General features: G+C 44.2%; 1 protein-coding gene across 1 annotated transcript; it reads right to left on the bottom strand.

Annotated features, from left to right (window-relative positions):
* Positions 1-22,323: 22,323 nt before the first annotated feature.
* IL1RL2 (interleukin 1 receptor like 2) lies at positions 22,324-57,069 on the bottom strand. The gene is made up of 10 exons (XM_008699112.2): positions 57,012-57,069; positions 55,940-56,174; positions 53,284-53,479; positions 47,265-47,424; positions 43,302-43,376; positions 36,228-36,357; positions 35,323-35,459; positions 33,479-33,622; positions 24,671-24,832; positions 22,324-23,138 (listed from the first exon to the last, which is right to left on the bottom strand). The coding sequence occupies exons 1-10, from the start codon at positions 57,067-57,069 to the stop codon at positions 22,771-22,773; spliced, it is 1,665 nt and encodes a 554-aa protein (XP_008697334.2). The 3' UTR covers positions 22,324-22,770.
* Positions 57,070-72,089: the final 15,020 nt, after the last annotated feature.

The raw sequence follows: 72,089 nt of genomic DNA, 5'->3' as shown, positions 1-72,089 counted from the left end.
AGGTCTTTTCGTTCTGTTATTTACTGTTCTCAGGAGATACACAGCTTGTGGTTTTGAAAGTCTGAGTTGCCTGTCACTAGAGCCACCTTACCCCTCCCGCTGGTGAAATGGAAAGAATTCTGCCCTTGGAGTTGATCAATCAGGGAGCAACTCTGTAAATGGGCGCCCCCTCCCCTGCCTTCAGGAGTGGCACCAGACACGGTGGGGGTCCCAAAGAGCTTGGGCTACAGAATGGGGAGGGAGAGTGGGTTCACATCTCACCGCGCAGGCAAGATTGTCACTTCCCTTAAGCTTCCTATCGGAGAGCAAGAATAGCGACATCCCCAGAAGCCATTCCACTTGGCGGGAGCAATTAGGCCAAAGAACAAGCCATTAAGTGTTTAGAGAAACCAGGACACCTTCACCCAGGAGATGATCTTTTCCTGTTTTGGGGGAGTGATGATAAACTTTGGGCACATGGGGATCCTTAGGTGATCGCACCCAGAGGACCCTCCCCAGCTGGTTCTGAGGGCTTCTCAACTTCAGCACGATTGACACTGGGGCCTGGTAATTCCTTGTTGGGGGTGCTGTCCTATGCATTGTAGGGTGTCTGGCGGCATCCCTGGCCGCTCTACACGTGGGCAGGTGCGGAGAGCGTCAGAGAGGGACACCTACGAAAGGCATAGACTGGAGAATGGAGCGGTTGTCTGCGGTCTTACGGGGAGAGCAGGCTGGCTGGCTCTCACGTCACGAGCAGCTGCAGTGGGACAGACTATACCGTGTCCCGGGCTCGTGGTCTCATCCCCAAACATGTCCACGGACAGGCATTATTCTATCTACAGAGCAGAAAACAAAAGCTAATTCTTACGGTCACCCACTGTGTCACCAGGTTGGGATCTGAACCGGGTCACACATGCTCTTTCTATTGCTATCACAAGGTATCGAACTCATGAGCAACTGAGGGAATTTTGAACAGAACAAGGTAAGATGGGGTCACACGAGAAAGGGCCTGATTGTCAAAATGAGCGACTGGCTTTTTTTAACGCAAGTGACGTCCTTGTCACTATTTTGGGCACTTTTTCATAGGCAGTGGATGCTGGCTTTGAGCCAGAATGTCAATTTTAGGGGGAAAAATGTTCAGGGATAATTTAAAAGGCCCAGACAATATGAAAGGATAACAGAGTCCTAGCAAAGCAACTAGTTACAACCCAGTTAGAAGCTGAAAGATAAAAACGTGAAATTTTTAGAAGAGAGAAAGTAGAAATTCAGGGGATATTTCTTTTTTCTTTATAATAAATGGCCATACCAGAAGGACACCCAACCAGAAATTAAACTTGGGTGTATGTGCAAGGAATAGCTCTCTTCACTGAGAGACGTTTCCATTATGTTGTAATGTAAGGGAGGATAAGAAATCAGTTGGGATTCCCTGCAAGGCCATACTGATTTAGAAAGTCCTGTCACCTTTCACGCACTGACCTTGGAAGAGTAGGTCCCAGGAAAGGAGGAGCCATTTTCTTGGGGGAGAAAGGGTGACCCCACTTGGGAGGAGGAGTTATGGCCAAAGAGACCAGAGCAGATGGTGGCTGTGGTCCACAGTGGTCTGCACAAGGAGGACACCTGATGCAGCGTCCATTGGAGAGGGCAGGACAGTGACCACAGCGTCCCCTGTGATATTCCGGATGCGTCCTGAGGGGGCAGCTCTGCTTGCGTGGGGAGCACTTCACTTGCCTGCAAGGCTGTCCTGTGTCTTCCACCATCCAATCATCCCAGCCACCTTGTACTCACGCCAGACCCTAAAATGCCAGTTTTTTGTAGCCCAAACCCTCACCATCTCATGCCCCGGAGGTGACAACACCCCTCCCAGTCCCTAAGCAGTGAGGAGCATGGGTCACAGACATTAAAGGTGAGGGTCCCCTTCACGTTTGCCTTCTGGCTCTGGTATCCTACTGCACTTGGACCTGTGTCCCAGGGATGTTTGGCTGAACATGGAATTACTGTAGACTTAACAATTATGAGTAGAGTGATTTGAGAATGTGCAAATCGGGCACTAAAGTCGTCATAGAAAAATTATCATCTTGCTTCCAAAACCAATACGATAAGTGCCAAGAGATTATTTAACAAATGTTCTGGCCAGGATGCAAGAAAGCCAGAAATAATTAGCAATGTTATATGCAAACAAAGTGAACCACTGAGGAAAAAGAAAGGCAACCATATTGGTCAAAATGAAAATCAAAACTCGAAGATCCCCAAATTAATACAATCATAACCAGAAGAATGTCATAGATCGCATTTCTGGAATGCAGCCCAAGCAGAAAAGCAAACAGAAGTTTGGTAACCTGTATACCTCGTGTAAACATGGGAGATACCAGGAAACTGAGTAGAACTCCCTGAAATGGCCCAATACTGTCTCCAGCTAAAGATGGAAAATAGATATTGAGGGCTGGTGGGCGGCAGGGGGTGGGGTGCAGTTATGGGAGATTAGAAGGAAGAGCACAGTAAACAAGGGTAGGTTGCCATGCAGACTTAAATAGGGGGTCTTCCCCATGGTGAGTGTTTCCAATGATTTAGAGTCATCCTTCTCTTCCTGGTACAGAGAGGGAAACTTACAAAGCAACGTTCCCCTTATAAATGCAGATATTCCGTGCAAAAGGGTAACTTCTACTGTGTTCAGCCCTTTTCTCGTTTCTTAAAAAGAATCAGTTCAAAATAATCCTTATGCCCACGAAGCATGTTTGGAGGGAGGGGTCATTCTACAACCCTTCAATCCTTAGACTTTAAACCAGTTGATTGATCTCAACCTCAAAATACCTTTGAAACACAAACTGGTTCTATTACTAGGGATGTTTAATGCTTAGAGTTTTGCTCTTCAGTCAGTTCCAACAGTTTGCTAGAAAATGTGCACAAAGACACTTAAAATTCAGAGACTTTCAAAAGTCTTTATAAGTCGGTCCTCTGTTGAGGTTTCTAAGACACAGAGGTTCCTGAAAGTGGCCTTTGCTACATTTCCCTGTTTTATCGTTCAAAATAGTCTGTGGCCTCTGCCCTTCTGCTTATCTCAAGCATCAGTGATCCAAATCTCTTTCCGACCTTTCTGGTCTTCAACCGTTTCCTCTGAACGCCCCCCAAGGGGTACCTCGTGATTCTTCTTTCTCCTTTAAAGTATCTACTTGTCAACTTTATTGTTTCTTTCTTTCTCTTTCTTTCTTTCTTTCTTTCTTTTTTTTTTTTTTTTTAAAGAGGGACACCTAATTAGTGAGCCCTGTGGTTTGTAACCACTGAAAAAACCAGCTCTTTTGTTCAGGAGCGACCGGGAGTAAACAAACTTCCCTGTCCACATGTGAATTCACACATGGTAACGGTGGTAAGGTGGTAAGCAAATCAGGGCTTCCTGGACAGAACAAACAAGTGGATATCATCAGCAGAATTTTCTTGTCATGTTTCTATAGTCTATCCTACGTGTCTTCGGTGGCAGGATAAAACAAAGTGAGAAAGGGAGAGAGAGAGAAAGAGAAAAAGACAGACAGACCGACTTGGCTATGCACTCTATGCACTGATAATTCTAGCTCCTGATTCTAGCTAAAAAGGCACAATTCTTACAACGGTCCCAGGAGTCCACTCCTATCGGCTCCCTTCTTTCAAACAACCAGAGCAAAACCCAAAGCACCAAGCCCCCGCCACAGTCAGAATTGGCCTCCTTATGGAAAAGCTGCTGTCACATAATGTCGCATCTAAACCCAGCTCTGCGGAGTGATTCAGGCTGCGTGGGGGCAGAAAACGTTTCGCTTCTTCCCTTTTAGGTTCATTGGCTGATGTAATAATGACATTGACATAAGACAGACTAACAGGAGAAAAGCAAATTTGATTTCATATGTGCAAGAGCCCCTTAAAAATATGAGAACCAAAGAAGAGATCAAAGCGAGCAGCTTTTATGCCTTTTAGGCAAACGAGACAAAGGCGTCTGGGCTTGGAGGGGTAACGTCGTGCGGCAGTAACAAGGTTTGTCTACAGAGCTTTCTCAGCTGCGAATTCCCTGCCCCCGGTGGTAAGGATGCCTTCTACCCTTGTGCACAGAGGGTACCTTTCACAGGGGAAATGTAATTCCCACTTTCAGGGGGACAAAGGAAGGTCAGAGTTTCCTCTTTATACTGGTTGGTTCTCAAGTATCTGTAATTCAAAATAATCAATATGCCAAAAATGGCATACTTGGGGATGGTATGTTCTTCTCTCCTTTAGTAGTCTTTAAACTAGCTATTGGGGAAAAAAAGAGAGAAAAAGAAAAGGACTTCTTTCCATTTGCACGTAGCAGATATAAGAAGGAAAACCTAAAAGCATCCCCCCGGCCCCAGGTGGTACCAAGACGGGCTACGCTCACAATCTGGAGACGGATGAAGGTAGGCATGTGATGGCAAGCCTCCCTTACACCAATGTGTGCCTTGCTCAGCCCCATTTTTGTGGCTGCTTGGCGTGTTCCTATAAGAAAGCTGTTGTGACCCGAAGCATCATTTCAACCATCCAAATATGCCATTCCCCAGTCTCCCTCACTAGCCCACCGGCCCCCAGAAGAGACCCGCTGAGAACTAGCCAGTCTACTCTAAGAGGCTCCATTGGAAGCAGGGATCAGCCCTCACTCTTTCACTGATACCCAAGATTTGTGGAGGGAGGGGGCGGTGAGGGAGGGGTAGGGAAGCATGACATTGTTGGTTCAACTTCAATTTCATTTTACTGATGACTAAAAGCATGTATTTGACTAGGTTACACAAAATAGATACATAAGAAGTTGCTTCTGAGCCACTGGGTCATTGTATAATTTAAGGCAAAACACGTTCATCATAGAAACCCCACACTTAATATGTCTCTTTTATCTCTTTTCCAAGGGAAAAGAAACTTGCAAGATTATTCTGGAGAAATATCCGCATTGCTGATGGTTGATACTGATCAGAAAGGAGATCTAAAGGGAAAGACTGAATGCTGAGAAGGCTTTTATTTCTCAAAATTCTTTCAACTGCAAGAAACAGCAACCCAACAGCAGAAATGAGGAAGAGTTAACTTCTGAACTTGAGAATTCCAAGGGAATTCAGGCACGGCAGGATTCAAGATCGCCAACAATGTCATAGGGCTTTCTTATTCCTTCTAGCGCTCCCTCTCCTTCTCCGATTGTGCTTATCTGTCCAGCTCTTCATTTTGGGGGATGATTCTTTCTTGATTCTGACAAATTCTAAGCTCGTGGAAAGAAAAGATGCTACTGACAAATCTACTTCTGAGAGAGAGTGGTGTTGCGGCGGGGGAGGGGGGTGGAAAACGAGAGAGAAGCCTACGATTTCCCCACTTAGGCCAGCTGAAAAGATTCGTGAATGATTCTGGCTTACCCATCCTGAGGCACAAGGCTGTGGTTGAATGATGGGCAGACCGTACCGTGTTAGGACTGATCAAGCCTGGATCATGGCCCATGGGAGCCATATGAATACAAGAAGTAGTTTCCTAATGGAATCGAAAGAAGGGTAGGAACATGTGTGGATCAGACCCCAAGCATAGTCCATCACAGACCTGGACCCTGTCAAGGCTAAAGCAAAAATAGGAAGAAAACCGTCACTTAGGGCCATCATGGCTTATTTAATTTTGGAGTCAAATAGTAGCGTATACTTGGAAAAGGTGCTTTAACTCTCTGAAGCTCAACTGATGTGTCCTCAAAATGTGCCTCGGAAGGGTGGTGTGAGGAGTCAGATGCTAAGTGCCTGGCACGCCGTAGATGCCCAACAAAATGTGAATCCCCTACCACTGGGGACACCAGGTGCCGTTCCCTGTGACATGTTCATGTGTTTACGCAACCTTGTCCTGCTGTCTCCTGGTTTCAAAGAGCATATACACGGCCTCCAGTGTGGTACCCACTACTACCCTCTCCCCACAGCGGCCCGTATTAAATGTCAGCTCTTTGTTCTTTTCTTGTAACAAAGCTTCCATGCTATATTTCTGTTTTTTTTTTTTTTTTGAAAGATCTTATTTATTTATTTGACAGAGAGAGAGGGAGAGAGCCCAAGCAGAGCGAGCCAAACAGAGGGAGAGGGAGAAGCAGGCCCTCTGCTGAGCAGGAAGCCTGAGGTGGGGCTCGATCCCAGGACCCTGGGATCACGACCCGAGCCAAAGGCAGACACCCAACCAACTGAGCCACTCAGGCGCCCCTGTATCTCTGTTCTGTCTCAGCTAGCCATCACACTGTAACACAGTGTACCCCTGCAAGTGTGTGAATGGAGTTGTTGGAGGTATTTTCATTAAAAACAAAGCAAAACAAAAAACCCTACTCTTGTTGACATTGCATACATTTACTGTTTTTTTTTTTTCATTTAGTTCCAGAAAGGTATGTGGTAGCAGACTGATGGGGATGTTTCTGGATCAATGCAGCATTCTAGAATCTCTTAAATGTTACTAGGTCACTAATCACCTATGCAGAAAGCCAGATCTAATTGACACACAGGGTTATGTAATAGGCATCAAGGACCATTCAAGTCAATAACAAGCATAGAGCCAAAGGTTTGTGGTGTCCAGTGACGTGCTGTTCTCAAAAGCTTGAGCCTACAATGACATACGACAATCAAAAGATTCTGCCTTAGAGTTCGAGGTGAATAAGATTACGATAAGCTCACAACTAAGATTACCCTTTGTTTGGTCTCATCAGTGTATTATAGGAATGCAAGAACCACACAGTCAGACCAAGTTCAAGTTTTTCATTATGGCGAAATGTACAGATAGAGTTTACTATTCTTTAGGGTGTGATTCTGTGGCACTAAGTACCTTGCATCGTTGTGCAACCCATAGCCACCATGTACCTTGAAGACGTGTTCATCTTCCCCAGCTGAAACTCTGCACCCATCCAAATCTAGCTTAATAATAAATATTTCAAGCATGTGAAAATACACAGGATAATATCACAAACACACATGCACCTGCCACTCAGTTTCCCCCAATTACAGTTTGTCACATTTGTTCCAGATCTCCTCCTCCTTCTTCTTTATATTTTATTTTTAAGAAGTGGAACATTTTTGGGGTGCCTGGGTGGCACAGAGGTTAAGCGTCTGCCTTCGGCTCAGGGCGTGATCCCGGCGTTATGGGATCGAGCCCCACATCGGGCTCCTCTGCTAGGAGCCTGCTTCTTCCTCTCCCACTCCCCCTGCTTGTGTTCCCTCTCTCGCTGGCTGTCTCTATCTCTGTCAAATAAATAAAATATTTAAAAAAAAAAAGTGGAACATTTTTTGATGCAACCAGACACCCCCATGTGGTCCACTCAGGCCCATTTCACTATCTTCCACCCCCAAGGTAGCCACTACGTTCATAATTTCATAACATTTGTGCATAGCCATAAATAACACATAGTAGTGTTTTGTGTGTTATTGTATCTTTACTGTGTCTAACTAGTATAACTATGGTGGGTGTCTTTCCAAAACTTCCCATTAACATTGCTTTGAAGACTCTTAACTCTAGGAAACAAACAGAGGGTTGCTGGAGGGGTGGTGGGTGAAGGAATGGGGTAACTGGGTGATGAGCATTAAGGAGGGCACGTGGTGTGATGAGCGCTGGGTGTTATAGACAATTGATGATTAACTGAACTCTGCATCTGAAACTAATGATGTATTACATGTTGGCTAATTGAATTTAAATTTTTTTAAAAAAGGGAAAAAAACGTTGCTTTGAATTTCACCTATGTCAGGACTCCCTCCAAACCTGGTTTTGACCCTCATGGCCCTTTCCATCTCCTTTCTTGTCCAGATACTGATTCGTAGGCGTGCAGGGCCAGAGTCCAGTGCACAGCAGGAGAAGAGAAGCCATCTCTAGCATCGTGCCTCCCCGCATGATACCACGAAGAACACTGGATCAAGGGACCTAACTCTCATTTCAGGGAGTGCCAACCATGTTACCTAAAATCTTCCGTTCTCTCTCATCGGAAGATCTAGGAACGAGGAACCCATGCAAGATTTTTTTGTCTGGCTCCTGATTTTCAGCTGAGGGTGAGACTGACAATGTGCTTAGTTCCCCATAACCTAAGTACAAAGAGCTCCAGCCAAAGGCCCATGGAGAAGGACACTACAGAGGAGTTGGTCCTACCCCCTCGCCAGCCCCAGCACCTCACCCCTCATCAAAGAACAACCGCGCCATATGTGGAGAGAGGTCGGGGGGTGGGATTTCAACTCCTGCCGTGTCTGCCCCTGAACCTCTGCACCAGAGAAAAGTAGACTTGAGAGGAGGTGGTTTGGTGAGCGCTGCCAGGTAGAGCATGGCTGCACGCTCCCGCGCTGGCTCCCGTGAGCTGGTTTCAAGAAGTAAGAATGATGAATCCGCATGCACCTGCAACTCTGAGAGTAGACTGCAGCAGGAAGCTGAGCTGGGAGCTTCAGGTATAGAGAACACAAGCATCATAGGTACATGGTACAAGGTCCCCGGGGCTCATCAATGGGAAAAATAGACAGCTGTGAGCTCCTGGTAGGTAGAGCCCTCCTGAGGCCCGTGGGCAATGAGCGAGGACAGCAGCTGAGATGCCCCAGGGAGGGGGCTGCCACCATGTGCAGTCAAAGATATAGACACCTTTCTTTTCTGTCTCTCACTGCTCTAACTAGGGTCAGAGAGACAGAGCAAGGGGACAGGTGCATGACAGCACCCCATGCCCCCACCTTCACTCCAGCCACCGGAGGCTCATCTCCTATCTCCTCTGAGAGAGCAAAAGGAAAAGAACCCAAATGACTCTCCAAAGTACCAAAAGTGACTACAAAGCTATAAAATCTAGCCAAATTATCATTAAAGGACCTCACGGGAAAGGGGACTCAGCATTGGGGGGAAATATGTTTGTACTGTGCTCATTGAGCTCAATGACCTGGGTGCCCTGTTTTCCACCTGCTAAAGCAGCCTTACGTAGTGGTTGGAATGATAAAGTGAGATTTCATTTTACACTTTTCCTTCCTTGTTGAGACATCTCTAGAAAAGTCTTACAGCCAAATACCCGTTCAATCATATAAGAAGCCCAAGGCTGCATGTTTCTGGTGCAAGAAGGAGGAATGTAGGATCAGGTGCCAGTCTACACTCCACCGTATACTATTCACCACTATAGATTTTTCTTGAAATCTTTGTTGAGGTATAATTAACAAATAAAACTGTAAGATATTTAAAGTAAACGTGATGATTTGTCAAACACTGTGAAAAGATTTCTACCATTGAGTTAATTAATACATCCATCACCTCACGTATTTTTTTTTTTGGATAAGAACCTTTAAGTTGTAATCTCTTAGCAAGTTTCATTTATACAATATGGTATTACCAACTATGGTCACCTGTTATACATTTGATACTCAGAAGTTATTCATAGTTTTAAAATTATTATTTTATTATTTTTCCAGCATAAGTGTACTTTTTATTTTTTCATTATTATTAAAATTCAATTAATTAACGTACAATGTATTATTGGTTTCAGGGGTAGAGGTCACTATTGATTTGTACAGCTTTGCGTCAAATCAATTTTATTTAGAAACCCTTCGAAATAGAAGAAAAAATGCCAGGGCGCCCTCTGCAGGACACTTGGAGCAATCGCGGGCGCCTCTAAGGCAGCCTCTGGCCTCACTGAGTTTATGGGTTTGGGACATCCCCGCTGCTCCTCTGCAGCGGGTCTTAAAGAAATTCCAGGAACCCAAGTAAAGCACATCCTTTGGATTCTCTGTCTCGGGACACACCCTTGAGATGTGCGGCAGGCACAGCCCCAGGGCTGGGCTTCCCTCCCGCTCTCCCCGGAGCCCACTGCGCAAAGTCCTGAAGAAATACCAGGTCCCGCCGCAGTAGAACAGAAATCTGCTTCCCGTCTGATATTTGTCCTTCAAACACCAATCTCAAAGTATAGATACAAATAGGCCAAATTATCCTTACTCTGCTTGGAAGCCAGTATGTGGATTCACAAATCAAACTCGGACAGGAAGGAGACCTCGATCCAATGTCACGGATGATCCTGGACCCCATGTTCCCGTTACTCATTCATTTGGCAGACCCTTGGGAGGGCCCGGAAGGAGCCGGCACCATGGGTGGGGGGGACCTCAACTCCAGGCAAGGCAAGGGCTGTACTCACTGGGGCGCAAACTGTCTCTTATCAGAGTTGAGAGATATGATGCTTTATTTTCACCTTGAATAAGATAGACAAAGCCTGTCTATCATTCACAAAGTCCTTTGTCGGGATTTGCAAAGCTAGCTGGTAATGCTTGAAGCAGAAAAGTTGGAAAGCTGAGTAGGGAATTGATTTTCAAGCATGGAGGTTAAGGGTGAATTTCTAGCTCTTGGCTACCCACACTCAAGATATTTGGTTTTGAAGATTTATTCCAACAGACATTGAATGCTTACTAAGAAGACCTTCTCAGTGCCTTAAACATCTCTTCCCAACAATATCTGTGCCCTAGGGCACCTGCCTGGCTCAGGTGGAAAGACAACGAGACTCTTGATCTTGGGGTCGTGAGTTTGTTGGGTGCAGAGATTACTAAAAAAAATAATAAACTTAAAAAAAAAAAAAAGAATATCTGTGCCCTATCAGTTATGGTATAGGAAATGAAATCAAGAGGGTAACATCAAAGCAGGGCCAGGAATATCTTAAAACCCCAAACTCTCTCTCAGTTTGAGGGGATCTCAACATCCCCATAGGGGAGCACCTCTCCACTGCCTCCTGCCTGCCTTGACTCCAATCTCTATCCTCCTCCTCTCTGGGAAGAGACGTCCTCCCCACTGGGCCGTTAATACAAAAGAACCCAAAACACAACATCAGCCTCTTTTGCCCTGGGTGGGTTTTGTCACCGCTGTTGTTGAAGTCACTTACTCTACCAGAGTGGGTAGTGGGAGGCTGGATGTTTCTCTCTTTCCATGTGGAGCCTGGGCTTCTCCTCACCTTGTAGTGTGGCCCGTCAGGTTTTTAAGATGTCCTCAACTGGATGGAGCAGTAGCAGAGCCCAAACCTGCAGGAGCGCCCCAGCCACCATGACAAAACCCTGCTGGAGAAGATGCCCTGATAGCAGTCACCGGGGACACAGCACGCTCATCCAACAGGTGCACTAGAGGGAGACAGGCCTGCGAATTACACAACCACAGCCCAGCACGGGGACGTGTGTTACTGGGTCCTGCCAGATCAAAAACATGCCCCCCATCTTGTCAATCCATTTCTTCGAAATGTACAAAAATGAAATGTACAAAAATATGTTTCCCATTGTCGTTACCAACACAGGAACTCGAACATGAGCCTGAAATTTTTCACTGAGGCACCTTAGACTATTTCACTTTCTGGAATGTTCAATCAACATGGCGCGAGTCACAACTAGTCCAAGCTCTCCGGAAGGGAATTTGGAAGGATGTACCAATGTCTTAATCTAGAAATTCTGCTTCTAATAATTTATCCAAGGCAAATCATCAGATGAAGGCACCATGTTTGCCAAAGTTATAAATCGGAAACAACCGAAACATCCATAAATCAAGGATTAAATAAAGTGTAATCCATCCACCCAGTGGAACGCTACGCTACCATGGAAGTGATGTACGGTGACCATAGTTAATAACACTGTAGTGCATATTTGAAAGTTGCTAAGAGAATAGCTCCTAAAAGTTCTCAACACAAGAAAAAAATCATAGCCATGTGTGGTGACAGATGTTGCCTTATTGCGGTGATCATTTTACACTATGTACATATATCAGATCATTATGTTGTACTGGAAGTAATACAATGTTATATGTCAGTTATACCTCAATAAAAAAGGTAGTTGTATGTTTCTTGGCTTATAACTATGTCCGTGTTATATTCTGGGCTGGTATATTAATATCTAATGGAGAACAATTAGGTATGTATTGCAAGATTAAATCTTTGTAAATATTCACATATATAGACCTAAAAGGCTAATAAATACTGTTTTTAAATAATTTCCTGTCTTATGAGTTTTTCCAGGGAGCACAGAGTCAAGAAAAGAAAAAGCTGTCTATATTTTCAAAATAAAACGAAACAAAATGCCCCTTTCCCTAGCTTCATCCTGCACTATAGAACCGTCTTTCTTTTTCCCCAGGCAAATTTGCTCAAGTGTCGGGCTGTTGGGGTTGGGTTTTTTATTTTTTGAGAGAGAGGGAGACAGAGAGAGCATGAGAGCGTGAGTGGGGGGAGGGGCAGAGGGAGAAGAGAGAGAGAATCTCAAGCATATTCCCCACTGAGCACAGATCCCATCGCAGGGCTTGATCTCACCACTCTGAGATCATGACCTGAACTGAAATCAAGAGTTGGACCCTTAACTGACTGAGCCACCCAGGCGCCCCAGGTTTTTGTTTTTTTAAAAAAAAATCTTTTTAACTGCTTTATTTTTCAAACTTATTTTGGAGAAAATGTTAAACATAGACAAAAATAGAGAAAAATAGTATGCTGGACCCCAGCAAACTTCTTTCATGGCCATCTTGTTTCATCAGTTCTCCCACGCTCTCCACCTCTCCCTGCACTGGATTATTTTGAGACAAATCTCAGACGTCATGGTGTTTAATTCATAAATGTTTCAGTATATCACTTCTAAATCACAAGGACTCTTGGAAACATAACAATGCTACCCATGTCACGCCAAAAAAATTAAGAGTAATGTTCCAAAAATCATCAAACAGCCAATCAGCGATAAATTTCCCTGGGGCCATCTCTTACAACTGTGTTACCCTGGGAGGGTTACCTAATCTCTTACATCTTTAATGTCTTTATTTTCAAAAAGAGAAAATACAGGCTAATTGAGAGTATTGAATGAGACAATATATTTAAAGAGGTTAGCACAGAATATGGAACATTCTAAACATCATTAGTAGCATAAGATGATTTGTGATGTTATACACTTTCTCACTCAGTAGGCATTTCTGTGAATTAGTCCTTATGTTGTACATTTCCTGTTCATTTCCTTTGGCCCTTTTTCTAGTGGGCATTAAGGGTAGCAATCCTTAACTTCATACTTTTGCACAGCTTTTCGGTTTATTCTATGCTTTTTATTTAACTTATGATTATGTAGTAAAATGTGTCAATCTTTCTTTTGTTTTGACTTAATATAAGATACATCTATATTTTCTAATATTTCGTGTTTTCTGAATTTTTTATTTGGCACATAGAAACTTTGAGAAACACTCTTTAAACGATCCCTGTAATCTGTTCTTTCATTTAAAACACACACACAAAATATAATCATTCTCTAATTCATGAGCTTCTATTTTTTATAGAACTAGGTTTTCCTTACGGTAGAACTAATCTATAAAGTATACAAGATAATTTTGGGCTCACCATATTCACAGCAATACCAGTTCTTGTCCGGGGCTCAAAGTGCTTTTCACATATACTGACAACCACCCTACCTTGGAAGTACTATTCTCACCTGGATCCTGGAGCTGAAACACTGTGGCTGATGGAACAGAGGGATGAGATCCCTTGCACCCATGTTCTGCCTCTTTCCTCCTCTGCAAAGCGGATCAATGCGTGTAGGGCATATAGAAGACTATCTGAAAGGTCGAAAGTGCTCCACGAGTGTAAACAAGCTACATTATCATCGTGAGCATTAATGGAGTAATGACAATAATAAGAGCAAAACAATAATTATAGTAAAAATGGCAGTATGGTGAAAACGAGATGATTATTACAATATAATAAGAGCCAATGTTCACTGAAGTCTTACTAGGTACCACTAAGCATTTTACTTGCTTGTTATCCTACAGCGTGGGTACTTTTTTTACCCCCTTTTTACGCATAAAGCAACCGAGGCACAGGGTTTGTGACTTGCCTGAGAAAATCACCAGTTTTGCAACTGTACTCAGTTAGTAGGTGGTGGGGTTGTGACTGCCGTCCGGGCAGTCTGAGGTCAGGACCCCCTTTCTGGAAGCACCACGTTTAAACCCCTGGCTGGTGGTCAAGAAGAAGGAGGACCTCTTGACCCCCCTCACAACTCTTGGGCAGATTGCTGTCGTCTCCGAAGCGCCAGGGTTAGGAGCACAGTGACAGACAAAGAAAATGGCACTACCTCAACCTTTCCCAGGGCCTCAGAAGAAGAAAGATATTCTTGGCCTTAAGTTAAAAGACCTTCCAAAAGCCGACGGTCTCCCCTTGCGCGCGCACCTGTGAACACCCATTCTGTCTGGGAAGGTGGGCGGGGTGAGGGGCGGGATGGAGGGCATTGCCTCGGCCGCCAGCAGAGGGCGCAGTGGCGCCGTGAGGGGCGGGGCACCTGCGTCGTCTCCTATTTTTTTGCCAGGTTAAGGCGTGAACTGCATTTTCTCTTGTGTCTCATGAGAGGAAATGCTTTTCTCTTTCTCAATGTTTGTCACCCACAGGCCTGCTTTCTTTTCCTCTTGATGTCATCCTTTTACACAGGCAGGAAATTATGTTCATTTAAAACTGCTGTTGGGGAGACTTCTGCTGTCCTGTGGTCATTTAAAATAACAAACAAAGCTAATCGACCCGGAAGTTAGATAATCAAAGAACAGTCATAATAAGTTTTTGATAAAGCCTTGTTGATTAAGGAACGCAGAATGTCATGACTGACTGGGTCACCAGCAGTCTGGGAAGCAGGAGCTGTGTTTTTCAAATTGCTTTGGAGACACAGAAGTTGGTCGTTAAACAAGTTGGGGGCTGCGACCCGCATTTTGAAAAATTGAACCAGACTAGAACAAAATAGAATCGAACCCATAACAAGAAATGGAATTTCTTTTCCATTCTCCCTGCATGTGTGTGTGTGTGTGTGAGTGTGTATATGTGTGTATGTGTGTATACTGAGTTGCAATGTAGGATGTGAATTAATCCTGTAGTCGGCAGTTTTCAAAATATGAACACCTTCGGTAGCAAATGCCAGCACTTCACCTATAACCTCAGTCTGAGGACTCTAAGGTCTGCGCCCCTGGCCTGTCATGCACGTGGCTCCATCTGGGGTGGGGTGAGACTAAGATGTGGGGCTTCGGTCTGGCCACATTTGATAGATGTGTTGAAAAATCATCCAGCCCACGTGCAAGTCTCACACCGTATAAATATTTTCATTTTCTAGAAAGATGCTAACCAGAGTGGTGGTGGTGATGATTAGGGGGAGGGCAAGTACATCCCGATGATAGCACAAAGAGAAGGTGGGAAATAGGGAGCAACGAGGGTCAGAGAAATGAGGGTGTGACCACAAAACCGTCACGATGAAACCTTTGGTTTCCAGGGTTCTCCAGGCAAGTCAAGGGACAATATGAAAAAAATCAAATAAAACAGTAGGTGTCAGTGACTCAGATTAAGAAGTAATAGAGCCACTGAGTAAGAGGGGAAAAAGTTATTGTGTATCATTCTCACATTTTTCTATAACTTTAATCACAGTTTGGGATTCACCCAATTTTTCAGTTGACACAACCACCGGGGGGTGTCATCAAGTTATAGATGTTTGAATGGTGACAAACTGGTTACTTGGTTGTAGTAGAAAAGGGTTTTTAATTTCTAGATTCATAAAAAAAATTGTCATTTTCATATGAGTCCTAAACAAATAAAACTATGATTTCTATTTCAAAATTGAGAATGAAATTTACTTGATGGACTTCGGAGATTTCCAAGACTTGCAGCTTCATGTCTCCTCGTGGACAGAGAGGGGAAGGGGTGCACCCTGTTCGGGCACAGGCTCCCGTGTAGGACGGAGCCCACCACGGCCCATGGTGCTCCACCAGCTCTCACCACGTGCAGCTCGCCCCCGTGGCTGAGCTGCTAGAAGCCCACGCCAGCCCCACCCCACAGCAAGGAATTGCTGTCACGCAGGAGAGAAGAAACAGAGCAAAACACAGCATGTGCTGGCAGAACATGTTGGTGCGACATCCTTCAGCTGGGCGTCTCCCTTGAGCCCCTTCTGGGCCTGAATTGGAAAAGATGTGCTTTCTCCTCTTCCGAGGTGGTAGGAGGTGAGGGCTGAGCCGTCTCCTGAGGAAGACAAGAAAACTTCCAGCGTGTCATCCAAACCGTCTGATGGCATATCCCTGTGCATTCCATTCTGTGTTGTTATCCTTTCTCCTCCTGTAAAATCTTTTTGGTCCTTGCAGATGTCAGCTGTGCACTTAGGAATTAGTCAATGGTAGTTAGGCCAGAGCATCCAAGGGGGGCAGTGACAACTGTCGTTAATAAGAACCTCTGAAGAAAGGTGACTGTGGAGGACAAGAGCCAGGGCTCCAGGTCTAATTTCCCTTCTTAAGGGGAGAATCTCTCTCTCTCAGAGGACTAGGGTTTGACTTTTGTTACAGATGATGGCAGCACCCCTTCAAAGCTACCTGGATATGGAGGGAAGAAGGGTTCCCATCCGTCAAGGGCCCCAGAAGAATTCCATCTGAGATGTGTGGCCTCCAGCCACTCAGACCCAATGTTCTGCAGCTGTGGGAGCCAGCGTCACCCCCAGTCACTTATTCTAGCTGTCGTGGATTCGTCATCAATAGTCTTTATTCTAAGAGGAAAACCAGGGAGGAATTTTCCACTTTCTTAATTTCCAGACATAGCCCTGGATAAATCAACCAAACAAAGCATGTGTTGAAGGAAAGTTCATGAAAATATGAATCAGGATCAAGAGCCAAGGAAAGGTCAACGGACTGGGCCACAGCAGGCAGCTCTCTGAGTCACTGTGGGGTTTGGCAGGGGCACAAGACACTGAGGTCTGTGCCCCCCACAGCTCCTTGTAGCTCTGTGAGGTTGCCAAGCACTTTCACGTGTGTCTTCATCTCGGTTGACCTTCTGGGAAAAGACCAGACTTTCCTGGGCCCTTTATTTGATGTGACTCAGTCTTCACCCAGGACTTTCTCACGGGCAGACTCACGGTACTTGAGGGGAGAAACCAAAGGAAGTGGGTTCTGGGGCTGACTCAGTGATTATAGGAAGGTGAGCCAAAAGGTAACTGAGGGGTTCAACACCTGTATTTCATCTTTTCTCTGACCCGTTCACCTCTCACCTCTGCTCTCGGGTCAGTCCTGGCCCCTCAGATTATCCCAAGAGACCTGGGGCCCACCCCCCAAGGAATGGGGATAAGGCCCCCATTTACCTTGCCAAGCCCTGCTGGGAAGACATGGGAGAATTGGTGGTGGCCTTCAGTTTTCATGTAATCTGCCTTTCTGTCCATGATCCATGGACATCTAAACCTTCTTTCTTTTGCACACTTAGACATGAGCCCTTCAGGTGGCAAATGAATCTTACCTTCTAACCACCATTTCGGTGGCAATTCAATTACTTATATTTTTACCACATTGTATCCCTTTATTCCATTAAAAATGCATGGAAATCAACAATGGAATTGTAGAAGCTAGTAAACTAGCAATAATAAAATTGAGAATGAGATGGGCATCACTGAGTATTCGAAATGGCAAATATTTAATATGAGGCTTAATGCTCCTTGATCTCTAGTAGCTTAATTATGGGTCTAAAGGCTGAAATTAAATGCTAAAGAACACCTAAAACAAAACAGCGGAAATGCACATTTTGGGGACTGCATTATGAATAAAATGGAAGGAGCTCAGTGGCACTCCAGCACCCCTTCCCTGAAATCTCCGTTAGGAATCAACCCATTCTCGGACACGAGTCATTAATGGTTTCTCCATTTTTGGCCAAGGGCTATCTACACAGATTCTACTTCAAGCCCTTCTCTCCCACCACCACCACCCCAACCAAAGAGTGCCTCTGGACTCCTGCTACAGAAATTCTGGAAGGTTCTGAGGGAAGCAGTCTTCAGGGCGAATTGTCAAGTCTCATTTCAGCAGTGTTCAGATGAAGTCATGGCAAGAAGTGAACAATCCCCGGGACCATAGCAGGGTGCTCGGAATCACAGCTGCTGAGTGTCTGAGGGAGAATGAACATGGTCTGAGAGGTGGAAGGATGGGCTTGAGGCCAGGGGAGGTGTAACAGCGCTGACTTCCAGAGGCCAAGGAGAGGGATAGAATTGTCAGTTGGATCTCCCCAGTTCAGGTACTTCCTTCAAATACTCTTCTGGCCTGGGCGACTGAGTATGGCTGAAGGTTATTCCTGGCACTCACCTCCCAGGACCAGGCTTCAAAACTCCTTGAGCTCCCCACAATCAAGACTAAGGAGTAAGCAAGGACAATATCAAAGGTCCCACAGGAGCAGATACTCCTGTGTGGATACCCAGGGGATCAGGAAGGCTGGGGGGTCCCTGTGTACATGGAAGAGGACACCAGCCAGCAGACAGGGCAGGATGGTTTGGAAATTACTCCAGCCGAGAGCCCACAGCATGGGGCACAGTCATAGACCCCATCGATGCCAATACAGAGCACCCCATCTCCAGGGGCATTTTGTGTGTGTGTGACTTTCTTAAAGTAAAGCTAGTAGAAAATTTAGGGTTCTCCAAAAACCATGAGCTGCCTACTACAAAACATGCAGTGCCAATCGATTTTTTTTCCCCTTTCAATTAAACTTTTTTCCCTGAATATCATGGCCAGAGTTCTTTCAAGGGTGTCCAATCCGTCCGTAAATAACAACCACTTATCATGCCCATATTCACATGTTATCTCTTTTTCCCTCACGTCATCCCCGAATGATGACAAGCTCAGAGAGGTTGACCAGCTTCTCAAAGGCCCCACAGGCAGTGGAAAAGTTGAGTTTCAAACACAAACTCTTCCCCACTAGGCAAAGCCCTGAACCCCCAGGTTCCCAAGTGGTAGTGAGGCTCCAGGCAAAAGGTAAAATTCAGTTAACTCCAATGCTTTGTGTTAGACGTGATAAAGCTATTCCAGGAAAGGACAGAGGCTCCTTCATTGACCTCTCATCTAAAATCTCCAGCCATTCAGAAGGGTCCATTCAAGAACGGTAAGACTTATTGAAGGAATTCTGAATCCTGAATGTTAAATTTCATATGAAACTAAATGCTACAGTTTTGCTTAGTGCTGGGCAGAAACAACACCAAACAAAAAAAGTGTGTGCTCCTGACAAAGCCAAGAGTAAATCAAGGGAAATCACTCAGAAGCCCTAACTGCATACTTCTGGAAGTCCATTCCCGGGTTTCTAGAAGTTAGTTCCCATGAGTGGCTGGTGTCACAGGACTGAGAGGGTTAGAAGAGTTGCCGTAGGGTAAGAGCCATGGCACAGTGAGAAGACAGTGGCATCCGTCCCAGCTCTGCCACCAAGTATTGAATGTCTTTAGTTTACTCCCTTCACTTTGCCAGGCCCCACCTGACTAGGATCTGTTTCCCAATCTTTCTCACATCATGGTGCACACGCAAGTAAGGCCTAGGGTTCCAGACACACCATGAGGAAATATCTCAGGAATAACTGTCCTCAGAGACCTGCAGCTCATTTGTGGCAGACCAGTAAGGCAGTCCTGGGCTAGACGATGACTGAAATACCACGAAAATCTCAAGTCTGTGTTCCTTTCTAGACAACTTTCAGGAGGACCCTGAATGCCTCACTCAGCACGTTTATCACCAGACCTCTACATAGAATTGCATAAAATTCTGAGCTCACATCCAGTAAGTACAAAAACGAAAGTCCCTCTAGGGAAGGGGTCCTTTTCCCACAGCCTGGGGACCTTCTGTAAGGTCCCTTTGAGGAGCTTGAAAAATTCTGTCAACCTTCTCAAATTGCAGCCAAAATTTTGTGTGTATGTACATTTTTTCTAGGGAGATACCCATATCGTTCCTCAAATTATCAGAAAGAGACACTGTTTAAAAGGACAGAACTTACCGGAATAAGATAAATCTTATCCATCTTTGAAGACATGTACAAATCCTGATTCAGAGCATATGGTCTGTCACTAGGAGAGTATATTCAAACCTGAGAACACCAGCCCCATGTCCAAATACATGAAAGGCTGGAACCCTTGAGAAAAGGAGCCTCTTATATAGGACACAAAACATATTTAATAACAATAAGATTACAATGTGCTGACATAATTCATTAATGTAATTGCATTAGTAATATACCTTTATATACTTTTATTTTATTTTATTTTTCAAGAACTTTACAAGCATTTTATTTGAAAACAGAGTTAATTTGCTCCAATATGACAATCTCCTTTAGTCCCTGGTTTTCTACTGTTTAAGACACATCCATATACCTTCATGTGCTTTTAGGCAAAAAGAAACATAGGGCACATATTGGAGGGGAAGGAAGTTTTGACTTAAAAAATCATTCCAGTTAAGAAATTCACCAACAGGGCTGGCCTCCCATCAGCCATAGAGTTTCAGAAAACATCTGTACCTCTGATGGAATGGCTTTCTTTTTTCTGACAGCCTCCACTTGTGTTGTGTGGATACAGTCATTTATTTATAAAAGGTTAGTCACTGAAGAACCCTGCAGAATCTCTTTCTAAAATTCATAGGCAATGGGGACAGCCTGACAGATGACACATCCCAGGGTCTCGCCCTGTCTCCTGACTCGTGGGCCTGCTCTGTCTCTCTTCACCCTCTGGAGAGAAAGGGCTTGGAAGGAAGGGGAAGGCTGTAGGGGATGGGCTCCACATAAGACAAAGCGAAGGGCAAAGTGCCACTCTGACAGCTGTGGCCACAGAGACTTTTCCAGTATCAGTGGCAATCTCCAAGTAATAAGCAGAGGAGAGAAAACTGAGGGGTGAGGGGCACAGAATGAGGAACACATCAGTGGCCATCACTTCGCTCCTGGGTGCACCAAGAGAAACAACTTCCTTTACTTAAACTGGCAAATTCTCCATGAGGAATCATGACTCCCATGTTGGAGAGAGAAACCGAGAAGCAAAGAATTCACGAACATCTGATTAGAAGGACCCTAATGAGCTTATTACTTCTGATGGTTGTCTCTTGTCGCCATAATAAAATCAATACTTGCTACCCTTCACCCAGGGAAGAAAGAAGAAGGGAGGGGGGGACTACATAAGAAGAATGAAACGAAAAGCAAAGATTACACATGAATCTTAAGGACCTATGGCCAAGTGAAATAAGCCAGCCACAAAAAGACAGATCCTGTATGATTCCACTTACGTGAGTGCCTAGGGATGCCGAAATCATAGACACAGAAAGCAGAATGTTGTCAGGGCCTGTGGCCAAGGCAGAGAGGGAGTTAGTGTTTAATGGGGAGAGAGTTCCAATTGGGAAAGATGACAAAGTTCTGGAACTGGAGGCTGCTGATGGTGGCCCACAACAAGGTGAATGTACTTACTGACACTGAACTGTACTCTTAAAAATGGTTGTGATGGTACATTTTGCATGACGTATATTTTACCACAACTTAAAAAATCTGTAAAGAGCAACCATCAAATAAAATGAAGAGCGGCCTGATGTTGAGTGAGAACCAGCATAAGTGACAAAGAAATGGGTAACGCTAGGTCACCTTGCAACATAAATTCTAAGAGGCTGGAGTGGGCTCCTTATCACCTCAGATCCCACCAGACAGTCTATACTATCGGGAGCCTGTGGAGAAGGACCTATGCCACCTGTTCCTGTTCTCTGCCCCCCATACACTCTGCTCCTTCCTGCATGCTGGGGGCCCTGTTCTCCCAACTCGCCCCCCTGCTCCTCCTCCCTCTCCCCCTCCCCTGTTCTGCCCACTGGCTGACCCCCTTCCAGCCCCCATGGACTCTTCATTAGGGCCGTGCCTGAGGCTGCTTGGGCCGCTATCACGAGATACCACAGGCCAAGTGGCTTACAAACAACAGATATTTATTTCTCAAAGTTGTGGAGGCAAGAAGTCTGAGAACAGGTGCCCTCATGGTCAAGTGAGGACGTTCTTTCAGGTCACAGACTTCTCACTGTGTCCTCACATGGCCGAAGTGGCAAGGAACTTCTTGGGGTATCTTCTATGAGAGTACTAACCCTATTCATGATGTCTCCACCCTTCTGACCCCATCACCTCCCAAAGGCCCCACCTCCTAATACCATAACACGGGCTGTTAGGATTGCAACGTATGAATTTGGGGGACACAAACATTCTGACCCCAGCAGGCCACTTGTTAGGGCTTGATGTCATCAACCACAGAATGAGAGACTTGGACTCTATCTAAGCTCCTCAGATCAGGGTCTTTGAAAGTAGTGATAAGCTTACTGCTAATTTTTAGCATCAAAAATCCTCACACTTGTTAAATCATAGATGGACCTGTGATGAGGGGACGCTGGCTAACTGAAAGGTTACTCTGTTTGACATGGACTAGAATCACATCGTCTTGGTGTGCTCTCTCACATGTCGCTCAGAATCCCACCCTTCATGGGCCAGCTGGAAAAACCAGTGGATTGTTACTTATTTTGATTCGACAGGTCAAGTCTTTCAAGGCTGGGACCCTACAGGAGGGTGATTAATGGGCAATCCCAGTGGGGCCACACTTAGTCCCCACTGATCTATGTGACCACTACGTGGCTCTCAGTATGAGTGTGCTAAGATCGTGGTCACGAAAAAGTGCGGTTCTCCTTGCCAGCCCTCCCCAAGCCCACGGACTGCCTCCTGCCATCCCCTGACTTCCATCTCTGGCCCGATGGGTGCCACACCATGCACCAAACTTCTTGACATCTCAACTGCCACTACCATCCTCCATGTTCCCTTCCCCAGGGGCTCACATGTTACATCTGCTCTGTGTTCAGGGAGTGTTCCTCAGAGCCCATAAGTGAATGAGGGCCTTCTGGAAAGGTGACATCTTTCCCTAAAGAAGGAGCCCTGATCCAAAGGAGCAACAGACAGAGGCCCTGTCGCAACAAGTACACAACGGCAAGCTTCAAGCCGACGGCCCAAATGCAATGCATCCTTGTCCAACCGTGAATCACCCCATGCCGACAACTCCGTCACGGGTGACCAACCCCATGTTGGCCCCCCCACTAGCCAGCCGTGAGGTGTCAGGACATGTGCTCCAGCAGCTGGGCAGAAGAAGAGGGTGGAGGCCTTTTGGGTGGCATGTGATACCTCACTTTTTTCCAGAACTTGGTCTTTGCACACTGTGACTGCTCTGCGAAGTCCCCACTCCACTGGATGGCCCCGTGCTTCTGCCTGATGTACTGAATCGACTCCGGCATGGCCGTGTAGTCCTTGACTTTCCCCAGTTCAATCAGGATGACCTTCATCCCGTCCTGAATGAGGGCATTGTAGACTGTGATTTGTTCTTCTGACATGTTCTTTAACAAGTCAAAGCTCAGGGATTCGGGGACTAAGATGATAATCAGCCTTCTGCACAGCTTGATGTTTTCATCGATGACGTTGGCCACAGCTGGAAATAAAGAAGGTGCACACTCTCTCATGNNNNAAAGAGTCTAGATTCATCTCTGAGAATATTAGAAATGCGCCCTGGAAAGACCACACGGACTTTAAAATGAATGTCACTCAGGAATGGATAATGAAAGTGGGGTTTTTTTAGCATTTATCATAGCTTCTGTGAAACCTTCCTGATTTTCCCTGAACAATTGGTCCTTCGTGTTTGTAAGTCATATTATTTCGTAGTTAGTTGCTGATAAGTCACTTTCCTCAGCCCCCTGGCTGCACCCACAGACCGTGACCTACCCAGAACAAGGGTCTTATCGTGCCTAACTTTGTATCACCAACCTCACTGAAGGTCTAGTGTGTATTAGATGATGGCCACATTTTTTAAAATAAATAGATTGTAAAAGGACAGGGAAAATGTAGATAGCTCAAATGTTGTATGAATTTTTATTTCTATTTTCCTCTTGTGCTTCGTAGCTAGTTAAATGCCCAGGATTTATGGGACTAACTTGAAACTAAATAACATCCCCTGATGATTTCTTGGGGAGAGTTCTGGAAATACCCAGCTATGGATGAAACTTAGTCATTTTTAGCAATAAAGATGAACTTTCATATCCTCCTTATTCTTAGGATAGAAAAATACTCTGACCTCCCCAAGCTCATGTTCTCCTTCTCTTTGGCTTATTTTTCTATTTCTAGTGCCTAAAATATTACCTGGCACATAGCAGGTGCTCAATAAATATTGAGAATCCAAAGTACTCAGCAACCTTCCCAAATGACCCAGAGCAGGCCACTACCAAATGCTAGAAAGTAGTAATCTTGGTTTCCTCTCGACCAGTGAAGGATGTTTATTTCAAATTTCAGCCATTTGTTGTATAGCGTTCCAAGAAAGAAAACATGTAGGTCAAGAGGGAAACTTTATCTGTCAAATGTCTAATATGCACTAAGCTCTATACTGGTCCCCACTCAGGTTTTACCTCATTTCATTCTGTCACCCAAATCAGGGAAGCATTCTCCTTCCCATTTGACAGATGAGACCGGTGAAGTTCGGAGATGTTGCCTGCATTGCCCAAAGCTATACTCTTGTTCAACAGGAGACGTAAATAAATTCTATTTTATTTATGTAGGAGAAGCCTGGGCAGTTAAGGTTTATAAAAATCATCTTTAAACATGAGCTGATTTACATATTTGAACTGATGGAGAATACTCAGCAGTTAGTCCCAAGGACATGGGGGCAAATGACCTCTTTTTTCCATTTAGTCTCTTGGCCAAGGCTGTCATCAACCAACAGCTCGTTACTCACAGTAAGAGTCACATTATTTCAACCAGGAATCCCAGTTATCCTGTTACAGGAATGAGCCCCAGAGAGAAAAGAGCTGGTCCTAACTCCACTCAGGGGCTGTGCGCTGAGGCGGCACGAGACTCCCCGTGGTTCCATGCGGAAGGCGAGCAGAGCCCCCCACCCCACCATTTGTAAAGTGAAGGAAAAGAGATTTCCCTTTCCTTTTTATTCGTGGCTTTTACACCTCACTAGAAACATACCTTGTCCAGGAAATTCGTCCCTGCCAAATATAAATAATTTATATCCACATTGCCTCTCCAGCACCTCGGGCAGAATCTTCAACACCAGCGTGTCCACCTCATGGCTCTGGAATTCTCTTTGAGGCTTAGGGTATAAGACATAAGCATCATACAGCTTGCCATCTGAAAAGGAAATGGGGTAAACTCACAGAATTATTCCTACCAACTTCTCTTATGTTAACAGAGCGAAAATCTGACTTACCACCATGATGTCCTTTTCCCTTGGGTTCAATGACTTCAGAGTGCCCGGCTGGCTCTCTTGGTGCCAAGCATTGCCACACTAGGCTTCTCATTCTCTCAACACTTTAAATATTTGACTTCACGCTCTTTTGCTTGCGTAGTTTCTGAGGACAAGCTGAATGCAACTCACATCTTTGTTTCACGATAGGTAAGGTGTTTTTTCCCCTCTGGCTTCTTTTAGGATTTTTTCCTTATCTTTGATTTTCTGTAGTTGAAAATGATATGCCTAGGCTTTTGTTTGTTTATCCTGCTTGGTATTCTCTGAGCTTCCTGGATTGCGGTTTGGTGTCTGACATTAATTCGGGGAAATTCTCAGTCATTAGTGTTTCAGATACTCATGTTCGTTTCTCTCTTTCTTCTCCTTGGGTATTCCCATTATAGTTACATTACGCCTTCTGCAGTTGTCCCATACTCATTGGATACTTTGTTCTTTTTTTCCCCGGTCTTTGTTCCATTTGCTTTACAGTTTTGGAAGTTTCTGGTGTGATAGCCTCAAGCCCAGAGATTCTCTGCTCAGCCAGGTCCACTCCACTAATAAGCCCATCACAGGCAGTCTTCATTTTTGTTACATTTTTTTTTAATTGCTAGCTTTATTTTGGGTTCTTTTTAGGATTTTCACCTCTCTGCTTACATCGCCTATCTGTTTTGCATGCTATCTGTTTTTATGCCTTAGATCTCTTGGCATACTAATCGGGGATGATTTAAATTCCCAGTCTGATAATTCCAATATCCCTGCCATTTCCGGCTCTGATGTTTGCTCTGTCTCTTCAAATTGTACACTTGCCTTTTAATATGCCTTGTATTTTTCCCTGAAAGCTGGATAGAATGTACCAGTAAAACAAAGTGCTATAAACTGGCCTTTTTTCTGGGGGGGGGGTTCCCTACAGTTTTTTTTAATGATTTTTTATTATATTATGTTAGTCACCATACAGTACATCCCCAGTTTCCGATGTAAAGTTCGATGATTCATTAGTTGCGTATAACACCCAGTGCACCATGCAATACGTGCCCTCCTTACTACCCATCACCAGTCTATCCGATTCCCCCACCCCCCTCTCCTCTGAAGCCCTCAGTTTGTTTCTCATAGTCCATAGTCTCTCATGTTTCATGGCCTTTAGTAAACTGGTGGTGAGGTGCGGAGGAAGAGGACGAGTTCTATGGTCCTGTGACTACATCTGTCTTTTAGTGACTCAGGACTTCACAAGCATTTCTCAGTTTTTTATCCCCACTTAGGTGGGGCATGATGGCTAGATTGGGCTGGGGTTGGGTTAGGCTCTGATAATACCCTGGATAAGGCTTTCATTAACTAGTCTATCCCGAGGGCAAGCCTTGTTCAAAAGAACAGAGTGCTCTAGGATATTTCAGAATGATTTTCTCCGCCCCCCCCCCCCACCTCCTGGAAGCACGAGGAGATTTTTTTCTTTGATATTTACGGTCAGAACAAAGTCAGGCTTCTGGAGGTAAAACTCACAAAAGTGTGGTTTCAACCCCTTATGCCTGGGTCCCCTGAAGAACTGAAGTCTCAGATTCGTCCACATTGAACCTCCAGGATTTGTTAGTTACAGCTGATATTCCTATCCCATTGGCTTTGACCTAGAGAAAGATGGTCCTATACCCATTACGTAAGAATCACTTCTCCAAGGTCACCCAACCCCAATTCCAACCCGAGTCCTTAGACTCTTAAGTCCACCAGTCCCCGTGGTGAAAATGAGAATTGAAAACAGGAGTCTCCATCACTGTCACTCTTGCTGTGCCCTGTGCAATGGCGGACTGTCATGATGGCACCAGACAAAGCGGGCCAAGTCTCTCGTGATGCACGCCCACTCATGAATTTCGTCACTGCAATTGCACACGGCATTGTAGAGACCAAGCCTCTGAGCAGACTCCAGGAATGTGCTGTGCAGAACAGAGAAGTCCAGCACAGCAGCACATTTCGTCATCACCGGAAGGAGCCAAGCATTTATTAAGCAACTAACCGCATGTCACAGGCACTGTGCTCACCCCTGTACAGACGAAATGACACAAGGTGTAACTGGAAAGGCCGTTCCGAGACTTGGAAATGAAAACTTGAGGCGTTACAAGAGAACGTGGCTGAATGAACAGAAGAGACAGAAAGAAACAAAACCTCCCCACAGCCTGGAGCTCTTGGGGAAAATTCATAAAGGATGGAGGGCAGTTCCTGGATTTTAAAGGGTTAAGGGAAAAATGAGGTGCTGGAAGTGGAGGGTATAGAGGCCAAGAAGGGGAAGAGCTTCAGAAGGGCACGGAAGGGGGATGTTTACATTCTACTCAAGAGTCCTGTGATGAGTAAGAAACTTTAGCAGGGCTAGAAGGTTTGAGTGAGCATCTCATTAGAGAATGTGATTTTTTTTTTTTTTTTTTTTTTGAGCTCCAGGCTATTTGGAAATTCACAGCCAACCTAATGGGACCCAAGCGGGAGCCATCCCTTTTTATTCCCTTTATATGGAACTTTGTTTGATTGAACAGACTTGAAAAGAAGGGCGTCTCTGAGCCCAAAAAAAGAAGGTAAAATCTTGTATTCTTCTAGTTTTTTCTAAATGATGGTACAGACGGTCCCCGACTTCGATTTACGATTTTTTGACTTTATGATGGTACAAAAGCAACACACATTCAGGAGAAACCTTACTTCGAACTTTGAATTTTGATCTTTTCCAGGCTATTGATATGTAGTCCTATCCTCTCTCTGATGTAGGGCAGCGCAAAAAGCCACAGCTCCGAGTCAGCCACACCATCTCGAGGGTCAACAATTGATACACTGACAACCGCCTGTACCCATATGCCATGCTGTTTTCCACCTTCATGGCAGTATTCAATCAATCACACGAGACGGTCAACCTTGATTCTACAATAGGCTTTGTGTTAGATGATTTTGCCCAACCGTAGGCTAAGGTAAGTATTCTGAGCACGTTAAACGTAGCTCGGCTAAGCTGTAATGTTCTGTGGGTTACGTGCGTTGAACGCATTTTAAACTTATGATACTTTTAACTTATGATGAGTTTATTGGGCTATAACCCCATCGTAAGTCAAGGGAGATCTGTAGTTAAAATGCATCCAGAACTTTCCAGTTTACGTGTAGCCTTTTCCCATTCCACAAATTCTCATACCAACCACTAATGACAACCTTTAAGTCTCCGCCTACCATTCCCAGCCATCCCGTGGAAAATGGGAATACAAACACATTTGCATACATGCACACCCTTCTGCAGTCTCCCCAGCCCTGTCATGAAAGGAAGCGTTTTGAGAATGGGGACTTTTTTTGGTGGGGTTCCACCCCCAGTGCCTGGAGCAGGACCTGGGACAGAGGCAGTCTCTATCGGTAGTTGCCAAATTTCTGAATCGAACTTGATTTTACAGAGGCTTAAGGAGGTTAAATCTATGTGGGGGAGAGAGAAGTTTTAGATCATGAGCAGATTCAGCTTTTAATAAATTGGGGTCATAAGGCAGGTACCAAAGGGACGAGTAATTTGTGTCTGGAGTCTGCAGAAACCCAACCCAGCTAAAACTCCTTCTGTAACGTCTTCAATGTTACTAGTCTATACCGCCACTCCGTAAGTGGATATTTTTCAGAATTAAATTTAACGTCATACACTTGACTTTCTAAAGCCAGGGGATATATGAAAAATTTTTTTTAAGATTTCATAAAGGCTGTATGTTTTCAAACATTTTAGAAAAGAATTAAGTTTCCTTAAAATTTTGATACTATTTAATCCTTTTATGATAAAGGGTTGGTTGGGTTGGTACTCTCCTCACCACATACCAGAGACTCCCAAATGAATACAGTATTTCTTGGTCTGTAAACTACAGCAAACATCCGTGTTCATCACCACCTGTGCCCGAAACCCTGCCACTGGTGTCTCTCTTCTCTCGGGCTGTTTCTCTTTCTTCCTTCTCATTACAAAAAGAAAAAAAAAAGGAAAAAAAATAAAAAAACCTATGTTTGCTAAATGAATTCTCTCTCTTGACAATGTTCCATGTCCCCTGTTTTTAAGCGAGGTGTGTGAGAAGACAGGTGGGTGTTCCATGCTGTGCAAACAGGCAGGTGTTCCATGCTGACTCTGAGACAGAAGGGAGTTGGGTAGCAAGGGACTCTCACCTTCTAGAAAAGCAAAATATAAAATGCTCCCAATTTTTTTGGTATCTTTTTTTTTTCTTTCTAAGCTTTTGAGTAGAAATGTTACCTTTGTGGCTTGTTCTCGAAAATGCAGTGGGTTCTCGTCATTTCCAAATGATCAACTCATCATTTATTCCCCAACATAGCAAAAAAATCAAGCTGAGGCCATTTTGCTTTTCACCTCTGCCTGTGGTTTTGAAGGGTGCTCTCAGACAACTGCCTGCCAGCTTTGCCTGTCACAGTCACGGTGAGGGGCACATTTGTATCCTTGGATTATGGGAAAGGAAGCGGAGACAGACAAGGCCATGTTATTTCTCCAGTCTTTCAGCTGCTAAGTGCACACAGCCTTGATTCAAGCCCAAGTCCACCACTCCCTCTGGTGTGGCTGAGACGAGAATCGGGAGGAGGAAACGTCACAAAGCGTATCCCTGATTAATCCTGTGTAAGTGTGTCAGACTGCATTTTTAAAGAAAATAACCCCAGCAATATTTCCAGTTCCACATGCTCTTTCAGAACTGACCACACCCTCCTCAAAGAGGTGGAATCTATTTCCACTCCCTTAAAATTGACTAGGACTCTGTAGCTGCCTTGACAAATAGAATGTAGTAGAATTGACACTAGAGATTTAGGGTCTGAGTTGTAAGAGAAAATATGGCTTTTCCTGGCTCTCTTCTTCTTGAGACATTAGCCCTTGGAAGCCAATCACCATGTCGGGAGGAAGCCCAAAGTAGCCCACACAAAGAGACCACACAGAGAAGCCACTGGGGAGAGAAACTGAGGCCACCAGCTGACAGCCAAAATCAACTGCCAGTCCTCCAGCGGGGTCCCCAGACATCACGGAGCTGGGACAGGCCATGCCCAATATGCCTGTTCACATCCTGACCCACAGAACCCATCAGCAAAATAAATGGCTGCTCTATGCTACCAAGTTTTGAGGTAATTTGCTTCCCAGCCATAGTAACTGTTAGAGCAGTTGGGAAGGTAACAATGAATGGCAATAGATCATTGTAAGTTTGACACACATCCCCCAAATGTCCATTTCACCGAGAAAACTGTTGGATGTAGACCTACTAGTAAGTTTTTTAAGGAAATGGCCTGCTGGCAGATACTCCCACAGCCTGTCTCTATATAGTGGATAAACCTAGACCATTTATCTAGGTTCTGGCCAAGCTCCTTTTATTTCCTGAGGAGATTCAGCCTTAATTTTGATGTTAAAACATCTGCATATGCCTTTATTGGCCGTTAGCAGAAATACAAAATTTTATTGGCATGTATTCATGTTTATGAGAGATTGCTTAAAGATTATTCAACCCCTTGCTTTCTTTTTTTATGTTACTGCTTAATTTCAAACCCAATCAAACTGGACCCATGGAAAAATCAGACAGAATTAATTTGGCCTTCATGTAAGTGCTTTTACTTCATTGCGTGAGGTTTGGCATTTTAGCCCTAACATGGAAGACACTAGAAGAAAAGCCACATTCAACATGCTACTACATTTCCCACAGGAAAGTTGTTGTAGACAAGATTCACTTATTACACTCTTTAAAAATAAGGACTCCCTACAAACAGTTTTCCTTGGAAACTTGTCCCAGAAAAAGCCATGTGCTCGCAGAAGCAACCGAAGTGTACTTGTAAATAGCATGCAATGCCTTTTGTCATTGCTTTTGCCTTTGCTTCTAAAGCCAACTCATCTTGAAAAAGTGTCCAAGATTTGTCATTAATTCCACCCCAAGCTTTATGTTACCATTCTACCTTCCGTTCACTATACCTACTTTGTTTTTTTTCATAAATGGTATGTTTCACATGTATGTTCTTCACAAACCTATTTGAAAGGTGGTGAGACATATGCAAATCTCTCTAGACGTGTAAGCTGACTCTAATATTTTTGTACACGCATGCACAGCTGGAAGGAGAATTTTTAAAGTAACTCCTATAATTTACTAGAGAACACACAGAACTCGTGGATTAGGGCTGTCGGTGACTCAGTAAAAACTGAGTTATACCCACCTGTTACTCATGTTATAACGCATAACTCATCTAGTTGGGGAAATAATTTATCATAAGAAGGACACAATTTGCCTATTTCTTCATTTGTATTTGCCACCCCTTACTCCATAGGTTCCCCCCAATAACTCAGAAAATATCCCCCAAGGATACCGTGCTGGAAATAGCATCTGGGACAAATCTTAAGTCTCATCACCAGCTCATGGTCAAAGCCAACACTCAGAGAGACGTTACAGGGGTCGTTCTCATAGATGGAGCTGTAGAGATTAGAGATTTAGTCATAAAGTACGCAAATACTTATCTGAATTAAAAAAAAAAAAAGAAGAGTCCTGGCTGACTGTGAGCCCCGATGTCCAAATTCTCAGCCTGAATTTGGGCTGGAGCCCGGTCTCAGCAGAGGGTGGGGCTCCCTGAGTCTGTCATCTGCTCAGCTCCCCCTGCTCTGGGTGAGTCACTATTCCTTTTTTCTCTTCCTGCTAAACTCGACCTCACCAGCAGGCAGGCACCAGCCCTCGGCTCGCACGCCCCTGGGAGTCCCAGTGAGTCAGGGAGTGAGACGCGCACCAGGACCAGAGATCTGGGAACACCACTAAAGTCCCCGCAGTGTCCAGTCAGTCAATAAACAGAAATCGGACTGCTCACGTGCGTGTGTCAGAAAAGACAAGTGGTGGCGTACTGGTCTCCTCTGCCACAGACACAGGCAGGAGCATGGCCACAGGAGGGCTCCGCAGGCACCGCAGCCCCAAGGAGAGAACCCACATCCAGCCAATGGCCCGCAGCACAAGAGGGGCTTCAAGTGGCATTGGGCAGGCACAGTCGGGTGTCCACGACTGAATTGGCCCTCAGGAAAGAACGTGTTGCTTTCTACGCTGCTACGGGACTGCCGATTTTGGATTCTGAAATTTAGCTTAGACTAAAGTCCAAGTTAGGACACCTGTTTTCTCAAACAGATGGACAACAGCTTGTACTATGTGTTTTATATGCAAAGCAGGCCCTCGGTGGAAATAATGCCCTTTTACTGGGGGGTACTCATATGCTTAGACACCCGCTTCCCTGAATTCCCATTCTAGTCCTCATGGCTAGTCTCTGGACCTGAATGGTACAAATGAGGGTATTTCCATGCACATGAAGTGCACAGACTTCTCCCGACCATGTATTAACTTTCCATCTGATCAGGGGACATTAAAGCAGACTGACTACTTTTTTTCAAGGCCTTAATAGATCATGACCATTCTGAGACAACAAGAAAATAGCACAGAGTTTAAAAAACCACAATGGGGGGGGGGGCGCCTGGGTGGCTCAGTCGGTTAAGTGTCCAACTCCTGATCTCAGTTCAGGTCTTGATCTCAGGGTCATGAGTTCAAGTCCCGAACTGGGCTCCATGGCAGGCATGGAGCCTACTTAAAAAAAAGAAAAAAAAGTAAAACAACACAATAACGAGAAAGAACACCACAATGGTGGGAAGTGCCTGTTCCTCAAAGTTTCAGGATTGCACTGAGGCATTTGTGTGTTGAGACGTGTTGGCAGGACGGGAGTGCCACAGACCAAACTGAAACCCGGGGCAGAGTGGCAGAGACAGCTCACGCTGGCTTTCAGACTACAAGGCCCCCTTTGCCCCAAGTCCTTGCTCAGGGCTTTCCTGGACTTCAACTCAGTTGCTCCTACAATACTCTGTGAGGCAGGCTCTGATCATTTTCTCTTCCTCCCCACTTCCTCCCTTTCCTTCCATCCTTATCTCCCTTCCCTCCTTCTTTCTCTCCTCCCTCCTCTCCTTCCTTCCTTGTTTTTTTTTTTTTCTTTCATTCTATAGCCAAGAAAGAGGAGAGCATTCAATACTTTCTAAGATCACATGGGAGTAAGTGGAGAACCAGATGCAAACCCAGGTCTCTCTCCAGCCTTGTGAGTCAGGGACTTGAATCCTTCAGGCGCCAAGGACAGGGCCTAGAAAGATCTACTGCCACGGGCAGCTCATCTCTCTCCATAATGTAAACTCTTCTCAAGTGCCCGTCGTGCTGAAGACGTATCACAGATGGAGAGCCCCTTGTCAGTCTAGGAGAAATTGTCCTCTCTGGCAAAGAGCAGCAGAACCTCTCCAAAACGGTCACAGTGGGACCCAGAAGATGATGCACTCCTGCTCCTTAGCCAAGACTTGCTCGGCCACGACTAGCCTGGGAGCCTCATTCGACTGAACAATGCTGGTGGCCATGGACCAATGGTTTCCCTGAAGCATGAGAAGTTCCAAGGAGAGTCCTTCCTCCCAATTTGCCAACAACTTGAAAGTCAAGCTAGTAAAATACGATCAAGTGTATTTACAATGGTTATACGGCTGAGCGGGTTACACAGCTGAGCAGATGCCAAGTATGGGGCAATCCTCAGTGGTTACCCACACTTACCTTCTTTGGTCCCGGCAGAATGGAAGGCGCTTCGATACCAGAGTACAATGTCGACCTTAAAAACGTGGTAGAGGTATGTGACAGATGCTGCTGCACCGACCAAGGCGAGAAGCCCTCCTATCAAGTAAGCTTGAACATTTGGAGCTGCAAATGACAGCAAATAAAGATATAAGTCAATAATAATGATCATACAAAGAGTCAACACTGCGCTTGACTTATACAGATCACATTACAAATCCCCAAAGGAAATGTGTTAGAGGTCAATGAGGACACTGCTTAAATATTTTGTTACAGTTAAATATAATAGGTATATGGGAGTAGAATAATCTGGTGTGGCCCATGCATTTCAGGAAGCAAATGTGCTCTTGGGAAGCTGGGGAGGGGAATTCGGCAGAAGCCTAGCTCCTGGCGGAGGCTACCGCATGGCTCGAGGGCATGAGGACTGCTCTCAAAACACACACGGCCGGGTCTCCCTTAGCCAACGCTGCTAGACTCTCCTGAGGTAGAGCCTTGAACATGCTTATTGGAAGACCTTCTGTTGCACATTCCTGATTATTCCACTGTCATAACTGCTTTCACGGGCACTCAAAATTGAGCAGCAGGACGCCTGTCATAAATAGAGAGCCATCAGCTGCCTCCCCTGAAAGCCAACTCTGTTGTCTCCCTAAGACTGGCCAAGAGCCAAACACCCCCCACCCTCTTTGTGCCAGCAAGGTCTGGGCGGGGGGCCTGTCTGCAAGGCACAGTCTCAGAAAGGGCGTCTACCCGTGCTCTGCTTTGCACACATACTGCGGAGCAATGATGGCAAAAGCAGTGGGTGGGAGATGACCAAGAAGCAGAACCAGTTCCCCTGGAAAGTCAAGTCCCTGAAAACAGGCTCCTGCACATCCCAGAAGAGGAACAGCACAGCTTTCTCCCTTTACCACAGCCCAAACCAGTGATGCCACAGAAGGAGGCTCTAGGAAGGAGAGAATTTGGAAAGAGGAAGAAGGACAGAGGAAGAGAAAGTCTCCCCATTCTTAGAACCCACCACATACACCACTTCCTTCATCAGCCCCTTCCTGATGCTCCAGTCTCTATTAGAAGGTGTGCATTATGTGTGTGTATACGGGGGGGGGGGGGGGTGTAGAAGGGGAACTCTCCTTTCTTTGAACCCCCCAGAGCACACTCATTTTTTTTAAATACTCCCTAAGGAGTTTATCATGACCTGCCCTGGGTCACACCATGTTGCCAGCAGTTTGAGGTCAAACACATCCCTATGCACTGTGTGTCTTTAAAGAAATGGCACAAGAAAGCACAATGACTACAACACATTCTGGGTCAACAGAAATAGCAATCCACTGATTAAGTCCCAGCACAACCAAGGGGGTCTGCTCCGTGCGCGGGTGCCCGATCTGACCCTGACCACGCGCTTGAGCCTCTAGCCTCTATTAGATGGAGCCGCCCTTCCCTCCCATCCTCCACTTCTCTTTGTCCTTCCCCAGCTCTTGGGGCAACAATGCCGCCTCTCCCTTTGGGAGGACTCAGGTCTGGGAACCTGTGATGCATAGACGTCAAGGATCAATGGTCATGATAAGAAGACCAGGCCATGAAATATTTATGAGATTCATAAAGCCCCTGGTAAGTAGACAGGAGTGACGGCTGGAAATTTTTGAGTTGGTCACTCATCGCCTTCCGGAGCACTGACCCCCTCTGCTCTGGAAATGAGCTTAAAACCATCACATTCCAAATAAGAAATTAATGCTGAGTTTCCCTACTGAATATCGTTGAGCTGTCTCACACCAAGTGTCTCCTTGTCATCGTTTTGAATCCTCTGAACAGCGTGTACCCCATCGAGCCGTTACCTGGGAGTTTTAAAATAAAGTAGGCTGCCGACACGCCAGCGTGACAGACGAAAGGATGGCCGTAATCTTCCATTTTCACTTCCAAGAAGGTTATGTTCACTGTGTAAAAAATATGTTTCTGGAAAAAAATGTGGGATCTGTAAAAGCAAGGAGCCAATTATTTATACGTGAGTCATAGTTACCCAGCACAGTGCAACATCTTCAGTCTAGAGAATAAAATTCTCTCTCTGGAGAACACTTCGGGCCATCGCGTTACCCTGAGCATGCTTCATGGACCAGCTCAGTGACGTGCGTGGATTGTGGCCATTACAGATTTGCATTTTCTTCTGGACGGTGACAGAAGGCATCCTCGGCCCTCCAGAGCCTTCCCCTGGTTGTCTCCACTTACGCTAACTTATCCACCCCGCAGGGCCCAGCGCCAGTTCTTCTGCCCTCTGACTAGTGAGTCTTGCTTTACGCCCCCAATTTATACCACCCCAAATTCGGTTTCTATCACACGATTAGCTCATGATTAAGTCCTGTTGCCCTCAAGAGTCTCCGCGCTGCTGTCTGAAGTTTGCTACTGAAGCCTTGAAGATCTACGGCTCAGGATATAACAACTTAGGAACGAGGCTGGCTTTAAGGACGAGCTGAGAGAAACGGCTTTTGTGGCCTGAAGCCCAGACTTGACATGTCGCCTCATCTGTCTAGCTAGGATGTAAGCAGATTGATCACATGGGCCTCACACTTCTCTGAACCGGAGGCTCGGCCCTGCAGAGCGCGGGGGAGATCTTTGAGAGACAAAGCCAAGAAGAGTGATGAGGGGTCAGTGAGAAGCATCTAAAAAAGAAGTACTAGCCCCAAAATAATGTAAGGGAGGAAATTCTTGTCGGCTTTTAGGGAAGCCAGAAAAACACGGCACCTACTCCAATCCTTCTCTGATGCGTTTGGAGTCACTGTAGTAGTCGTCCACCAAGGTGTTGTTGACTCTCCAGCATCGAAGATTTGTATTATCCCTCGTGTCTGTGATGTTGCAGTCCACCGTAAGGGCGGAGCCTGTGAAAAGCAAATTCATAGATGTTACATGAAAAGCCTACAAAAAAGTGATTAGCTATACAATATCCTTGCGTGTCTTTTGATTACCAAAAATTCACCCCAGATGTCAACGTTCCTCCACTTTATTCTCTCCCGGGACAGAGATCCTAGGGACAAGTAACCTTCCAGGGCATCTCCTGTAAAGAGGTAGCCACGCACTGCCACATATCACCGGCTTTGGCGATGCCCTCCGCAATAGCAGGGACACAGACACTGCTACCAGTCTCGGGAAACTCAGCAAAGAACTTTACAAAGTATTTCACACACATCGTCTCCTTCAGTCTTCCCATCTTCAAAAGAATCCTTACACTCAGGAAAGAGGAGGTACTGTAATGCCCATTTTACAGAAGAGAACACTAAAGTTCAGATAGACTGGTGACTTGCCCAAGGTCACACCTGAGAGAAAGACATGAGACATGAACGGTGGTTGTCTATTTCAAATCCAGTGATATTTTGACTTCACCAATCATGACCCCTCTCCTGACTCCACCACGCACGTTCACAAATCATTTTCAATAATTTTATATTTTTATTTGACTTCTCTATTTCTTTTCTACTTTTATTTTTAATTTTCCTCCATGAGCCCAGTATAGTCCATCTAGTCACTCTACATAAAAAATTATTTTATTTCTACACAGTCTACTTCATGTTTCTTTATTCTCGGTGGACGTAAGGGGTCTTTGTTTAAATCACGAACTAGAACACATGTATAGTAAAACGTATAGAACGTGAACGTAAAGCGCACATCACACCACCTTCACCCCATCAGGAAAAGAGTGTGCTGCCAGAACTGTAAGGCTCCCACATGCCCCTGGCCTCCTTTACACTGCATCACCTTCGCATTCACGCTTGAACCGTAGAGCCCACGTTTTGTTCGTCATGCTCATTCGTGCTGCGGCACGGAGCTCTACTCCATTCAGATAAGAGAACCCACTAGCGCTTACGCACTTCTCGTACGGCTGCGCACACATCCGCATTGCGGTAGCGTTTGCCTCAGTGCGTAAGGCTGTTGTGAGCACTCTGCTGCGCCCCCCGGGGCACCGGTACACACGTGCCCGCACACACCCCCGTGTACGTGACGGTACACGGGCCCATGTACCAGTGAAAAGGGTAGATCGTAGGTTTTGCGTATCTTCAACTCTAAAAGAGACGCCGAACCGTTTTCCCACGCGGTTGTACCAATTTCCGCTTCCGCCAGCAGGGTGGGCGAGCGCCCGCTACTTTACATACTTAACAGTGTGTGGTGGCGTTAGTCTTTATTTTCGCCCGCTCGACGCGTGTGTGGTGACATCACACCGTGGACTGAATCTGCTAGCCCTAGACTGCACCTGCTCCAGCACGTTTTAGACCTCCACTGGCCGTGTGGATGCCCTCTGTGGGTCTGTCTTGCCGTCTGGAGGGTTGACTTGTCTTTCAATAAACAGAAGTTCCTATGTTTACTGTAGTCGTACTTACCAAATTTTACCTCAAGAGTAGTTATTGACTAGTATGTGTTTATTATTTTACTCTTTCCTTACCCCAAATCATGAAGGATTTTTTTTCTAGAAATGCATCATTATGACTTCCATATTTAGATCCACAACTCATTTGAAATTATTTTTATAAATCGTGTGAGAAAGGGGGCAAGTTTTTATTTTATTCTGTATTCCATCCCACTGTCAAGTTACACTTATTGAAGAGATCGCACCTTCCCTAGAACAGTGTCAGAATCAAGAGGTTATATGGTGGATCTATTTCTGGGCCTTCAATTCTAACCCATTGTCTATCCTTGTATCAGGATTACACTGTCTAAACTATAGTGTGTTTTTTTTAATAAATCTTGAAATCTGATGGTACAAATCTCCTCAGCTAGTCCTTTTTCATTAAAAGTGTCTTGACTATTATTCAGCCTTTACTTGTCCATACCAACATTCTACTCAACTTATCAAATTCAGCAAAAAGTAAAATCTGTTGAGATTTTGTATCTCCCTCAAAACAAATGAAATGTGCTTAATAGTTCAGTCTTGAGTTTGTTGTTTCTTCTATAGGCTTCTAAAGATAGATTTTTAAAAATCAGAGTAAGGACATTCCCTTACATAGTTTTAAGAGAGGGTTTTTTTTTTTAAATAATAAATTCCTAGTTCAGGTGTTCTAAGTGGCTTTTTGGTATCAATGAGTGTATTATTTTTTCTCCCTTAGTTTGTTAATGTAAAATAAAAAAAAGACTTACCTAACATGAAGCAACTTAGCATTGCTTCACGTGAACCCAACTGAGCCGAAATGTATCATCCTTTGGGTATGCTATTAAAATAAATTTGCTAATAATGTGCTTAAAATTTTTCATCTGTGTTGATGAATGAGATTGGCCTGAAATTTCCTTTGTAACAACATCCTTGTTGGGTCTGAGTGTCAAGATTTTCCTGACCTTATAAAATGAGTTAATGACTATTTCTTCTTTTTCTACTGTGAAACAATTTGTTTAAATCCACCAAATTTCTTTATTAAGTGCTTTGTAGAGTTCACAGGAAAAGTGCTTTGTTGAGTCCACAGGAAAGCCAAGTGGATCTAGAAATTTGTTTGTGGTAAGATTTTACATTTCTGGTCATATGTCTATTCTGAAATCTGTATCTTTTTGTGCCAGATCCTATGTGCTGATTTTTATGGAAACTGCCCATTTCTTTTTAGATTTTCAAATTGTTTGGCACTAGGTGTTCCAGAATATTCTTTTATGATCTTTTTCATGTGCATATGATCTATGGTGATGGCCTCTTTTTCCTTCAGACTGGGTCTTCCCTCTTTTCTTAATCATTCAGGGGGTTAGCAATCACATTTCACTTTTCAAAAAACAAACTTCTTTCTCTGTTAATCACTCAATTGCATGTTCATTTACCGTTTCACTATTTTCTGCGATTACTGCTCACCTTGTTTCTTCCATTTCTGTTGGATTTATTTTGCTTCTCCTTTTCTGTCTTCAGGGGTGAGCGTGCAGCTCATGGATATTTCAACTAGCTTCCTTCTCTAATTCAAGCTATCAAATATGCTCTGATTGAATCTTTGTATCCTGCCAACCTCGGTATAATCTTTTCATGAGTATTCGTTGTCAAATTATTTTCTGATTTCTATTTTTATCCATGAGCTATCTAGAGGATTTTTTATTTGATTGTTTTCCAACCTATATGGTTGTTCTGTCTTTTTATTATTTATTTCCAACTTCAGTGTCTTATGGTCTGAGAATATATAGTTTATATGATTTCAATCTGTTAGATTTTGTTGAGACTAGCTTTGTAGCCCAATATACGGTCAATTTTATTAAACATTTCTTTTTTTTCTTATTTCTTTGTAAAGATTTTATTTATTTATTTGAGAGAGACAGAGAAAGAAAGAGAGCACGAGCTGGGGGAAGGGGCAGAGGGAGAGGGAGAAGCAGACTCCCCACTGAGCAAGGAGCCCGATGTGGGACTCGATCCCAGGACCCTGGGATCATGACCTGAGCTGAAGGCAGACACTTAATCGACTGAGCCACCCAGGCGTCCCTTTATTAAACATTTCATTGTGCTTAGAAAGAATGTGTCATCTGTGGACTTAATTTCTACCTATAATCCTGAACTAACTTTCTCTCTTTCTGCACGTGTACACACACACACACACACACACACACACACTTTTAAGGCCATGTTACTACGTATCTACAGGTTCACCATTGAACTTTTAGTCATTATGAAGTATCTCTGTTTACCTCTAATAATGCATTCTGCCTTCAGATGTACTTTGGTATTAGTATAATTATACAAACATTTTTTTTGGTTAGTGTTTATACCATGTATCATTTTCTAGTCTTTTCTCTTCCAGCATCTTGTAAACAGCCCAGAGTTTTGACTTCTTCTTTCAAATCCAGGATGACAATCTTTATTTGGAGTATTTAGTCCATCCTGTAATCGGTGACATATGTACATTTAAATCAACTATCTTTTTTTTTTCCATTTGTAGCATCTGTCCTGTATCTGTCTTTTCCTTCTTGCTGTCTTTTAATTCTTTCTTTTGGATTCCTTCTTATCTTCCTCTTGATTATTTTCTATTATTCCATATAACTCTGTATTTGCAAAGTTATTATTACTTTAGGGTTACCCTCTATATTAAAACGTAGATCCTCAAACTTATCGGAGTCTGATATTATTGGTTATTTCTACCCTCTTCTAAGAGAGTGTAAAGTCTTAGGACGCAATTGCATTTAACAGGCAAATGCGGTTGTGAATTCTAATTTCATATATATTTTAAAGTCCATGAACAATCGTCATCATTATTGCCTCGTGCAGTTAAGATTCATTCAGATTTACTCCCATATTTATGCCAACATTTGCTCCTTCCTTCCCTCCTACATAGCTGATTCACGATCTAGAAACATTTCCTCCTGCTTAAAGAACTCTGTAGGAGCTCCTTTAGTGTAAGACTGTGGTTGGCAAATTTTGTCATTTTGAGTTTGTCATATTTTCACTGACTATAAAATTAGCAGCGTTTTTCTTCAGCAGACAACCTCAATTATTTCCATCAAAACTTCAAACAGTGGGCTTCAAACAGAGGATGGGTTTGTTTTTCCTTTTCTCCCTAACTTTTAGATATTTTTCCTTCGTTTTTGCTTTTCTGCAGATTCACTTTGGTATCTCAAGGTGTAGGTTTGCCCTTATTTGTCCTGCCGAGTCCCCTTAGCTTCCGGCGTCTTCGGAATAATGTGTCTATCAGTTTGGGATATTCTCACATTCTCGCCTAAATAATAGTGCCTCTGCTCCCATTTTCTCTTTTCCCTTTCTTCTGGGATTGCAATTACATACACATTAGCTCTGGGTGTCCTCTCTCTCTAACCTCTGCAGTTCCTATTCCTCCGTCTCTCTGTGTTTAAACCCAGGCATTTCCTCCTGACCTATATTTTCATTCAGTAACTCTTTTTTTCAGATGTCTCCTATGCTATTAAACCCTTTATTGAGTTTTTGGTTTCGGTTAATGTACTTGTCAATTCTGATATTTTATTTGTTCTTTTTCGAATCTGATAGGGTCTTTTTTTAAAAGTTTGCAGTCGTCTTTTGAAAATTGCAATCATGTCTTTTCTTTCCTTCAACATAGTAAGCACAATTAATTATCTATCATCTATCTATCTATCTATCTATCTATCTATCTATCTATCTATCTATATCTGGGGCCCTGGGGATCTGTTTCTGTTGTATGTGGTTTACCATCTAGAACTTACTGAGTCAAAAGTTATTTGTGAAGTTTCTGAATACACAATGGCATTTCCTTCTACAAAGTTTATACCAGTCCATTACTTTATTTAGCTATTTAGCAACTATTTCTTGAGCATCTGCTTTGTTCTAGAAACTGTTCTGAGCACTGGTGATACAGGAAGGAACAAACCAGACAAAAAAGAATGTTCCTAAGGAGCGTCGATTCAAATAGAATTAGAGATACTGAGACAAAATATGTGAGGTGGTGATAAGTGTTTTACCAAAAATAGAGAGAGCTCAGGGGACAGAGCATGATGGCGAGTGAGGTGTGCTATTTTTTTTAAAGATGTTGTCTATTTATTTGAGAGAGCATGAGAAAGAGAGCATGAGCAGAGGGAGGGGCAGAGGGAGAAGTAGGCTCCCCCCTCAGCTCGATGTGGGGCTCAATCCCAGGATCATCACCTGAGTGGAAGTCAGACGCTTAACCATCTGAGCCACCCAGGCGCCCCAGAGGTGTGCTGTTTCAACGTGGTGGTCAAGTGAGACGACGTTCATTAGAGACCTGATGGAAGTGAAGGAAGGGACCATGGAGCTGTGGGGGGGAGAGCATTTCAGGTACAGAGAACAGCAAGTACAAAGTCCCTGAGGTGGAGGCATGCTTGAGATGTTCCAGGAACAGCAGGCAACCCAGGGTGATCAAGTGGGAGCTTACCAGTGTGGGCCCTGGCAAGGGGAAGTCAGCCATGGAGGGCCATGTTGGGAATGCAAGGACTTTGAATTTTACTAAGTGAGATGGGAAACTGTTGAGAGCTTTAAACACAAATGTTTTAAAGAGATGGCTCATATTCATGGCCAGTAATGTATTAGAACACTCTCTATATTATCCTTGCTAACATTTGGTATTTACGTTTTTTAAGCCTTACAAATTTCATAGATACGTATCAGTTTTTATGTACAATTTTTTATTGTGGATGAATGTAGTTTCATGTTTTGTTAGTCTTTATTTTTGTTCTGTGAATTACTCATTTGGACTATTCTTGGTCCTTGATTTGTTGATATTTTTGTACAGAGATGACATAACCTGTTTTTTTGATGTCTCCATTCCAAACATTCTCTCCGAATGTAAAATGTGAATGTCATTCACATTTTAACTTTACCATTTTTCCCGTATATAGACATTTACAGTTTTTATATTAGTCTAATTTTTAATCTTCTGTGATTTCTTCCACTGATTTTATGTGTAGAAAGTACATCATGCTGAGGTTAGATATAAATTTATCTCAGTTTTTCATGGTACTTCTGTGGGTTTCTTTTAATATGTAGTTCTTGAATTCATCAAAAATGCATCTTTTTGTCTGATACGAGGTAAAGAATGAATGATATACTCTTCACATTTAAAAAGTTACACTAATATCACACATATACTATTCTCTCTTTCTCTACACATTTTTAAATGTCACAAATCTCTTTTACTAAATTGTGGTATATTCTAAGATACGCTTATCATTTTCTATTATGTTGCTTTAATCTTTCTATTTGTATGCAAATACCAGTATTTACTTATTGTTGCTCTTTTTCCAACATTTTTTGACATGAATTTTAAAATGCTTTGTCAAGTTTCAAGACATTCAATGAAATTTAACTGGTTTTATATTAAACCATGTATATTAACCTGCCCTTAGTGATTTCAATGGCTTCGATAATTTTACTTACCAAGTTCTACTTCAATTGAGTTGTTTTTTGGATAAATGATTTTAGGAATTCTTCCTGCATATCCATTTGTTTCTGCTAAGAAATCATACCCACATGAAATTGCATTAGAATCATGTATGATACATTCCCAACTATTTATCCAATGACAGCACAAGGAAACATGGCACTGAGCAGGTCTTCAATAAACACGAATCAACGAAAGAACAAAACTCATGGCGTGATGAACTACCGCCTCGTAAATGCATATTTTTAAACCAGAAATAATTGAATTGCTAAGGAAAAACCCTACAAGCTGGGCTACCAGGAGAGCTCGCGTCACCATTCTATATTTGGTATAAATACAAACTGATGAGATTGTGTAATAAAATCTCATTACCTAATAATCCACATACAGTTTGTAAGCGGTGGCTCTAAGCCAAGCTCTGGTCTAGGTCCTAGATAGAGAGAGAGAGAATGATCCTAATGTTTCATCTTCGGTCCCACTGTTCCATCCTCCATCCTTGCTTTTCCGTATTCTTTACATCTGGTCCTCTTCTGTTCTTTGGCCTTTCCATTCCTTCACCCCACCGTAAGACTGTCTTCCCTCATGCTCACTTCCCAGCCCTTTGTTTCTCTCCACTTCTTCCTTTCCCCATTTGCCCTCCAGCATCTAGCAATCACCTAGCTAACCCCACATGCCTTCTCTATATTTGGGGGGTACATGGAGACATTTGAAGAAGGAAGCTAGAAAAATGCAAAAACAGGTGTCCTGTATAATGACAATACTGTTTGCACTTTCTACAAACTATTCAAATTCAGTGTGTCCCAAACAGAGGTCATCACCGGCCAGCGATGCCCTCCTAGATCACAGCTAAAATCCGGAAGTCACTCTAGGCAACAGTTCTTTTCTCACCTCTTCGAATTATCAATCACTAAACCAAACTAATTTCAGCTCCTAACATTCCCCGTGTGTGCCTCCCTCTTCACAGCTAAACCCTCTATTTTCCACTCTCTAGTCTTTCCTTGGCACTCTTATTTGTATCTACTTCTTCCATTACCATATAAAGGCCAAGGACTTTGAAAGTTGCATCTCCAGACTTTTCTCTAGACCAGGGCCAGGCCAACTTGACATCACATGAGCACCTCCAAGTACCCAGCTTACCCATGACCAAATTCATGATCTCACTCCTAAATCCAGTTTTCTCCCAGAGTTTTACTATTTCATTGAATAATATCATCGTCCAGTCTGTTGCATATGCCAAAAGGCCCAGCTCCCTTGACCTTGCCACCTCCCTTACCCCATATTCAATCCAACACTAACCCCTGTGGGGTTTACCTCCTCAAATGACTTGAACCCATTGAAGATGTTTCCATCTTCAGTGCCACCATGTTGCCTGTACCTACCTAATATCTCACCTGCATTTCTGTACCTGCCTCCTACCCACCACTCCTATCTCCGTAGGGATCCTTCTGTGCACAGCAGCCACACTGAGCTTTCTGGAATGTATGTCACATCGTGCATCCTGCTTTCAACTCCTCTGGCTTCTTACCACTGTTCACAGAATCAACTCCATACTCTCTGCTTTGGAATGCATGTTCCCACCAATTCTTGGCCCTGATTACTTCTCCAACCTCATTACCTCGCATGACCTCCCCCACTCAGCATTGCTCCAGCCCACTTGCCTATTTCCCATCATTTACACATACCATGGTCTGTGTTGTTACTTTGGCTGCTGCCTCAGTCTGGAAAAATCTCACCCACTCCATCACCCAGTTAATGCTTCCTGACTATCAGCATCACTATTATCGGGAAGCTTTCCCTGACCCTCTGCCTTCTCAACAGGTCCTTGTCTGCTCGATCTCATATTTTCCATTCCCTCATGGAGTTCACCTCCTTGGTAATTACACATCTCACTAGCAGATTATCTGACTTATCTCTGCCTCCCTTCCCAGCTCAGACTTCAAAGCTCCATTAGAGCCTCGATCTTGGCTGCGTCCTCCTTCTCATGCTCTCTCTGAGAAGTGCAGGACCTGGCCTTATTAGGCACTCGGTAAAGAGCCACTAAATTACTGCCCGAAGAAGAATCCCCTGCCACTTCCACTCAAGTTCAGATTATCAGCCGTCTTATCAATACCGGGTATGGCAGAAGCTGCCAAAGTGGCCTCCAGGCCTCAAGACCCTCCTCAACGCTTGCTCAACCATCTCAGGACTGGTCTTGTCCATCACAAACACAGCCTCATTGCTCTGCAACCAAGGGCTCGTCAGTGACTGCCTGGTAAAACCTACATGTAACTGGCCCCCTAAACTTTGACCCTGTTTAACTCCATGGCCTCCGCTCCCACCACTCCTTCCCTCATGCTAACGTCGGCTCTAACAAAATTAGTTGTAGTTCCAATACAAACCATGCGTAGTAGACACTTCTGTGCTTTGTCTTATACTATTCCCTCTGCCCTGCCTCACTCTTCACTTTCTAAAATTTGACTCATCCTTCAAAATTCAGCTGAAAACCCATTTACTTTGGAAGCCTTCCAAGACCATTTACTTGCCATCCCTGTGTCTACTTCTGATTCTTTTCCTGTTCTCCCAGACGCTATCTATAACTCTATCTACAAGTCTATCCTTACTGTCTAATGTGAACACGATTCATTTATATCTCTAGCTCCACTACCACCAGGCTGAGAGCTTCTCAATAGAGGTAACAATGGGATTTCTTTAAAGTTTTTAATTATCGGGTTCCAACAATTGGGACACGTAATAGATCATCACTAAGTGCTTATTGCGACGACACGAAATATAGACTATTGACCCCAATGACCTCCTGAGGTCGTCTTCATTTTGCCTTTCAAAGAATTCCTTCTGCTACCAATGGAAAACTAAGCATTATAGTGATGACTCTTTCAGTTAATAAATGGGTCTGTGCGTAGTCTGGTGCAGGCACTGGGCTAGGTGTGGGAGAGTCGGCTGTGAACAAGACAAAGATATTCTTTGCCTACATGTGGAGAGATAACAGGTAACATAAAACCCAAGAGCATAAAAATCATAAAATGTAATACAATTAATTTTCTTAATTAAAGGGTTCCGGGTGGGAAGCAGGAAGCCAGCCATGCTGAACACATGCCCCAAGAGAGCCAGACCATCAGGAAATTGTTAGGTACCACCCAGGACTAGGAAGTCTGACAGAAATTAGTGACAGACATGATGGTCCAAGTCAAACAAATAGTCAGTCTTCAGTTCTTTCCATTTAGATGAGTCGACATAGAAGACAACTGTCTACTGACAAAGGAGCAAAAGGCAATGTAGCAAGAACTCCTTGCTGAACGTGCAGAGAAGAGACGATGCTCATTCTGGGCACCGAAAGCCTTCGTTCTGGCCCTGTTTCTGTCACTAACCAGCTCTGGAAGCTTCATAAGTCACCCCCTCCTGGGTCTCTATAAAATTAATGGCTTAAGTTAAATTATCTTTAGGGTTCCTTCCACCCTGAAGAATCTGTTCTCAAATCTCCTGGTCATATGTTCAAACAAACTGATTGCTCTGGGTTGAGAACTGACACCCCATGAGCATCAAGTATCCTGGAGCCCAGTCCGGAGACCTTGAACTCTGCATGCCCCGGGCAGGAGAGGCCAAAGCTGGAATGGCCCAGCAAAGTAGTCACACCAGTGACGGCCGAGGGAAATAAGAGTAACAGTAATATCTACCACTAGCTGAACACCTATACTTTACCCCGCACCCAGCACCACTTCACATACATGCTCTCATTCAATTTTCATACTGAGGGTGTTGGGTATTCTGTTTTTCCAGATGAGGCAATGAAACTGCTCATGCCCTTTGCCCTCTTCTTTCTACCCTCTGATTCTAACAATGGCAAGTCTGAGAGCCTGCGAACCTTCAAGAAAATCAAGATCAAGATTCACTGCTGCCCCAAAAGCCAGCCATCTCACCCAAAGCCAAGAGGAAGCCAAGGCCATGGGTACGAGCATACTTACCGATATGCACAGTGATACTGTTTAAAACAGTGTACTGTTTCCCTGCATGGGTCAGTCGGGCTTGACATGCGTAGTTCCCTCCATCCTCTGCCGAAACGTTGCTCACGGAAAGCCTTGTTTCCCAGGAAATAAACCGTTCTCCTTTAATCTCCTCACAGCCCTAAATAGAAAAATATATACATATATAAATTAATTCAAAGAGTATTTTTGTGTACCAGTTACAATCCTAGTTAACACCATCTTAGGAACCGTGGGGAGATGCAAGAAATGTATGTGATCCCTAGACCTTGGGTAATTTATAATCTAACTGAAGATGATGCCTATAGATATCAATAGGTAGATAGAAAAATGATAGATAGATGATAGATAGATAGATAGATAGATAGATAGATAGATAGAGGATAGACACATAGATATCTATAGATTTGACAGAGACTATGTTACAGGCTACAGTGAGTGCTGTAAATATTAAGTCTAATGGAAGTTGAGGGGAAAGAGGCCTACGTGAACTGGACGGCAGACCGCATGGAGGAGGATTGCATGGACCCACAAAGGAGTGTGGTAGGAGGGTGTGAACAGGCAGGAATGCCCTCCACCCACAGGGGCCCATACCTCCCAGTGGACCACCAGCTCATGGCACCAAGCCCTATGCCAAGACCGCAAGCCCAGGCGATTAATGACCACTTCCGCTGTGTTCCAGGCCCAAGTACACCTTCTCCACCTACTGGGTTGGACTTTACAGAGGTCCAAAATAATTCCTCAAGAACATTCTGCTTGGAGGCCTGAACAACAGTCAAAGTATGCTGGTGAGGCTTACAGGCAGATGTCACATAACTTGTTACATTACCCGTGCTTCCACCGCCTCAACAAAAAGAATCTCACGCCAAACCCACTTGAGACCTGGTTAGTCTTGGGAATGCCCTTCTCACACGTCATCATCATCCTCAGCGACCACGCCCAGGGCAGGTCTCTGTCCTGGCAGAAGCTCACGTTCTTATGCTAATCGCCACTTCTTCCATCTCACAGACCCACTTGTGAATTCTCTCAACGTGTTTCCTCTTTTTTTCAGAAAGTGCTACTCTACAGAGTTCTTGGATTATTGAGTCCATTTATTCATTCAAGTGTTCAGGTTCCTGCTCTTTGGGAGGCTGTGAGAGGCCCTGTCATGCAGGAATGAGACATAGTCCCTGTCCTTAGAAAGCTCACAGTCCTAATATAGAAGACCCACGTATAACCCCTAATAAAGATGTAATTGCCCAAGTGTCCAGCTCTCTCACCGAGTCAGCTGTAGCTAGCTCAGCACCAGAGCCCGTTCTTTACCACTGAACAGTGTGAATGGATCCACCTTGGGAGAGGAAACTCAATCATGCCGGAATGAGTATTTGTTTATTTACAATGAGAATTTCTAGAAGGCTTACATTATTCCCTATTTGGGAAACCCGGTTATAATTGGACAATTGCTTACCAAGTAGAATGGGAATTACTAGTGAGAGTCAGGTGAAGGCATCTGGTTCCAATAACGGGATGCCATCTTCTTTAGAGTGGAGACAAACAAAAAGCATTGAGTCCTTGACTAAGAAAACTTCTGTGGAGGGAGCTTGGAAAGGGGAGATATCTGGGCCTCCCTTCTATGTTTCCATCATTGACCAGTCCCTTTCCGATCAACTCATTCTTTCTTTCAAGATGTACAAATAATTAATCATATTAAAACCCAGCCTTGATAGCTTAGCGCCATTCTGTCCCTTTACAGTAACTAAGACCGCTCCTACTATAATCCACCAGGGCATCATTTAAGAGTTTAAATTCTCAGAAGGCCTTGATTTTTATTTAAAAATTTGTGGGCAACATCTCATTAAGAAGATTTAAACTTAAAATATTAATAGTAATAGCAGCCAATATTTTAATGTATTTTGTCTCTCAGTCACCAAGAAGAACACTTTTGACCCAGCGCGTACATTGGTGGGAGACATAAAATCGCCCAGCTAAGGGTGCAGTGCCTATAGGAGAGTGAGGGAGATAGAACCGGTCAGGCAGCCAGGGGCCCAATCACAGAAGACCATGACAAGGGGATGAACATGGAAGTTTTTTCAACAAGGGAATAACACGATTACATTTGCCTTTGAGAATGATCTCAGCAAATACAGATGTGCACAGAAATCATTGTTTTGAGAAGAAATTTGGAATCGAAAAAAAAATGGAGACATCACTGCTTTTCTAAATGTGAATACTTCACTATCTATGAGAATGGATATTACCTGAACCTTCTCCTCCATAACACCTCAATTTCAAGGACCACCTCTACTTCTCTGGGTCTCCAATTCTCCCAGTTGCAAGCTGGACTTGGTCATGATCCAGAACTGCTATGTCTCTAAATTCCCACAAACAAATATACCATTCTTATTATCATTTCTTACGATTCCCTCTCTTCCATTCCTTTATTTTAACCAAATAATATCTGGTATTTATTTATCAAGTAATTACTATGTACCCACACTGAACTAACAGCATAGTGGACAGATTATTTCATTTACTCTTCAAAGCAAATCTAGGAGGCTATGTCCCTCCGACTGAATTGAGTTGCAGAAACCAAAAAGCATTCTAGCTATTTTAGGCAGAAAAGGATCCCACACAGGGGTATTAGGTGCTCACAAAGCTGTAAGAAGTACGCTGGGAGTGAGTTCTAAGCCAGAACCGCACTGCGGACCTAGCTCACAGGACACCTGCTCCCCTCCGCCACAACGATGAGGTGGGGATCCCCACCACCTGCTGGTCAGAGACCAGGGGTGCCACCATGCAGCTAGGGTGTGTGAGGCCATGCCACCCCTAGTGAAGCCACTCCAACAGCGACATCAGAAGGCATAGGCACTGCCTCTCAGCTCCCGGGTCCGGGCCCGGGAACCCCACTGCAGAAAATCCCCACGTCCATGCTGTCTAGCAGAAAAGCAGGAAGGTCTGCCGTTCTCACTTAAGCCTCCCGGGGAAGCCGGCTGCAGAAACTGCATCATAGCTGTGGGCAACTCTGGGAAAGTACGGGGTGTGTTTGGGTTGCTCTGCTCTCGTTTTGTAGTTGTACAGCCTCTAGTCTAAAGAGGCTCACCGCGGACAGTAAGCATCTATCCATCGTGTTCGTTATACTATTCTACCTGCATTTTCTCTCAAACTCATTTTTCTGTGTTATCCTGGACCAGTCCCCTGGACTCCTCTATTTTGTTGTAAAGTGGTCACTTTCAGGGCGCCTGGGTGGCTCAGTCGTTAAGTGTCTGCCTTTGGCTCAGGGCGTGATGCCAGGGTTCTGGGAACGAGTCCCACATCGGACTCCATGCTCTTCTGGGAGCCTGCTTCTTCCTCTCCCACTCCCCTTGCTTGTGTTCCCTCCCTCGCTGGCTATCTCTCTCTCTGTCAAATAAATAAAATCTTAAAAATAAATAAATAAAGTGGTCACTTTCCTTCAGACATCATTTCCTCTCCCAGCCTGTGGCCATTACTTTACTCACCCCCTTTCAGTTCCTCAAAACTGTTGCCCTTTATCCTTCCAGCACATTCAGCCTGCAAAACCCCATCGGTGTCAGTTCCGTCATCCGTCTCCTACGAGCCTACAACCCGATGAGCACTATAGGAGAAAATCACATCAACATGTGTCTTGGCACCACTACCAACTCGTGGTCCTCACCTTAGAAATTCTTTGCCTTTGACTCTCTCATTCACCTATTCACCTCTGCTGCTCTTTCTAAATGTCCGCCTAACATCCCTTTCCAGTTAGCGGAGAAGAGAGGGGCCACCAGGAGTGAGTTCCCTCCACTGACTCTTCTCTCCTGCTTCATTCATCAGTTCTACTTCATACGCTCTCCTACATGGTCCCCATTCATTCACTGAATTTCTGAAATAGCTTCAATGGTCCACATGCCGCCCTTCTCAAGCCCTTCCGATGTATTCACTGCAGTGCCTACAGGACTCGACTGACACATAGAGAAGCTGGGCCTGTCATTACCCTAATAGTGTGACTGACATACATTAAGTGGGGAAGAGGCTATGTGTAGGTTAGCACACACGGTCTACTTCCTAGCATCCCCTTACTCCACTCTGATATGGACCCCAACTCTAACCAATGCCCCCAAACACCATTCTCTTTCTCACCTGATAACCTTTGTGCCTGCTGGGTTTTTTTTTTTCTAATTAGCATCCTTCCTTCTGCCCCCCACCGGCTTCACTGCTATTCATTCTTGAAGCAGTGCAATGGTCACCTCCTCCAGGAAGCATTTCCTGGCACAGTTGCAGGCAGATAATAGGCTCTACATATTCGAAGACTTGATTCCGACTCTCTCGTTTGATAGAAGAAAACACTGAAGCCCAAATAGGAACTCAAGGTCTGAGAACTAGATAGCAGCAAAAATAGAGCCATAACTGGGGTCACCGAATCTGAGCAGGTGGACACTTTCAGAAGGATCTCACCTCTTTATATGGCTGAACTTGCTAGCCTCTTGCCTTCTTAAGCTGAGCAGCTATTTTATTTTTTTTAAAGAATTATTTATTGGGACATCTGGGTGGCTCAGTCAGTTAAGCATCTGCCTTTGGCTCAGGTCATGATCTCAGGGTCCTGGGATTGAGTCCTGCATTGCACTCTTTGCTCAGTGGGGAGCCTGCTTCTCCCTCTGCCTGCCTCTCCCCCTGCTTGTGCTCTTTCTCTCTCTCTCTGATAAATAAATAAATAAAATCTTTTTTTAAAAGAATTATTTATTTATTTGAGGGGGGAGGGGCAGAGGGAGAGAGAGAATCTCAAGCAGACTCCCCACTGAGCGTGGAGCCTGACATGGGGCTCAATCCAATGACCCTGAGATCATGGCCTGAGCCAAAATCAAGAGTCAGATGCTTAATCAACTGAGCCACCCAGGCGCCCCTGAGCATTATTTTAAAAATGAAAATGCCTGAACGCCACCCATGGATAATCTGATTCAGTGAGTAGAGGATGAGTTCAAGCAAGTGCTTAAAAAAAAAAAAATCCATCCTTCTTAACACTGTGGTAGTAACAAAGTTGATTCTAAAAATCTACCTCTCTACAGATGTCAAGTGCTTTTAAACCTATGACCATAACAGGTCCAGGCCAGGAAGAAAACAATTCCAGAAGAGTCCTATTGTCAAGAGAGTCTTAATATGGGTGCCAGGGGGTAATGGTTGTAAGCCTGCAAGGTGGGAGACAGGATGCTTGAGGAAGAGTCTATAAAAGCCAAAGAAAGGAACAGAGACTCACCATACCAAGAAGGCCAAAGTGGGACTTGGAAAATGGGTAATGCCACAGTCAGAGCCAACTGAGGCTGAGGGGACTGTGGCCTGGCGACCAACACCCTCTGGACAGAACAGAAATACTATGAGGGAATTTTGTTCTTCAAGCAGGCTCCACACCCGATGTGGGGCTCGAACTCACAACCCCGAGATCAAGAGTCACATGCTCCACTGACTGAGCCAGCCAGGCGCCCCCTGGAACAGGAGTATTGTTAATGATTAAATTGTAGTCGGAGCCAATGCTAATCAGAGTATAATGAGAGAGAATATGCCGGGTGTTTATTATACATCCTGACACACATTAAATGAACGCCTGTGTAATTTTTCCATTAGCTCAATAGTTGATACGAAAAATACTAAAGGTAGAAAGAACTTGAAAGCCATCTACCTATTCAATAGAAACTTCCTGGGCATGTAGCACTCATTCAAACAAATAAATGAATTAAGCTGTTCAGAAAAAAAAAAAAAAAAAAAAGAATAACCGAGGATAGTCTGAAAACTATAATTGTGGGGAGATGGTGAATATAAGAAACAAAATAGTACAAAGCTATCATAACCATAAATTTCGAAAGCAACAATTAGCAGGGTAAAATTCTCCATAGCAACAGGCTGACAAAGCTATGTCAGGAACACAAATCTCTTTACCAATTCTGCCTTAAAAGATCCAACGTAAACTCAAACGCACGTCAGTTTTGAAGAAGAAGAAGAAAAAGACCGATAGGAAAATTATTTTGTCTTTTACCTTATACCACTTTAGTGAATCCAAAACGCAGCTCTGTGGGAAGTTCAGATGACACGTGAGACTGCCGTCCCTTCCAGCATGTAATATTTGCTTGTATTCATCTGATAAAATCAGCGGGCCGTTTCCGGAAATGCCACACCAGTATTTTCTTAACACAGTGAGGTTCACGCGGATTCGGTGACAGGTGTTTGTGCTGCTGTAAGAAAATGGCACATCGAAACCCCATAAAGTCAAACAACCACAAAAGCAAAGGAAGCCGCTCCTCTTCACGTCTTGCCAGCTCATCACCAAGATACTGTGCAAACGTCTTCCTCAGCCAAGGTGGGCCGCGTCTCACAGATCACTAATTACAAGAGAGGGGACAGTATTTCTGTTGTGGAAACGCTGGACAGCACCTTAGCCGAGGGATCAGGCCGCGCAGCCCAGTGAGGGGCAGACGGACACTGCGAGCCCTGGAGTGTGTCGTCGGAAGAGGACACAAACTGCTACCGTGCTATTCCAGCCGAGAAGGCTCAACCTCGGCCTACGCGTGAAGAAATATCTGGCAAACCCAAGTGAAGGGCTGGTATATAAACTCCTCGTCTGTGCTCCTTAAAAATGTCAATGGCATGAAGAACAGACCGAGGAACCGGTCCAGATGAAAAGAGACTGAAAAGACATGACAGCCAAATGCAACTGATGAGGCCCGATTGGACCCTCTCCCGGAAAGGAAAGAAAAAAAATTGATAAAGAAAAATCGAATCAATTGATAAAAGTAGCATATGAATGGGGAATTAGATAAAAATATTGTGTGGTGGTTCAATTTCCTGAGTAGGATAACTATACTGTGATTATGTAAGGAGTATTCTTGTTGACAGCAAATGGCATGTTGAATGACTCCAGGCTAACGTAACATGATGCATACAACTCCGATGTTTTGGAAAAAATGGTTTAGAAAAAAATATTGCATGTAAATATACACATATAGTTGACCCTTGAACAACCAGGCATTAGGGGCACCGATCCCTTGCACTGTTGAAACTCTGCGTAGAACTTTTGACTCCCCCAACACTGAACTCCTTATTAGGAGCCTTACTGACACATATTCCGTATGTTATGTGTATTATACACATATTCTTAAATAACGTGAGCTAGAGGAAGAAAATGTTAAGAAAACCATAAGGAAGAGTAAATACATTTATAGTTATGTACTGTATTTATCAAAAAATATCTGTGTATAAGTGGACCCGTGCACATCAAACCCATGTTGTTCAGGGGTCAGTCGCATAGGGAGAGAGAGAGAGAATAATAAGGTAATTGTGGCAAAATGTTAAATAAGGGGAATCTAGATACAGGGTAGATGGGACTTCTTTATACTATTCCTGCGAATTTGGCGTGAATTTGAAATTACTTCAAAGTAACAATATACCGTTTACTAAGTACGTATCGTCTCTGAACGTGAAAGATTGGTGAGAGCTCGTGTTTGTGTCATGACAGACAGCATCTGTGTCTACCTTCCGTGGAAGGTTCTCTTTCCCTGTTCCACAGTATTTCAGTGTTTTCAAGCCAGCCTAGACATCCAGAAGAACTTGTGTGCCACAGTCTCCAGCTCTCTCACTTCATCACCTCGAGTCCAGCAGGACAGCAGACCCCACAAGATGTCAGCACCCTGACCGACACGGTGAGAGAAGCCGGAAAGGAGCCAGGAAACGGGCTCACGGCCACTCCCGCTCCTGTACCACTGGGTCGCAGAGGCCAAGACCACGGAGACGAAGCGGCAGAGGGAGACCGCACTCACCCTCCGGAGTACGAATCTCGCACATCGTCTCAACTAAATGTCCCTTCACCTCCATCAGGCTGGCATGACCTCCATTTTACAGACAGGAAAACCAAGGTTCGGGTTACCAAGTCATTTATTAAGGAGGAGCACGTCGGTTAGGGAAGGTAACAAAATTGAGGCCCTTAGGCAAGTTTTATCCACGAATGTGTTTTATTTAAGCCACACACACAAAGCTTATCGAAAAGCTACACACACACACACACACACACACACACACACACAATTTCCAGGTTCCCTTGAAAAATCGGAAAATGGCCTTGAGCTGAATGGACCCCTGCCTTTGGTGGGGCATAAGCTCTCTGGCTCACCGCAGCCCCCAGCTGGCTCGACTGTCTCCCACCAGACTTGTGTCACTGGCCTACACGACTTCCCAGCGCAGGGCTCCGCGCAGGGGCTGGAACGTAGCTGGTGCGGAGTCGCTGTTACATTCCTATCACAAGGACCGTACAAGGTGCTCAAGGGGGGTTTATTCCTATCTGGTCGTGCCACCTGTCACACGTACTTCCCGAATTCCCAGAAAGAAGGTAGCAATGACATTGGGACAAACAGGTTTTTGAGTGGTCTGGCTTGTGGCCTCATTTCGACAGGAAAAGATGCATCTCATGTTCCAACAACCGCTTTATAAATCTGTTCTGTTTTAAAGTATGTTCACTGGAAACCGTCTGGTAATAATGATAAAACTCTATTTTATGCTTCTCATTGAATTTTCTACATTTATTAAGAGTTTATTAAGAATTTTCCTAAAAGAATTGTACGCGTATATCATTATAACATATATTTTTACATATGCATATATGAGAAAGAGAGAGAGAATTCTATTTTAAATGAGTAACTTACTTTATAACACATTGGTAGATCCCAGAGTCCTCCTGTGTCAGGGGGAGAAACAAAATCCAGTTTTGCTCCTGGTGAATTCTAGACTGTGTGTTTTTGGATATTGGGCTTTTGCTAGGGTATTTATACCATGTTACCCGTACTTGCCCAGATGTTAGTGGCGGGTGCGTACAATTGAAAGCAAAAGGCTGGCCTGCTGAAGGCGCCTCGTTTTGCATACTAACGTCCTTGCATGCATNNAGGGAAAGAAAGGGGGAAAATCATGAAAGAGAACTCTAGTGTTATTGATGATTAGTTTTAACAAATGCCTCTTTAATTTTCTAGACAACGTGAAATTTTACTGGAGAGTTTCCTCAGTGTGGGAGGTGTCTAAAATAGTCTGCTGAGTTGGAAGTCCTCCAGATGTATTCATAAAACACACTGACTCATCCTCCCCATTTGGAAAGATTTCTCTCTGTCCAGTCTTTTCTAAGACCCTGAGTCCCTTCATCCTCCTCCTTCCGAGTGAAATTCCTATTCTGAGCCCTCCTTGCCCCCTTTCTTTCTGCCCTGCCTCCCGGTTATTTCACTCTGTCTTCACTGAGAGGTGTGAGTATACCATCCCAAAAAAGGATTGTTAAAAAAATTTGCTCATTTTAAAGTTCGTTTCTACTGAATCGCATTGAAGAAACTGTTGTTTCTTCTCAGAAGAAATCTGTTGTGTTGATGATTTCGGTGTTTTTACCCTGGGTCATAAAATGACCCTCTGTCATATAAAACAGTATAATATCCATTTGAGCATTTTGACTCAAGACTTCCAAATTTGCCTATTCCTCACCCCCACTCCCCCCCAAAGTCACCTCAAAATTCAAAGGTGACATTGAGGCTGAGCTTCAGATGCTGGGAACGGAAACTTGCCATTTCTGCATTCCGGCGGAATTCTGCCTGGTCCCCTGGGGTAAGTGTACCCGCAAGGCAAGGTTCGGGTGTCCTGCGATTCCCCCCCGGGGGGGGGGGCTCACAGGGGCTCTCGCAGAGCCTCGGGGAGGCAGGTAGGTGAGGGTGGCCTCTGAGGCCCGAGGACAGCCGCACGTACCTGCTTGGACAAAGGGTGGAAGCGCGAGGGACACGCCGCAGAGCAGCAAGGCCAGCATCCCCCTGTTGGGCTACGAGGAAGAGAGAAGGTGGGAGGAGATGGGGCACGGCGGGGGCGGGGACACTGAACACAGAGATTCTAACCCAGGCCGCTGGCCTTCCCTTCTTCGTGGGGAGCCCTCCAACTCTGGCCCCACATTAACCCGACGTGCCCCCAAAGACTCCCTCCTTCCCGCCCGACCTCCAGAATCCCGGCTGGAGAGGGATCCGGGGGAGGGGTTGGGAGGCGCGGGGCCAGACAGTCCTGGTAGGGTGGCTGCAGAAAGGAGGACCCCAGCCCGGGGTGCGCCTCTGCCTCCGTCTGGCAGCGAAGCACTGTCTGCGTCCCGCGCCCGGGGTGGGGCGCGTTGTAGCCTCACCTGCGCGTCCTTAGCCTCCGGGTCCTCCTGGGCCCCAAGGTCCAAACGGAGCCCCCACCACCGGCTCACCTGGGAGAAGCCAGCTTAGACCGACCTGGCAAAGGCCGGCAGGAAAAGGGAGAGGAAGCCGGAGCGCCGCCGGACCGGCAGGTAGACGGGAGCTGCACACCTTCGCGCGGAGACGGAACCCGCTCCCCCAAGGTCGCCTAGCCGGTCCGGGGCGGCCCCAGAGTCCCGATCTCTGGCCTCCCGGTCGGTCGCGCACATGTTTGCCAGGCACCTCTTTCCCTCCACACCTTTCAGAGTCGGCGCCCCACCCGCTTGGCTCAGCCGCACACTCCCAGCCGGTGCCTACCTGCCCAACGGGGCTGCAGCTCGCGGGATCCCGTGGAGAGTGGAGAATCCGGCGGACCGGCACTGAACCCAGGCGAGGCGTTTCCACACCAGGCTACTCCCTTGCCATCGTGGGCAGGGCAGACCTACCTTGCCCCAGGGGTTGCGTAGGAAGGACCGGTGGCATCACACTGAGAAGTGGGTTTAAAGGCGTGTTACCTGATTTTCTGGCAGCTACCAAGTCTTCATGAGCCGTCATGTCTGCTTAAATCTATTCCGAATTGTTCCCTTTCCAAGCCCCATCTGAGCAGTGGTCACATGCCCTGCTTGGCCTATATAGAATGCCCCCAAAGTGGAAGCCATCCCAAATGGTTTCCAAGGACTAGCCTTTATTTGCGTGAGTCTCGCTGTCAATTTCTGTAAAGCAGACATCCCAGTGTGATCCTGAAGTCTGGTCCTGTCTGAAATTTCCAAGTAAGATGAGATCAACCAGGACTGTTGCCCTGGCCATCAGGAAACACCCCCAGAGAGATCCCCACAGGGCACTGGCACTTAGAAAATACATATAAAATGTCATCTCCATTCAGCAGATTGCCAGCCAAGCTCTGTGTGGTGGTCTTTGTGGTTTTAGAGACCGTGAGAACAGAAGCCACCACAGGAACAGGACAGGAGCCCCGCAACTACATTACCAGCCGTGCTCTCTTGTGATTCGCTGGAAGCCCGTGGTTTGTTTGCCCATTTCTTCATCTTAAACATTATTGACGATTCCAAAGTGCTTGTTTATGTGGGTAACGTCTGTCCATAGTTACTATACTAGAAATTAAAATGGAGAGCATGTAAAACATTTATGTTCTTATTTATTTTTAATAACAACTAGAAACTTAACATAAATGTTGTCATAAATAGTGTACATCTTATGAAAAATAACTGAACTTTCCAAAACAAACAAAATTATTGGGAAAAGTTATATTGTACATAGAACTAAATTGTACATACTACCACATACCCCTTACTTAGTGTTTGCAAATCTCTTTGACATGTAACTTAAGAGAAGACGGCTGGATTCTCATACCTTCTTCTGTACCAAATCTCTTAGGATGTAACATGCTGGGCAGCCTCTGAAAAAGTCCACTATATTCAGGTGAGAGAATGAGAATTAAAAAGACAAGGTCTGAACATTATTGTGAAAATTGTTTCGATTTCACAGATCTTGGGGATGCTTAGGGCTCTCACGCTTTGAGGACCCCTTTGTTAAGCTATAAATGGAGATCTTTATTACTTTCCCCTAACATCAGCATTAAATGAGGTTCCTTTGCACAGACACATTTTGCCAGGCTCAGCCCCCACCCAAAACAAAACAAAGGTGTTACTATGAAAACTGTCAAATGATTGACATACAGAACTATTGTTATAAGCGGTGTCAAAAGTTATTTCCAAATTTTTCTTAATCTTCGTTGTCTGATTCAGTTTCTACCTTATGAACAAATTTGGGTAGTATCTTATTTTTTTATAGTTTGAGTATAGGCATGAGTGCCAAGTCCAATCAGTATAGTTGCCCCAAAGCTTATGAAATTTCGACAGGCCGCCCCAGCCCCCCCTGCAGCACCCCTTTTGGAACATCTCTGGTATTTCCTTTTGTTGGTGAGGCTCTGACCGGAAACTTACACTTTCAGGGATGGTTCCTTTCCCAAGTGTGTTTCCTGATACAGGGAGAACAAACCACATAGTTTTGAAGGCAGAACTGATAGGGGGTGGAGGTGGGGCGGGATTATAAACCTGACAATTAAAAACAACAGAAAACCAAAACATTTACTGCAAGCTCTCAATTACCTTAAAAGTTTGGAAAAACCCGATAACATTGTCTGCTAATGAGAAAAGGGGAGGAAGAAATTAAAACAATTTATTTATGGAGCTTCTTGGCTTGCTTTGTTAGAGCCATGGGAAAATTGCTGTTTTATGCAGGACTTCCTGAATTCAATCACTTTATTCTTCTTCTCTGATTTTCACGTTTAAAATTTTCCTTTTAAATGTGCATCATGCAATAGTTAACAGCTAAGTAATTCAAAACAAGTCGTAAGTCATGTAAGCAAGACCCAGCCTCAGAAATCAGTGATTCTGTATATATGTTTCCGTATATGTGTCTCTCCCACCACCCAAACTCATTATCCTATTTAGCGCTTACCATTCTGATGTGTGTGTGTGTGTATCCCTTAAGCGATATAAAGTATGATATGCAAATATTTCGAGAAGTATAGTTCTAGTTCATGCAAGGTCACTGCTGTATGATACTCCATTGTAGGAATATGCTGCATTTTGTGTATCCTTCTCTTTTGGACATTGTTTCAAATTTATATTTGCTCTTAAAAATAGTATTGTGGTTGGATGCCTGGGTTACTCAGTTCGTTAAGCATCAGACTCTTGATTTTGGCTCAGGTCATGATCTCAGTGTTGTGAGATGAAGTCCCGAGACAGGCTCCGCACTGGGCATGGAGCCTGTTTAAGATTCCCTCTCTCACTTACATCGAAAACCGGGGATGTACTGTATGGTGACTAACATAATATAATAAAAAATCATTATTAATAAAAAAAAAAAAAGAAAAAAAAAAAAAGATTCCCTCTCTCAGGGCGCCTGGGTGGTGCAGTCGTTAAGCGTCTGCCTTCGGCTCAGGGCGTGATCCTGGCGTTACGGGATCAAGCCCCACATCAGGCTTCTCTGCTAGGAGCCTGCTTCTTCCTCTCCCACTCCCCCTGCTTGTGTTCCCTCTCTCGCTGGCTGTCTCTCTCTGTCAAATAAATAAATAAAATCTTTAAACAAACAAAAAAAGATTCCCCCTCTCTCCCTCTCCCTGCAGCCCCGCCCCTAAAAAAACCCCAAAAAACAAAACAAAACAAAAAAACAGTGCTGCGGTCAAGATTTTTGTAATGTTCTCTTGTGTGGATTTTGAGAGGTTATCTAGGGAGTAAAACTGCAGCATCTTTGGGTAGGTGCATCTTTGGCTGTACTAGAAAAATCCCTCGTTTTCTCCACAGTAGCATCCTTTAGAGGATAAGAGTTTCATTCTTTCGTGTTCTTGTCAATATTTGGAAAGTCAGACAGACATGTTGCCATGTCGCCAGTTTTGCCAGCCCAATGATGTAGAAGCTGTCTTGTGATCTCATGGTTTGATTTTACCTTTCTCTAATTACTAGTAAGATGGGACACCTTCGCCTGTGTTCATTAGCCATGTGTGTGTCTTTCTGTGAATTTCTTGCGTGTATTGCCCTTTCACCTACCTGGTTGTTTGTCTTCATCTTGTCAATTTGCAGAGAACTCATTAAGTCCCACCTCTGCTGTGTCCTGTGTTTGCCCTCAAAGGGAGGCACAGATGTGTCTTGCTGCCCTTTCCCTGACCGGGAATTCAGACCCCAGCGGTGCCCCTTATCTATAACACAGGGATGATGAGACCCACTTTGCAGAGATGACGTTTGTAAAAACCTCCTCGCAGACTGCCCGACAGCATCAGATATTTGATGAGCGTAGAGTTTATCCTTATCTTCCCACTGACTCCTCCTCCGCAAGCCTTTCCCAATTGCAGACATTTTCGCAATGGGAACATTCTTGGAAGTTTATGCCATTAGGCGCAAGCCATGGTAAAGGACTCTTTTTAATTGTTTTGTTTTGTTTGTTTGTTTGTTTTATAAAATGAAAAACTTCCGCCACAGGTTCATTGCCACATCTCGAGAACAGGTGTAAAGCCACAGTCTGTGGGTGATGGAGGCCTTGCTGAGTTCAGATTGGTTGAATTTTACCTTCACTCTCTTCGCTCCTCAGACGAGGATGTGGTCCCTATACAGAAGAGCGGCAGGGCGATGACTTTTATTCAAGGTCTCATATACGAAAGCACGTTAATAATTTGCAGTGCCTTTTGTGTTCTGGTTAAATATTGAACGATTTCCCGCTGCTCGGAACCTGCATGTAAAGTTTCCCAGTGAGAATGAAGCAGAAATAGGTTCACGTTTAATGGACAAATGCTCTGAAACCCAGATTAGGCTGGGGTGAGGGGTGGAGGTTCTGCCCAGATCTCTTTATCTTTCATGTTCTTACGGTCTCACATTTGTCTTCTCTGGGAGACTTGAAATCTACCGTGGCAATGCTGTGGCAGGCTTTTGTTGCTGGGATGACATGAACTTCCAGAGACGGAGGAAGCAGCAGGGTGACAGCTTTTGGTTTCCTGAGGTCCTGCTCCTGCCCTCTCCCCCAGGCTCCATGATCAGCTCGTTCACTCACTGAGTGTTCACACAGCCCCCCTTGGGAACAGGAAGACATTTTGAATGCTGGAAACAGCTGTAGAGAAGACAGATCCTCTCAGAGCTTACAGTCCAGTAGCTGGTGTGTGGAGTAGGGGGACAATAGTTATGAGAGAATCACTGGCTAAGAAATGGTTTCAGGTTGGTGAGAACCATAGAGGATATGAAATATGATGAAATGATAGAATGTTGGGAAAGGCTTCACTAAAGAAGGGACCCGTAGCTGAGGCCCGACGGATGACAAGTAGCTCTGGGGAGAGAGTTCTCCTTCTAGGAGGGACAGCTAGTATAAAATCTGAAGGAGGAGAGAGTTTTCACATTTCAAAATAACACAAATGAAGCCACTGTGGCCTGAATAGAGTGAATCAGCAGGAACTATGGGTAAAAGAAGTCACAGAGTAGGCTGGAGCTAGACCATACATGGGCCCAAAGACCATAAAAAGAAGGTTGGATTTTATTCTAGGTAAAATTAAAAGCTTTAGAAGGTCTAAAGCAGAAAAGAGATGTAATCTTATTTACATTTTTTTAAATGTCATGTTGACCATTAAAAGCCCATCAAAATGGCCAAAATTATAAAAACCGACACTACTAAGTGTTGACAAGGATGTGGGACAACTGGAGCTGTGGTGGGAGCACAAATTGGCATGACCTCTTAGGAAAATTATTTGGTAGTATCTTCTGAAGCTAACTCAGGAAATCCACTTTGGAGAGAAATGCATGCATATGTTCACAAAAGAGACATTTGCTAGAATAGTCACAGCAGTGGTATTTGTAACAGTCAAAAACTAGAAATTACCCAAATGCTCAACAATAACAGAACAGGTAAAACGGGTGTGGCAGATTCATACAACGAGATTCTGTAGAGCCATGAGGGGGAACTACGTACAAATACAAGCAACGACACGGATGAATCTCCCAGATGAATCTCACATATACCTGATGTCAAGCAAAAGAAAATAGATTTAAAATAAGATGTCATGCTACTTGATTCCACTTACATAAATTTCAAAACCAGGAAAAATTAGTCTATGTGTTGAAAGTCAGAATGGTGGTTTCCCTTGGGGCGGGGGCTGTAACTGTCTTGAGGGGGCACGTGATGGGGGTGTTCCAGTGCGGGGCATCTTCCTTTCTCGATTTGGGTGAGGCAGCATGGGTGAATTGTGTCTGTGGAACTTCATGAAGCTGGTCCCATATGTTCTCTTTTCCAAGTGTATGCTATACTTCAATAAAAGATGAAAAAAATTTACTCTGGATTCTGCATGAAGAATCGGTTATGAGGAGAGGGGTAGCAAGAGTAGAAACATGGCCCTAGGTAGGAGCTAAGGAGTAGGCTAAGGAAGTGGGCTAAGAAAGAGGTGATGTGGCTAGGTCTAGGTCAATGATGGTGGAAATGAACATATGGGGACCCATTTGGCTTATATTTGAATGTCTCTCTGTTCTTTCTCAATTTCAGTCTATCTTAGTCTGATTCAGAGAATCACAAAATCACAGGGTTGGAATGGACCTTACAGTTCGGCTCTCTCTTGAGTAGAGTAATATGTACCCTCCTATACATGGGGCACTGCTTGGTCCAATAATCAACACTTTTAAGCCCTCACAATTTAAGGACTTTTATGTTACACACACACACACACACACACACACACACACAACCATAACAGCATGCCCCACACCCACCCAGCACCAGTTGACTTGACTCAGGCGTAGCCACACACCCTCCCCCCATAAACACCTGCTATACATCACCTGGTTTAATCTCACATCTGGTGTTCGGATTTCTTCATAACCCTGCTTAGCTTAGACTGGGAAGAATTCATTCTCTCCAAGGCAGCCCTTTCCAAATTGTAGGCCTACTAGCAAATCAATCCTTCCAAATGGGAGGAGGAAATCTTATCCACTTAGGGATTATTTTTATACCCTTTGGGTCCATAGAAAGAAGAACCTAGTCTTCCACATTGCCACACATCTAATGTTGCTGATGTTTTTACAATGGTCCTTCTCTCTAGACCAAGTACCTCACATCAGAGACTCCACTAGCCCACAAGGCCACTTAGCAGCTGGCTTGTCTCCTGGCCTCTGAAACATGGAGGACATGGGAACTTCATCCCTGTAATTCTAAATGTTACACTTGTGTCAATATCCCCTATGGTCTGGCTGGACTTGTATGTTATTTTGGCTTCTTCTTGCCCCCACGTTGCTCATTCATTCAATCTAGAATTGCTGTACATGAACATTCTAAATAGTTTTTTCGCTTTTGTTGCTGCTAAACCATCTTATCTGTGTCTGGGCTTATACATTTCCTTTATTGCAAGTGAAGGGTCTTACATTTATCCCTAGTCAATGTCATCTGTTAACACCGATTAGTTAGAAAGATCACTTATCTGGGAGTCAGAACATCTGGGCTATATTCTCAGCCCTCTTGCTGATTAGCTGAGAGTCTTACAGAATTTGGGGGTAACGGTTGCATCCTCCCAGGAACTGTCAATGCTAAGTGAAATTTTTGATTGAATTGTTTAATGTACAAATAAATATTTATCACAAAGGATACCCTTTTTGTCTGTCAAGTTGACGAAGATTTAAAAATGAGTATTTTCGGGGGAGTTAAGATGGCGGAGGAGTAGGAGACACCGTTTTCAGCCGGTCCTCCGAGTCGAGCTGGATAGGTACCAGACCAGCCTAAACAACCACGGAACCAGCCTGAGACGCAGGAAGACGCATCTGGATCTCTACAAATGAACATCTCCAGCGCTGAGTATTGAGGTACGAAGCGGGGAGCCATGAAACCGCGCACAGATATCGGAAAATAAACAGAAGGGAGAGGGAGCTACCGCTCAGCGCCCGGAAGCGTAGCCACTTGCACGGGAGCGGGCGGGGCTCGCGGACGGCACCCGCAAAACAGCAGACTGAGACCGTGAGCCGGGTGCGCGCGCCACCAGGCATCTCGCGGAACCCCGGAATCCCGGTGCGCTCACTGGATCCAGACTGAGACCGCGAGCTCTGGAGCGCGCGGGGCGGCTGGCGGCTGGCGGTGTTAGAAACACAAAGGACAGAGACGCGCCGGCCCTGGAAGTGAGGGCTGGGACGCCGGGTGTGGGGCGCACATCCCGGGACGCTGCAGGGTTGAGCAGCACCAACAGTAACGGAGTTAAAGTGGCCAGAACATTAGTAGAGAACGGGCCGCAATCCCTCTGTTCTGTGACAGAGGCTGAAATTCAGCCGCCGCTGCTCTGACTCTCAGAAGAGGCACAGCAAACCGCCAGGGAAAGCCGCCAGAGAACAAAAGCCTGGAAATACCAGCTCAGAGAGTGCCCCTCCCCATCCCCCCTCACAGGGGACACGGAGACTCTACCCAAACAGGGCTGCCTGAGTATCGGCGCGCAGGCCCTCCCCAGAACACACAGAGGCAGGCTGAAAATCAAGCCCACAACCCGGGCGCCTGGGTGGCGCAGTCATTGAGCGCCTGTCTCCGGCTTAGGGCGTGATCCCGGCGTTCTGGAAAGTAGTCCCTCATCGGGCTCCTCCGCTGGGAGCCTGCTTCTTCCTCTCCCACTCCCCTGCTTCTGTTCCCTCTCTCGCTGGTTGGCTGCCACATAAATAAATAAATAAAATCTTTAAAGAAGAAGCCCACATCCCTAAGATCCCTATAAAACAAGGCACGGCCTGGGACCCAGTCAATAATTTGGGCTCTGGAAACCCCCCAACCTCTCTTCATCAGAATGACAAGAAGAGAAGCCCCCCAGCAAAGAAAGAACAGTGATTCTGTGGCCTCTGCCACAGAAATAATGGATATGGATGTAACCAAATTATCAGAAATGGAATTCAGAGTAACGATGGTCAAAATGATGAGTAGAATTGAAAAAACTATTAACGAAAAGGTTACTGAGAATATAGAATCCCTAAGGACAGAAATGAGAGCGAATCTAACAGAAATTAAAAATTCTATGAGCCAAATGCGCAGGAAAACTAGAGGCTCTGACGGCCAGGGTCGCAGAAGCAGAGGAACGGGTTAGTGAATTGGAGGATGGGTTAATAGAGGAAAAAATGAAAATAGAAGATGGTCTTAAAAATCCACGCCCACGAATGTAGGTTACGGAGATTACTGACTCAATGAACGATCCAATGTTAGAATCATCAGCATCCCGAGGGGTGGAGAAAAACAGAGGTCTAGAAGAGATATTTGAACAAATTGTAGCTGAAAACTTCCCTAATCTAGCAAGGGAAACAAACATTCGTGTCCAAGAGGCAGAGAGGACCCCTCCCAAGCTCAACCATGACAAACCTACGCCACGTCATGTCATAGTGAAATTCGCAAATATTAGATGCAAGGATACAGTATTGAAAGCGGCAGGGCAAAGAAATGCACCAAGGCAAAAGCATCAGAATTACGTCAGACCTGTCTACACAGACCTGGAATGAGAGAAAGGGTTGGGGAGCATATTTAAAAGCTCTTTCAGAAAAACATGCAGCCAAGGATCCTTTATCCAGCAAGGCTGTCATTCAGAATTGATGGAGAAATAAAGACATTTCAGAATCGCCAGTCACTAACCAATTTTGTAACCACGAAACCAGCCCTACAGGAGATATTACGGGGGTTCTATAAAAGTAAAAAGGCCCCAAGAGTGATACAGAACAGAAAGTCACAGCCAATACAAACAAAGACTTTACTGGCAACATGGCAACATTAAAATCATATCTCTCAGTAATCAGTCTTAATGTAAATGGTTTGAACGATCCCATAAAACGCCACAGGGTTGCAGATTGGATAAAAAGAAATGACCCATCCATTTGCTGTCTACAAGAGACTCATTTCAAACCCAAAGATGCATTCAGACTGAGAGTAAGGGGGTGGAGTACCATCTTTCACGCAAATGGACCTCAAAAGAAAGCTGGGGTAGCAATTCTCATATCAGATAAATTGGATTTTAAACTACAGACTATAGTTAGAGATGCAGAAGGGCACTATATTATTCTTAAGGGAAGTATTCAACAAGTGGATATGACAATTATAAATATATATGCCCCCAACAGGGAGCAGCAAGATACACAAGCCAACTCTTAACCAGAATAAAGAGACATATAAATAAAAATACACTAATAGTAGGGGACCTCAACACTCCACTATCAGAAATAGACAGAACACCCTGGCAAAAACTAAGCAAAGAATCAAAGGCTTTGAATGCCATACTCGACGAGTTGGACCTCATAGATATATATAGAACACTACACCCCAGAACCAAAGAATACTCATTCTATTCTAATGCCCATGGAACATTCTCAAGAATAGACCATGTTCTGGGACACAAAACAGGTCTCAACCGATACCAAAAGATTGAAATTATCCCCTGCATATTCTCAGACCACAACGCTCTGAAATTGGAACTCAACCACAAGGAAAAATTTGGAAGAAACTCAAACACTTGGAGACTAAGAACCATACTGCTCAGGAATGACTCGATAAACCAGGAAATCAAAAATCAAATTAAACAATTTATGGAGACCAATGAGAATGAAAATACAACAGTCCAAAACCTATGGATACTGCAAAAGCAGTCCTAAGGGAAATACATAGCCATCCAAGCCTCACTCAAAAGAATAGAAAAATCTAAAATGCAGTTTTTATGTTCTCACCTCAAGAAGTTGGAACAGCAACAGAGGGACAGGCCTAATTCACGCACGAGGAAGCAGTTGACCAAAATTAGAGCTGAAATCAATCAAGCAGAAACCAGAAGTACAGTAGAGCAGATCAACAGGACTAGAAGCTGGTTCTTTGAGAGAATCAATAAAATTGACAGACCCCTGGCAAGACTTATCCAAAAGAAAAGAGAAAGGACCCAGATTATTAAAATTATGACGAAAAGGAGAGGTCAAATGACAGCACCATTGAAATTGGAGGATTATTAGAAATTTTTATCAACAGCTATATGCCAATAAACTAAGCAATCTGGAAGAGATGGAATCCTTCCTGGAAACCTATAAACTACCAAGATTGAAACCGGAAGAAATTGATTCCTTAAACAGGCCAATTAATTATGAAGAAATTGAGTCAGTGATAAACAACCTTCCAAATAACAAAACTCCAGGCCCGGATGGTTTTCCTGGGGAATTCTACCAAACATTCAAAGAAGAAATAATACCTATTCTCCTAAAGCTATTTCAAAAAATAGAAACAGAAGGAAAGCTACCAAACTCATTTTATGAGGCCAATATTACCTTGATCCCCAAACCAGGCAAAGATCCCATCAAAAGGAGAATTACAGACCGATTTCCTAATGAATATGGACAAAATCCTCAACAAGATACTTGCTAATAGAATCCAACAGTACATTAAAAGGATTATCCATCACTATCAAGTGGGATTCATACCTGGGATGCAAGCGTGTTCAATATTCGCAAATCAATCAGCGTGATACATCATATCAACAAGAAAAGACTCAGGAAACATATGATCCTCTCAATCGAATGCGAAAAAGCATTTGACAAAATACAGCATCCTTTCCTGATTAAAACCCTTCAGAGTGTAGGAATAGAAGGTACATTTCTCAATCTCATAAAGCCATCTATGAAAAGCCTACTGCAAATATTATTCTCAATGGGGAAAAGCTGGAAGCCTTTCCCTTAAGATCAGGAACTCGACAAGGATGCCCACTCTCGCCACTATTATTCAACATAGTACTAGAAGTCCTTGCAACAGCAACCAGACGACAAAAAGGGATCAAAGGTATTCAAATTGGCAAAGAAGAAGTCAAAATGTCTCTCTTTGCAGATGATATGATACTCTATATGGAAAACCCAAAAGAAGCCACTCCAAACTATTAGAAGTTATAGAGCCAAAGTAACGTGGCAGGATACAAAATAAATGCTCAGAAATCAGTTGCATTTCTATACACAATAACGAGACCGAAGAAAGAGAAATTAGGAATCCATCCCATTTCAATAGCACTCAAAAACTATCGTTACCTTGGGAATTAACTTAACCAGAGACGTAAAGGACCTATATTCTAGAAACTATAAATCACTCTTAAAAGACATTGAGGAAGACATAAAAGATGGAAAGATATTCCATGCTCATGGATCGGAAGAATTAACATAGTTAAAATGTCCATGCTACCCAGAGCAATCTACACTTTCAATGCTATCCCGATCAAAATACCAAGGACATTTTTCAAAGAACTGGAACAAACAGTCCTTAAATTTGTATGGAAACAGAAAAGGCCCGAATCTCCAAGGAACTGTTGAAAAGGAAAAACAAAGCTGCATCACAATGCCAGATTTCGAGCTGTACTACAAAGCTGTGATCACAAAGACAGCATGGTACTGGCACAAAAACAGACACATAGACCAATGGAACAGAATAGAGAGCCCAGAAATGGACCCTGGCTCTTTGGGCAACTAATATTTGATAAAGCAAGGAAAAAACATCCGGTGGGAAAAGACAGTCTCTTCAATAAATGGTGCTGGGAAAATTGGACAGCTACATGCAAGAAGAATGAAACTTGACCACTATCTCACACCATACACAAAAATAAACTCCAAATGGATGAAAGACCTCGATGTGAGACAGGAATCCATCAAAATTCTAGAGAAGAACATAGGCAAGCAACCTCTACGACATCGGCCAAAGCAACCTTTTTCATGACACATCCCCAAGGCAAGAGAAACAAAAGATAAAATGAATTTATGGGACTTCATCAAGATTAAAAGTTTCTGCACATCCAAGGAAACAGTCAGAAAAACTAAGAGGCAGCCCACGGAATGGGAGAATATATTTGCAAATGACACTACAGATAAAGGACTGGTATCCAAGATCTACAAAGAACTTCTCAAACTCAATACGAGAAACAAATAAACAAATCAAAAATAAGGGCAGAAGATATGAACAGACACTTTTCCAATGAAGACATACAAATGGCTAACAGACACATGAAAAAATGTTCAAAATCATTAGCCATCAAGGAAATTCAAATCAAAACCACACTGAGATACCACCTTACGCCAGTTAGAATGGCAAAAATAGACAAGGCAAGAAAGCAACAATTGTTGGAGAGGATGTGGAGAAAGGGGATCCCTCCACATTGTTGGTGGGAATGCAAGTTGTACAGCCACTCTGGAAAACCGTGTGGAGGTCCCTTAAAAGTTAAAAATTGAGCTACCCTATGATCCAGCCATTGCACTACTGGGTATTTACCCCAAAAGATACAGAGCGTAGTGAAGAGAAGGGCCATATGCACCCCAATGTTCATAGCGAATGTCCACAATAGCTAAATTGTGGAAGGCGCGAGATGCCCTTCAACAGATGACTGGATTAAGAAGTGTGGTCCATATATACAATGGAATATTACTCAGCTATCAGAAAGAACGAGTTCTCAACATTTGCTACAACATGGACAGCACTGGAGGAGATAATACTAAGTGAAATAAGTCAAGCAGAGAAAGACAACTATCATATGATTTCTCTCATCTATGGAACATAAGAACTAGGATGATCGGTAGGGGAAGAAAGGGATAAAGAAAGGGGGGGGTAATCAGAAGGGGGAATGAAACATGAGAGACTATGGACTATGAGAAACAAACTGAGGACTTCAGAAGGGAGGGGGGTGGGGGAATGGGATAGGCCGTGATGGGTAGTAAGGAGGGCACGTATTGCATGGTGCACTGGGTGTTATACACAACTAATGAATCATCGAGCCTTACATCGGAAACTGGGGATGTACTGTAGGGTGACTAACATAATATAATAAAAAATCATTTAAAAAAAAAATAAAAATGAGTATTTTCAGTGTCATATACTTCCAGTGGGAAGGCAGAGCAAATGTCTCTGTGAAAATCAATTAGCGAAGAATCTGAAAAGGTCCAGTGCCCCCTGGCTCACCAATTCTAGGAATCCATGCTAAGCAAATAATGAAGGAAGTGGACAAAGATATTTCGGCAAGGTTGATTATTTCATTTTCACACCCAATGACTGAAAACTGGAAATAATCCGGGTGTCCAAACAAAGCAGAAAAGCTAAATTATGGACCTTCCATTTGATAGGCTTAATCATCACTCATAGATCACATTTCAAATAATAGTAACATGGGCAAATATTTTTACTAAGTTAAAAAAAGGGGGATTAAACCACACATATTAAATGATCTCAGTTATATCAATAGAAAGACAATAAAATGTTAGTAATTAGGGGCGCCTGGGTGGCTCACTCAGTCAAGAGTCTGCCTTTGGCTCAGGTCATGATTTCAGGGTCCTGGGATTGAACCCCAAGTTGGGCTTTCTCATCACCAGGGAGTCTGCTTCTCCCTCTCCCTCTGCTCCTCCCCCCTCTCTCAAATAAATAAATAAAATCTTTTTTTTTTAAGTCAGTAATTTTTTTAAGTTGTAAGGTCATTGGTGACTTTTTTCTTACATGTACTTTTTAGAAGAAATTTCTGCATTCTCTCAAACCAATATTGTTTCCATAATACAAAAGGGGTTTTAAAAAAATTTCATCTAAGAAAAATGGTTCTAATACCATCAAGTCACAAAGGGATTATTATCTCCACCTGCTAACAGCCTCCCTAAACTCTTACTCCCTATACACTGCATCACCATGTCCCCCAGCCAACTTTCTTTATGCCCAATGTCCTTTCACCCAAAATCTCTGATAATTCCCCTATACCATCTCTGAATGATAAAGAGCAGATATTTTAGTCAGGGATTTAAGACTTTCTACAGTAGGAGTTCATTTCCAGAAGTACTTTCTCTTCACACTATTCACTATGGCTGGAGTGTTTTCTGACTTTGAAATTTTCTCAGTGTCAGTATAATGTGAGGCACTTTTAAAACAATTCAAAAGTAAACTTGAGAGCAAAAATATTTCCCCTACATTTGGGAATTTGAGGGAGGACATGGAGTCCAGTTTTAGGAAACAAGAAATCCGAAGAAGGCATGATTCCGGATGTCCTCTAACAATAGTGTTCAAGCAGATGGCCACTGTGCACAGCTGTGAAGGCGGTGAGAGGCTGGACTCTGTCTCAGGCTAAGCAGGACCAGTGACGTAAAATGGCCGA

The sequence above is a fragment of the Ursus maritimus genome, unplaced genomic scaffold, assembly GCF_017311325.1.
Source record: "Ursus maritimus isolate PB19 unplaced genomic scaffold, ASM1731132v1 scaffold_6, whole genome shotgun sequence".
NCBI lineage: Eukaryota > Metazoa > Chordata > Mammalia > Carnivora > Ursidae > Ursus > Ursus maritimus.
The sequence above is the reverse complement of the archived record's forward strand: the minus strand, read 5'-3'. Positions and strand labels throughout refer to the sequence as shown.

Bases quoted from the DNA above. Each gene is read 5' to 3' on its own strand.
- IL1RL2 (XM_008699112.2), bottom strand. From the start codon at position 57,069: ATGCTGGCCTTGCTGCTCTGCGGCGTGTCCCTCGCGCTTCCACCCTTT. The intron at 47,425-53,283 runs GTAAAAGACAAA...TTTTCTATTTAG, and splicing joins ATTCACTAAAGTGGTATAAG to GGCTGTGAGGAGATTAAAGG. The intron at 36,358-43,301 runs GTAAGTAAAATT...TGCTTTTCACAG, and splicing joins CTCAATTGAAGTAGAACTTG to GCTCCGCCCTTACGGTGGAC.